Source organism: Acartia tonsa, chromosome 6 (assembly GCF_053477335.1).
Source record: "Acartia tonsa isolate MP-2025a chromosome 6, ASM5347733v1, whole genome shotgun sequence".
NCBI classification, from domain to species: domain Eukaryota; kingdom Metazoa; phylum Arthropoda; class Copepoda; order Calanoida; family Acartiidae; genus Acartia; species Acartia tonsa.
This window is the reverse complement of record NC_137265.1, coordinates 7,657,965-7,730,053: the sequence shown is the minus strand read 5'-3', so window position 1 is coordinate 7,730,053 and position 72,089 is coordinate 7,657,965. Positions and strand designations below refer to the sequence as shown.

The window sequence follows — 72,089 nt, the reverse complement described above, 5'->3', positions numbered from 1 at the left end:
TAGAGTATGACTGTTTGTCATCAATTGTCAGATTAGAGTATGACTGTTTGTCATCAAATGTCAGATAAGGGATTAACTGGGCAAATTTTGAGGGTCAATTTAATCACAGATTACGATCTTAATCACCTGAACTTTGCTCACATTGTGTAAGATTCGTCAGATTATAATCTGAAATCCCCCCTGACAGATTAAAAATTTGGCGGCAAATCCTGAGTAATCTGAGTTTTAGTACCTTTTTGCGCAAAAACACAGGTTTCGTCAGATTACAATCTGACGAAATGTAATCAAATGTCAGAGTTGATTGATGAGGGGCGGGCAGATTAAAACCTGAGGAAAACCTGTCAAAACTCAGATTAGACAAGGTTTTGTCACTACTTGTCAGATTTAAAAACTACTAGGGTGCACTTGACCTTTACGCTCAGGAAATACAGGGATATAACTATTGAAGATAAATCTATCATTACACAAATCATACATAGATAGATTTTAAGGGAAAGGTTAATCTATATTTTATTCCGACTCTTTTTAGTTTTATTTTAAAGTAAATGGAAAATGAATACAAATTTAAATTTGTTCAAAACAAAACATATATCGTACACAGCATAGAAAATAATAAAATGAAATTTAAATACGTTAATCAGTTTATTAGACTGAAAGAAAGGGTTAGGATTAATGTGGACTAGCTTTGTAAAGTAACTTATTACATCAATAAACAACAACAAGGCATAGAACTAGGGTGAACCTAAGAAATTCAATTTTTTTTAAATCCATTTTACTGTCTTTTTAGACTATTCTTTAATTTCTCTTTTTTAAATTCCAAAATGTATACCCCAAGAGGTAATTTTAAAAAAATTATGTACCTCTGGTGCACCAGCAATAGCTGCACACTCCCTAAAAAAATTGAGGGGGATTTAAAAAACCTAAAACTATCCAGGGATCTGTGTAAAGCTGCTCTACAATTGAGAGCACTACTAGTTAGTTATCTGTTAACGCAGACAAATAAGCAAAAAATCAACTTTATACATTTTATTTTTAATCAAAGTGTATTTTTGTATCATGTGTATAAAAAAGAAGTAGATAATGCATGAATATAATATTATCCCCTACGAACTTTTTCATTTTCACATATACTTTAAATTGTCATAAAAAATAGACGGGTTGTAAAAACCTTCAGTGTTTAAATTTTCCCATGATATCTTTAATCTACGGAAGGGATAATTTTGTTTGTCGTAATTGGGGATTGTACAACAGTTTATTTTTTTGTATGCATTAAGATCGCAGATCTTATTTATATAAATAAGCAAAAACAGTACCTAGACTCTTACTGTCATTTTCATGCAACTGACAGTGTAGGAGGACTCGAACGAATTATCTCCCTTACATCTATCTTTAAATGTCAACAAAGGGGGTCCATATAGCCCCAATGGAAAATTGTCTCGAATTTCCCTCTCTGTATTACGCATAGCCCTAGGCCCAAATATTACCATATCACATCATATGCATGCCAGCAAATATTTTTATAGAATTTCAATCTAGGATTTTTTATATGGATTGTGTATTGCAGACACACAGAAAACTGTCCCGAATTTGTATTAATTTTGAGGAACAAGACTCCAGGGACGTCATATTTTTCTTTCCCGAAAAAGGGAAGGGGGGGAAGAAAATCTCTTCAAAAGAGATGGGGAAAACCCCCTTTTCTCCCATCTCTTTTTTCTTCCCCCCTTCCCTTTTTTTTCTTTCCCCCTTCCATTTTTCGGGAAAGAAAAATATGACGTAACTGGAGTCTTGTTCCTCAAAATTAATACAAATTCGGGACAGTTTTCTGTGTGTCTGTATTGCAAGGTCTAAATATTACAATTTCATATAAATAATTTAATTTAACATATCACGAGAAAAATGTTCTTTCTCATCCAAAAATTAGTTATGTCTTTTCTTATATAAACTAAATTACAAAAGGAGGGGGGTGGGGGGTGCAATTAGGAGGCTTCTAAACCCAATAGTTTTATCTTTAATATAAATTAGTAAGGTTATTTTTTGTCTGAAGATCTCGGAAAATACTGGTCCGATTTTGTTGTACTTTTCAAGGAACCTTATCAAATGTATGGGTTTAGTTTTAAATTATTTTTTTATTTTTTAGAGGCTAGGGCCGAAATAGCTAGGCTTTAATATAAGGTAGTAAGTTTTTGGTCCGAAGCTTTAGTTTATTGCTAATATGGATAGGTTGATTTTTTCAGAAAAGCTTTAATATGTATTTTTCCTGATATCCTCGCCCTAACATACAGCCTAGGTTTGAAGCAAATAGTATAAATATGAAATATCGAGCTTTTATCTCTTTATGGATTCGTGAATAAATATCCTTACCCAAACTCCAGGATCAAAACAGTTTATAAATATTCTTGTGTATATATCGTTATCACTTACAATTTTCACCGGTCTGTCGATCTGGGTGATACAAAACACACATGGTTTTCATTTTTTTAAAGCACAAAAACAAGGATAGTTTTATCAGAAGCAAAGCAACAAGCTAAAAGAAATTTGAAACAGGAATGTTGCTTAGGCCGACTCAAGATGCAAAATTTTTTGGCGCGCTATTTTAACCCATTCTATTCATAAATATAAGACTATAGATACCTTTAAAAGTGTTCTCAGACTATTTTTTCAGCAATATGTCAAATTCGAATTTCATAAAAAAGGTTTTTTCTTTCAAACCATGGCTTTATACACCTTCCTGAATTCGTCTTGAAGAGTACATTAAGAATCAAAAAACGTTTTTTAAAAATATTGATCCCAGAAAAAGTTATCCTCAAATAACCGTCAAAATCACCTGATTTTGCTAAAATGGCCAAAATTGTTAGTTTTTTGAGAATAGCTCTTGCTATGATCAAAATATTTTAAAATCGTTTTTTGATCCTTAATGTACTCTTCAAGACGAATTCAGGAAGGTGTATAAAGCCATGGTTTGAAAGAAAAAAAAATTTCACCCCCAGGGGGGAACCTTCCCCTTTTTTATGAAAATCGAATTTGACATATTGCTGAAAAAAAGCTACCAGAACACTTTTTTTGGTATCATTGGTCTTTATATCATAAAAGGAATGGGTTGAAATAGCGCGCCCATTGAATTTCAAAAAAAGTGGTAATTCTGAGTCGGTCTATAATAAATGTTGCTATAATGATCTTTCAAAATATGTTTAATCTTTATCAAATTTATGAACTTTTTAAAGAAACCATTCGAAAAAAATATATATTTTGTAGGTCTCCTTAGTTTATCCTTCCTTCTATGTATATTTTATTATCGCGTCATTTTGAGGTTTTTTTTTATAACATTCCAATTTTAACAATTTTTGGTTAGAAAAATTCATTTAAAGCTTTAAAGTAATTTTGTGTTCTGTTATCTGATTTTTTCTAACTTTTTACTTTAACATGTCTTTTCATTTTTTTTCGAAAATTATTACTTATTAAACTTATAAAATATATTAATTGTATTGTAAATTAATGCTTGAAGCTGGTCCATTGAAACCTGACGTAAAGACAGAATGACCCTAATTGTAGGAAAGCTTTGCTGTTCAAACAATTTCTAAATTTATTCATGAGGATTTTTACTTTTTTATTAACACGCAAAAATGTATTTTGTGAAAATTGAATTTGCCAAATTACCATGACTACAATTTCCTTTATTGTTTTGGTGTATCTATATGTTTACAATAGAGTTACATACTACTAGAGTAACAGTTCCTACAGTATACATATTTTAATTTTCTTTATTGTTTTGGTCTATCTATATGGTTACAACAGAGTAACATACTACTAGAGTAACAGTTCATCCTCAAATATAAAACTTTGAATTTTGTTTATTGTTTGGTCTATCTATATGTTTACAATAGAGTTACATACTACTAGAGTAACAGTTCCTACAGTATACATATTTTAATTTCCTTTATTGTTTAAGTCTATCTATATGTTTACAATAGAGTTACACATGATTAGAGTAGCATTTCCTTTTGATTACAATAGTGATACAACTACAGCATGAAAAATTAATTCTTTTTTTGGTCTATAATTTTTGGTACTGATATCTAGTGTAAATAACTCTTTTGTAAAAATCTGTGTATATATGTATAGTGTACTCTATAGCTCTATTGTAAACATTAGTTTAGGAGTGTATATCTAGAGAACATTAACTCTATTGTAAACATGAGTTTAATTGTATATATCTAGTTTGCTTTAACTCTATTGCGAATATAAACTAAATAACCTTTGATTGTTTCACCCAGGGAGATAGATGCATTAATCTACATCCAAATTATGCCCCTAAATATATTTCAGCTTCAAATGCACCTTATAATAGTGGGGGGGAGGGGGATTAATTAATTCATTGTCAATTATCCAATCCTTGAATCTCTGTGATTTACCACTTTTATATTTGACGCCCATAGATAACGCTTATTTCATTTGTACCATTACGAAAATTGTGTTTTCACGTGTGCAGAAACTCTAATGAATTTGTTTTTTCTTATGTCTATCACTATGGGCATTTTACTTTTCACAAGTTTTACAAGTTTTAAAAGAAAGAAAAAATTATTAGGTTATTATTATCCAGTGTGGCTTCGAAACCGATCAATACCCGCTGAATTAGAACTGGTTCTTAGCAAAACATGAAAAATCATGTATAGCATCGTATTACAGACAATTTTTCACAAATATTCAAATGAAAATAATAAAATTTAATTTTGTTAGCCGCGGCCACCCGGGATTACCAAAACTGATTTTAATCTTTTTATTTCAATATCCGTGGAAAGCTGTCTATAATACTTTATAATACGTTGCAATAAATAACTATTCTAGAGCCGTTTCTCCTGGAAAGTTGTAGGCCCCCCTCCCCCCCACCTAAAATAAAAACCTTCCCAGGACTATAAAGTCCAGGGGTCAGTGAAATCTTCTGAAAAAGACTCACAAACAGACAGTGAGACAGGCGGACATCATGTTACTTTATTATAAGGACTAGCGGCTACATTCCTAGAGGCACTTGAGGAGGGGGGAGTCGAATTTGATAACCCAATTTCTTATTTTTGATTTTAAAAGAAAAAGTAAAAAAATATTCCCCCAATCATTTTTACTTTTAGTTTTAAAAATTAAATTTTTTTTTTTTGGTGTATTTTCCATTTTTGGGGTGGGGTTTGGGGTGTCCCACCCCCCAAAAAAATAGTTATAAACCTTCCTGTGACCTATGAGAAGCTACCCTGTTAAGGATATTCCGATCGGTTCAGCGGTTGGCGAGATCCTTTGGTACACACAGATACACAAACAGACAAACATCCTGTTACTTTAGTATAAGGATAATATGATACTAAATAAAAAGAACATACAAAACATCAATTGAATTAATCAATAAAATTTGTATGGAATATAAACTGTAATACACACCCTAAATACAAAAAATACCCTTAAATTCCTCTTTTTGGCAATTAGAGGATCTAATAATACCCCCCACCGCCCCCTCCCTTTGTTTATTAAAAATTACAACAGGGGCGCTTTTTAACCCCGCAAAAGTCTGCATAATTTTAAAGATAGTTAGAAACTAGGAAATAGCTGAATAGTTTTGTGATTTTACATTATTAATATTTAAAGTTTATTCTTATCTGATAGGTTGCTGTTTTTTTTTATAAAAGCCATGAATATCAATGCTGCGCTACTTATGGACAAAATTGTCCGTGTTTTAACTTAACTTAGCCAGGGGGGGGGGGGTGATACACTAGATACTAGAAGGAAAATCACCAACGTTGCTTTTTGTATTAGTAAACGATCCTGAACACTTTTTGTCTTAGGACAAATTATGATAAAAAGCAATGTTGGCCCTACCAGTGAATTATTTTAAGCTGCAACCATTATCTCCTTAACTTTATGTACGGAATATTTCTTCACATCACCTAGATTCATTTTGTTAGATGTAAAGCTTATCTGAAAAGTATGGCTTAGTATTGAAACAAACCCGCGACCGTAGCTCAAAATGTAGTGCATCCGCTCGTCGTCGGGAAGGTGATAGGTTCGAATCTCGGTCCGACACCGCGTCATAACTAAAGACATTAAAAATGGTTCATACTGCTGCTATCTCAGATGCGCGACATAAATAGTTAGAGATGGGGAAATGCCTTGGCCCAAAACAGGCGTAACTCATTACTATGCACAGTAAGGACTTCTCAGACAAAGATCGTGCAATCAAAGGGTTGGTTGTCTAAAGGTTGTTGATACCTTAGTCGATTGAGCGGGTCTGCAATTTGAAATAACAGAGTATGTTCAAAGGTGACGTGGAGAGGACTTGTACCCGAAGCGTCACCACGCCCATAGAGTCAATAGTATTGAAACAGATAGATAGTTGCATGGATGGATAATCATCCTGTTACTTATTACCAGCATCTTTGATTGTAGCCTTATTGACTAAAGCAAAAGATCTCTCAAATGGGTATAAAATTCAAGTTTTCAATCTAAAGAAAGCTTTGAATACGTCCTGGGATGGTTATATGCCATATGCGGTCAGGAACACAGCCCCTAGAGGCTAGGTATGCAGCCGATAATATATACTAAATTAACAGTTGAATGTGTGTCAGTATAATCTATACGTCTCTAGAATCCTTTTTTCTAAAGAAATAAGGTTTTGGTTCGTTAAGATCTCACAAACCACTGAACCGATTGAGTTCTCCTTTTAGAGATGCTTCAAATAGATTGTTTAGGCTATTTTATTTTAAAATTTTAGTCTTGGAATATTTTCAAGCTTTTTTCTGTCCTCTCCAATACCGAGTACTTAGATGCTAGGGAGACAAGCGCTTGTATTCAAAGCAGAAGACCATGTAATATTTAGGTTAATGGTACAAAAGTAAAGCTGTACAAATACTAGAAACTAATCAGGTCCACCAAATGGCAACATAAGCAACAATTTTTCCGAACATGTATTATAAGGGATATAGAATAAACGTGCTAATATGGACTCCATTTATTGGTCAGTTCGTTCATCCAGTAGAAGGCAAAGGGATGTGGTGACGGATTTGCAAAAGTGGTATCTTAATTTTAGCCAGCTGCGAGCATCACTTTAACTGAATACAGGAAAATCTGGTTCAACATCCAAATAATAATATATCTATGTGAATCATATTATCAAATCTTTATAATCGCATGACACAATAAAATCACCATTAATTATTCGCTATTGTGTTTTAATGCAAATATGAAAAACTATGCGAATATGATAATATGCAGAAGTGAATGCACACTGGCAACAAAACATCACTGATGATTTGCCAATGAATTTTCAACAATGTGCTTGTTCATAATAGTGTGACTATTCTGTAATTGGGGTCACTTTGACCGTCTGTCAATAATTCGTCGTCCAAAATCAGAAGGTAGGACAAACGAACATTAACATATTCTTGTAGAGTGTCAGCACATAATAAGCAGAATATTAATTTATAAGTCAAAACAAATGTAAATTTGTTGCAAAATCGTATAAATAGAGGATACTGTTAGGACATTCTAACAATTTTAGGACTTCTATTCAGTAATGTTTATAGAGTTGCTACGCTTTTCAAACGCCTTTCCAATGCCTAAATTACCCTTATTACATAAAAGCTTTGTTTTGGAAAATGACAAAAAAAAATTTAACCATACGTTTATAATACTGCTTTCAAGTATAATCTGCTTTTTTGTATGAACTCTGAGGAATTGAATCGTTGGTTGGTAGAAAAAAGGTTCATAAATCAGAGAGTATAACTTGACGTGTTCGCGAATTTGTTAGCTAGGACTGTACATTTTATAATTTTATTCTAACATGACTCAGCACCTATAATAGTTAGTTAGGGCTCAAATTAACCCGGACAGTCTTTATAGAAAAATATAGGCAAACTTTAGAAAAAGATAAAGAATGACTTGTACAGTCTTGTTACCATGTTCTTGGAGGAATTAAAAGATATTTTCTATATTTTATTTCGAGGGGGGGGGGGGAGAAAAATTTGAAATACAGTCTTTTTAAGGAACTAGAAATTGTCTTGAAAAGTTATAGTGTATAATCTTTTTTGACAGGGGATAAAAATCAAATGAACAGTCCTTTTTGAGGAAGATAAAAGATGGCTTGGACATCAATGTGTTGCTTGGTGTTAGGTCAGGAAGACAAGGGGCGGGTTTGGGGTGACGGAAGGGTTTAGGGCTAGCAAGAGATTTCAGAAATATAAAGACTATAAATTGGCCAAAAAATAATCATTAACTAATTAATGATACTATTATATTAAGCAGTAAGTATTTGTTTGTCCGTTAAGATATCGATTACCACTGGACTGATTAATGTCTTACTTTTAGAGAAGCTTCACAATGTTCATAAATGATTTATGGTCTTATATTTTCTAATATGGAGCTAGATGCTAAAGGCGCAGCTGCTAGTGTAATACATAGGAAATAGTAGCTACGCCACTTGCATGAAGAGGCTCTTTTTCAGATTTGTGTATAAATAGGACTAAAATCTTGCTATGACCTATTTGAAGATTCCCTAAAATGGAAATCTGTACAGACAAGCAAGTCAACTCTTCATAATAGGATATTAAATAGCAATTATTTGGACCTAACGTTGACAAAAAGCACAGGCCACATTATTAAATGTTAGGATAGTTGATTTATTATATTTAAACACAAGGTTCTAGGTTTAACAGAGGCTATACATTTCCCTTTATCCGTGGGGTCGTGTCAGTTCAGAGGTTAAATTGAGAATATTTTAAGAAGGGGTAAAATCACTTTAGTTGACCAGTAGACCGTCCATACACCCCCACCCCAAAATTTCGATTATTCTTCATTTCTTTTAATTGTTAATGTTTGGAACTTTCTTCCTGCTCTAGGAGATCTAATCCACCAGGGTTCTCCTAAACCTTACATAACCGAACTTAAATAGTCATAAGTTTGAATAATGTTCAATAAAATTTAATTAAGTTTTTTTTTAAATAAGTTAAGAAATTAAAACATTTATTTAATGATATATTCAGAAAATATAAGATTGAAAGCTATTACAAACTTTGCATGATGATTCCTGTAACAGTAAGAAACAAACAGAAAGTTATTATGTCCATTTAAAACATAAGTAGAATATTACAACCTAAGCATATAATGTCAGTATAATGTATGTCCTAATGTAAGTATAAAAAAATGTAATTATGGCCTCATTTGAGGCAGTTACAGTCACTTAGAAGTACAGACAGACCGTTGTATGGACAAACACTTATTTAAGAGTAACTGCGCAAATAAAACTAAAGAAGGGCTTGAATAATGGTCCAGTCGCAATTACTAGGAATTTACTACAGAGGGAGCTAGGGCAGTATTTCCCAAACATATTCTTCACATATATTACAAATGTTAAAGTTAAAAGTTAATACTTTTTTAACTCAGGAAGTAATTTGGCCAGTTTTATGAAAATATATGGTTAATAATTTTTGTTTAACGGCTAATTCTTAACCATTTGAATTTATATAATTCAAATTCCTAGGTATTTGCATTTTTTCTAATAAAATCATATTTATTCTATAGTGTTATGGATGGAATTACGTTTGTGTATAATTAGGCTAGGTTAGGTTAACTAAAGTTTACAGCCTTACATAGATAATAACTGAAATAACTTTTTATTATAGACGGATTCTTAGTATTATTGGAAATCTTAAAATCAAAAAATCAATATATTATTACTTGGATGTTGCAAAGATTTGTATGTAGGCTGTTACAAAAATATCGATACCTCCCATACACCCCCTATCTCATACTAGAGGTTAGAACTGACTAATAAATGAGGTCAATATTAGCATATTATTAGTATATCATAAATACATTAATAAGTAAGATAAATGAACAGTTTGTTCAATCCAATCAGGACATAATAAAAAGTCCCCAATGAGAGAATAAACAAAAAACCTTGTGTTTATTACAGAATAACTACCTTAAACTAACCTCCTACTAATGCTATATATAGGGTTGCTTCGCTATAAAATCACTCACCTCCTCCTATATTATTTTACTAGTGTTTACTTGCTTAACAAATTAAATACTCATTAGTGAGAATCACAAACGAAGATAATTGTCCCTAATGGTATTTTCTTATGTCAGGCTCATGTAAGCTTTTAGTTAAGTATACCTTTGGAGTTTCTTAGTTATTGTTAAGTATTCCTAAATGTAGTAATGTCAAGTAAGACTTAGGAAAGGTTTAAGGTACCTTATAAAGTTTACTAGGGGTTCCTATTTTGTTCTTAGTTACATTAAGCTATGTCAAGAAAAAGCAGGTTTGATGATATATGAGTACCTTTTGGGTTATGTCTTAAAACAGCCAATTGTTTTTCTAACTAAAATTTGGGAAAAATATTCCTATCTTTTTTAAGTTTTTGAGCACGGTTCCTTGTAAATTCCGCCACATACATCCTATCTGTGTTATAAATAATAGCAAGTAACCATCTAAGGCCTCTTTAAAGATATTTTTGATTTTTCTAATTATAAAGAATGGTTACTTAAAAATATTTTTATAGGGTGATTTTTTTAATAGAAAATATGGTAAATTAACCTCCCCCAATATATATAAAAAACACAAATCATATTCAAATATTGGAAATGGGCAGGTGTCCTAAACATTTGCAAATTATTTTTTTCGTTAAAACGAATAAACAACAAAATATATGTGATCATTTCATTCTACATTTAAAGAGGCATAATTCAAAATTTATTACAATGAGTACACTTTTAGTTATCTATAATATTTCTTTTTTTCTATTTATGTAGACAAAAAAAACTTTGCTCTAATTAAGACTTGTCTTTCATATTTTTTTTAAATTTACATAAAATTACTTAGGTATACTTAAAATATAAAAGGTATCTTATCTAGTTAAGTCAGGTAGAAAGCAAGTACACATTCTCATTCAATCCAGGAAGGGAGGGGTCATTGGGCTTTCTAAAATATTACATTAGTCCCCAAAGTTTTATTATAACGTTTTCTTATTCAATAGCTTAATAACTGTTGGGACTTTTTTCAAAATTTTAAGTGGTATGTTTATTAATCTTAATATCCAACCGTTTCAATAACTAATTGTACAGGACAATGACGTCCAAGCTTTTTTATGTTGGGGGGGGGGGAGGGGTGTAAAAATTAAAATGCAAAAATTTTGCCTAGGCATCCCCAAATTCAATTTGGACGGAATATCAATCTATCTACTATTGTCTTATCCCTTTAGATCCCTGATTTCCTCTACTTACAAATGAAAGATATGTTCATAGATGTTCCTTAATATACGCCAAATTTTCAAAATAAAGTAAAGTGTAAAAAATTCAAGGGCCATTAAAAAGAGATATAATAAAGGGTGTCTAAAATATCTCACTAGCTTCTGGAATAAATCGGTTTCTTTTCATGGAAGCTTCTTATATTTGTTATATTTGTAAAAAAAGGAAACTGTTATTCTTGCTTTAAAAAAACTTTTTAAAATAAAACAAACGGTTTTCATGCGCAGTTCTTAGTCCAGACACACACAGACATACATTCTATCTTTCGGCTCTAAAGATACATAAACCCCTCTAAAGATAGTAGATTTATAAGAATTGCTTCAAAATATTTTGTAAAGAATAATTTTTTTTATTCGCAATTTGCTTAGCATGGTCCGAATCATGAATTATAATCAAATGGGCAGATGCTAAACATTTAAAAAACCTTTTTGGTTAAAATGTATAAACAACAAAAAAGATTATTAAGATTAAATCTTACAAAGAGACATATAAAAAAAACTTATTACAATGAGTATAATACTATTAATTCATGATCTTTCTTAAATCATTTTTTTTTACTTTAGTAAACTTGAAAAATCTTTGGTCCATAAAACATTAATTTTATGATTTTTATTTTAATTTTAATTTACTTTATAAGGCTTACCTAAATTTTACATTGAGAAAGGCTACATACACTTTAGTTAAGCTAGGAAACTAGGAAACGTTTTTATAAATAAGCCAAAACAAAATTTCTTAACTGCAATACACAATTTTCAAAATTTCAAAAATTCAAGGAAAACAGGTTCTCAAAGCTGCCTAAAGTTTCCATGCATAAACTTTCTAAATTAACTTCATTATTTAACTAAAAAAATTCAAAATGAAGAAACGCTAGGAGAGGCTTACATAAAAAGATAGGGTATACTAAAAGGGTTCTTAATTGGAGAGAAAGCAGGTAGACAATAAAGAAAGGAAGGGGAGTAGACAAGGGTTACTTAGAAATTAATGTAAGTATAACTTTAAGGAAGGCTTACATAAAGAAATAGGTATACTTAAAGTGTTCTTAAATGGAGAGAAAGCAGGTAAAAATTCAAAAAGAAGAAATGTTAGGAGAGGGGAAGGGGGGTTGACAAGAAGTACTTACAAATTAATGTACGGTTTTCATGACAAGTACAACTTTACATAAAAAAAAGCAATCTTAAAGCCAAACAAATAGAATTTAATTGGTTATTTTTAAAAACAGCAAATTAATTGTTCTTTTAGCTTAAAATTTTTTTTTTTTAAATTTTAGGACAAAATACAACTTTTTGGGAGGAATATTTTCCACCCCCCCCCCCCCACAGAAAATGGAAGGTGGGTCACAAACTCCCAAAATGCTAACTTTTTTGTTTATGGTCAGAATTAAAAAATCTTTTCAAAAAACCTTAGAGTAGAGTTCAAAAGGTTTTTTTCAACTCCTAGTTATATGCCATAGCCATATTTAAAAACACCTAAATTTATTGGGGGGAAGGTGGGGAGGGGGGGTTTACATCCCCTCCCCCCCATTTGGACGTCCCAGCTCACAGACAAACATCCTATTTTTGTTATTTAAAATAGCAGCTACCCCTCAAACTTAAAAGTTATTAGATTCACAAAGAAAGGTTAAAAAAACAGGCATCCAAAGGGATAAGACAAAAGCCAATAAATTGATGTGCAACCCCAATGATGATACACAAAAATACCCCTACTGTAATTAAAATTTATGGTTGAAACGTTTTAACAATCAACTTAATGAAACAACCAATCAAATTTTACTAGTCCCAAAAGTTATTAAGCCAACGAATAAGAAAACATTATTTTAAAATGTTGGGGACAAATGAAATAAATCAGAGCTGGATCTTTAAATCATTTCAATGGTGCGCTAAACCACCCCGTGCACCATTGAAATGATTTAAAGATCAAGCTCAGGTATAAAGTTAGCAGGGATAAGACAAAAGCCAGTAGACTAATGTACAGCCCCAATGATGATACACAAAAATACACCTACTGTAAATTAAAATTGAGTGCTGAAACGTTTGAACACTCAACTTAATGAAACAACCAATCAAATTTTCAAAATGTTGTTATTCCAACAAATAAGAAATTGTTATTTTGAAATGTTGGGGACAAATGTAATAAAGCTGAAAACCATGTTTGTGATTTAAAAAAAATTAATTTCGTTATTGGTATAAGCTAGTAATAAATAGCCCATTGTCCCCTCTTTCTCTATTAAAATAAAACATGTGATGTTTTATTAGCAATTTTCTTAGCATAGTAAAAAAAGTTTTCAGTGTTCTTTTCCCTAAATCAACACTTAATAATAGATAGGCGAAGCATTGCCAAAAAATACTTTAATCAAAAATAAGTCATTTAAAGCTGTCATTCAAGTTTTGAAGAAATAAAGGAACACCAATAAAGAAATTATCAAGTAAGAATTATTAAAAGGTATAATATAGATACATACTCCCAAATTCAGCCAATATGAATACAGGGGAGGATCAATCTGCCATATATTGGTTAGAAAGTAAACAGAATTTGGTTAGAAAGAGCAATTATCCTTTCATATCATTCGCAAAATGAATCAGCTATAAATAGTCTTTTGTAGGATAAGCCTTTGCTTAGGTTAATCATATGGTTAAAAAATTTCTTCCCTCACATGATGTAAAGCATACAACATAACATATATAAGAAATCATCTTTAAATAGTTAACTTTTTTTGGGATAAAGATAACTCTTTGGAAATTTGGAAATACCATCTAGATCTACTATATCTATTGGTTCATTATACTATACTTTTGTACTTTCTCTGTAGAATATTATTTTAAAGGTTATTATCTAAAACAGCTAATTGTTCTTTTAGCTTAAAAATTAAAAAAAAGTATTACTTACAATATTCTTTGTACTGATGCATTAATATTCTGCTAATTAAGTTCTGACAATCTACAAGTGTTAAAGTTTGTTTGTCCTTCCATTTCAGAGCTTCGCTTTTATGGATGTTGTCATCCTTGTTATATAGTGATTTCTTACCTTGGTATAGGCACCATGTGAAATATAGGTAAAACACATGACACATAATCGAATATTAGAAATAAGCAAGTGTTGAATCTATGTACTTTTTTGTTAAAATGAATGAACATCTATATAGATGTTAAAATTAAAATCTACAAAGAGTCACATATTATCAAATTTGATATGTTTGTTACAAAGAGTAGCTTTTATTTCTATAAGATCTTGCCTTATAATTTTTTTCTATTGTAGTAAAATTAAAAATAATCCACACAAAGTCGACATCAAATTGTCTGCATATGAAAGAATTTTAATTCTTATTATTTTAAAATTAATTAAGGTAACCTTTATTTTTCATAAGTAAGGCTTGGAGAAGTGGATCAAAAGGGTTGATATATGAGTTAGGGGCATTGAAAAGGGGGAGGGGATTAGACTAGCTTTACATAAAGAGTTAGGTATAGCTAAAGGGTACTTAATTGGAAAGAAAGCAGGTAGAGGAGAGAAGAGAGGGGAAGGGGGGGGGGGTTGATAAAGGTTACTTAGGAAACTTATGTAAGGTTTTTAGTAAAACTTTAAGGTAGGCTTACATTAAAAGTTAGGGACACCTAAATAAATTAAGGTATTCTTAAAGGTATGAGAAAGCAGGTAATTTTTCTTTCTTCTCTAACTTGTTTTAAAACACCTTTGACAACCAATGAATAGATATTTAAGATCTAGATGGTCTATCTGGCATCAAATTCTGTTATACATATAAAGCGGTTCCTATAAGACAAACCCCTTTGTTAATTTTTCAACTTTTTTATTTCATGGGTGGGTGATCTCCAACACCACATTAAATTTTTTAAAAAATACTTTTCTTTTATTTTATATTTTTTGGGGGTTGAGTACCCTCCCAAACCCCCTTAAATTAAAAAAAAAATTAACTTCCATTTTCGAACCCAGTAATAGTGACGGACTGATTATGACGTAACAAAAAAAATTAGCCAATGAGAGGACATTATTGACCAATGGTAAAATTCATAGTGGCCTCTCATTGGCTAATTTTTTTTGTTACATCATAATCAGTCCGACACTAATACTGGGTTCCCATTTTCAATTTTTAATTTTTTTCTTTTATTTTTGAATTTTTTTGGGGGTGAGGTGACCTCTCACACCCCCGTAAAAAAATTTTATCTAAAATTTTTTTATCTAAAATTTTTTTATCTTCCATTTTAAAATTTTTCTTCCATGAAATGGGGTGACTTCCAACACCCCCCGGTACAAATATTTTTTTCTTCCACTTTTAATTTTTCTGGGGATGGGGTGACCCTCTTAAAAAATGTTTTGTCTTCAATTTCAAATAAATTTTTTTTTTGGAAAAGGGGTGACCTTCCACACTCACTAAAAAGATTTTTCTTGTCAAAGGGGGAAAAAATGGCGTGCGAAGCGTGCCGCAAATTTTTTTTAACCTCCTTAAAATTTTTACCCTGGGGGTAAAATTTGCTTGGGGGGGTAATTACCCCAACTGAAATCTGTTTGCAGGGGTAAATTTAGTTTACCCCCCCCCCCCAAATTTACTCCTGGGGTAAAATTTTTTGGGGGGTAATTTAAATTTTATTAAATATATTATTACTAAAAATGCACTGGAAGCGCGTCAAAAATTTTTTTGTTAGAGATTTTTTATTTTGGGGGGGGGGGGGGTATTTATCCCTCCTCAAATTGTTTGAGGGGGTTAATCCCCACTTCACCCCCTCTTTGGACATCTATGCCTGGAGGATCAGGACCTTCAGAATTATACATGGAACCTGAAATTGACTTGTATACCTATATTTCTTACTAGCGGCTATGCCCCTAGAGGCCTCTAAGGGGCACTTGAGGAGGGGGAGTCAAATTTGATTACCCAATATCTTATTTTAGATTTTATAAGAAAAAGTAAAAAAAAATTTTGTTGGGTAGAAAAATTTTTTTTGGGGGGGGTTTGCGGGTGCCCCCCCATCATCATTTTTAATTTTAGTTAAAAAATTTAAAAAAAAAAATTGTGGGGGGGGGTATTTTTCATTTTTGGGGGCGTTGGGGTTATCCCACCCCCCAAGAAAATAGTTATAAACCTTCCCGGGACTTATGAGAAGCTACCTTGTTAAGGAGAATCCAATCGGTTCAGCGGTTAGCGAGATCCTTCGGTACAGATACACAGACAGACACACAAACTTCCTGTTACTTTAGTATAAGGATGAGGATGTACTACTACAGGTTTGGGGGGATGCTTTATGGGGTTCAGGAAACCCTCCCCCAAATAAAATAAAATGGAGGGGATGAAAAATATATCTCCCAAAAAGCTGTATTTTGTCCAAAGTTTTTTTTATGTTTTTTTTGGTGATCCCCCCCCCCCCCCCCCTAAGTAAAAAAGGATGTAAAAACAAAGGTTGTTGAATAAAAGTGTGGAGGAAGCGAAAATTCATTATCAAATAGGGGACATGCACAATTTTTTTTAGCCCTCTAGCTTTAATAGGAGCTGAGATAATGGGGGGGGGGGGGCATTGAACTACTGATAAAGGTGCAGCAAGGGGCCCAACTGTTAAGGGTTAAGTCTCACAAATTATGGATCCCGATTGACCATCTAGTTCTATTATATCTATTGGTTAATTATACTGTAGTACTGCTGTACTTCCTTATTATTTTTTTGGTTATTTTTAAAAACAGCAAATCGTTCTTTTAGCTTGAATTAAAAAAAAATATTATGGCCTTAAATAGCTTCAAAGTTTCTATTTAATTCCCATGCACACACAGACATACATCCTATATTTGTTATACATAATTGCGGCTACTTTTCTAAACTTTAAAGATGTAAGATTTATAAAGAAAGATTTTAAATTTTTTTTGTACAGAGTGATTTCTTTGCTTGGTATACAGGCACTACATGAAATATAGATAAATCACATGACTCATAATCAAATATTTGAAATGGAAAAAGTGCTGAATCTTTGATCCTTTTTTGTTAAATTGAATGAACAACTATGGCGACGTGAAAATTAAATTCTACAAAGAGTTATATTTAAAACTTATTACAAAGAGTATGCTTTTAGCTCTATATGAATCTATAAGATTTTTTTCTATTGTATTAAAGTTTAATTTAATCCACAAAATTTTTTGTTAAAAAAATATATCAAATTGTTAAGCTAAGAAACAATTTTATTCATTATTTTTTTTTAATAAATTAACGACACCCTTAGGTAAACCTAGGTGGAGAATTATATGAAAAGGGAGGATTTATAAGGCTGGGGCATCATAAAGGGAGAGGGGTTTATGATAGGGATTCCTAAATCTTTTACTTAAAAGATAGGAAGAGTTTTTATTAATCAGCTAAAAAATCTCTTAATTAGTAAAAACAAGATTAAGATTAAGGGAAAAAATGTAGAAAACTTAAAATAGAATATACAGCCTCATGATAATTTTTAACGCCTCTAAGTCTAATGAAACTTTTCTTATATAACCCCAATTGAAAGAACACTAAGGGACGGGGGGGGGGGAGGGAAATGGTGAGTGTTATGATAGCGAGTAATGGATATCTGAAAATACGCATTGACGCCAAAGAGTACAAATGTTACGCCAATTGTGATCACAACTCTCACGTTTATATAAAAATGCAACATATAATAATAGCTATTAAAACAATTTTCAAGCATAACTTTTATCTTTTTAGGATAACAATTAAATAAGAAAAATATTTTTACCATATGAAATTCGTGATCAAACACCTAATTGAAAAAAAATGCAAGACATAGCTCTTATTTTAAGAAAGACTAGGGGCAACGAACGCCCCCAAGAAGCCTCTAAGTGTTCTTAAGGTGGGAGGGGGATAAGTCAACCGCCCTTCTACTTTTTAATTTGAGTTTTAATAAGAAATATTCAGAAAAAAAATTTTGTGGGGGATTTTAAATTGGGAGGGTGGAGATACGCTCTCCCAAAATTGTTAAAAACCTTCCCTGTACCTAAAAAAAAGCTTAATTGCAAAGGAAAACCAAACAGATGTTATTTTCAAAAAAATTTTATAAAACAAAAATTGGCGCATTTGTATGAACACCAGAATTATAGGTTTGAAAGGGGAAGGAAAAAAAGAGAGGGGGAAGAGAGGGGGTAAACTAGTTTGAAGATATCTGAGAATAGTTATGATCGCCATCTTCCACTATCGAGTGTTATGGCGGCTATTCATTGGGGGGGAATTGTTTGAAAAGGGTAGATGTGGAGGGGGGGCTGGCAAAGGAAGACAACTTAGAGTACCTTATATTGATATGATAGGTTTATGTAAGGCTAAAGTATTCCTATCAAAATCTTTACCTAAGCTTGACATTACTAAATTTAAGGGTAGACTATCTCCCCTAAACTAAAGTAAGGATAAAGATACCCTTATTTTTAAGGGGTCCCTAATAAACCGTTTGTGATTAGCTTTATTATCGTTAAACCCTGTTGCTTAACGAGATTTAAAATTTGTTTTTCTGCAGCAAAGCTTTTCTATAATTCAAAATATTCGCCTTTCTGTCAATTTCGCAACTGTTATTCAAGATAGACTGGTTGACCTGGTTCACCTTTTGCTAACCAAGTTTTTTTTAAATAGCCTAAAACCAAAAATAAAGACTTTAATTTAGTAGCCTAAAACCAACCTGGGACCTATGTGGTGCTTCTTTATAGGGAGAGATCAATCGGTTCTGTGGTTATTGAGATCTTAGAGGAAAACAAAAAACAAAAATATATTCTTGAAAGTTTTATTTTGCTTAACTTTTTACCATACATAATATATTCTTTTCTTTGGCGTATGTGTATTCATTATATTTTTGACAAATTATATTTTGTTTATATTATGAATATACTCTAAGCTATTTTTTAAAATATAAAAAACAATATCTACAGGTGTCTATGGGTTAGTTCGGAGTGTTTAGATCTCTTCCTTGGATAAGATAATAAGCAAATATGCCCTGGATTGATATTCATTTCTAAACTTGAGAAGTATAAAGATAATAGAAATAGGAGAGTAGAAGAATATTCTGAACCCTTTTTCGTCAAATCTAAGAGAGAACATTCCTAGCAGACAAAAGTATTGTTTACTTTCGACTCAAGCTGATGTGGATTCTTAAAAAATAATAGACTCGCTATTCGATAGTGAAGCAAAATTATTTTTGTGAAAAATCATCCAAAAGCACATTAAAAATCTACAAAAATTAAACAAAATCATATGTTAATAACCCTCTTAAGATTTTATTTCATTTTTGTAAATTTTTTTATTCGATTTTGGAGGATTTTTCACAAAAATAATTTTGCCTCACCAGCGAGTTGCCAGCCTAACTTTTTTTTAAGAATCCAACTTTGTTTCAAGCTTTCAAATTGTAAACGAAATTTTTGGGCAATTAATTCTGATTCCGCAAAGCTTTCTACTAAGAAAATATACTGTTAACAGCTGACTTTTATGTATGTATGAAATGAAAAAAAACATGCCTTCGTAGGAAAATGTGTACATAATTTCAACCAATGAGATCCAATGTAAATTCCGATGCGATTCTCCTATTGGCTCAATCAGACATTCCCTCTCTTTCTTAGTACCTTTATTATAAAGATAGACAGCCTAACAAAAAAATATATTTCAAGTAAAATAATTACATGAGGTAACAACTTCCAGGATTAGTATTCAACTCCAAATTTGGATAAATGATTTGTAGAGTAGCATTGCTACTAAAAACATGATGTTGAGTTTCAATTCACCGAATATGTTATATAAAAATCATCTATTTGCCATTTTGAAGATTTTAAATATTGCAAATGAACCTATCCTAATAGATATATGTTTTTTAAGTGAGATAATTGCACATTAGGTAACTTTTAGTTTGGACTTTTAAAGACAGACAGACCAATATTGATGATCTGTAAAGTAGCATAGCTACATCATTTGTTAGAAATATTTATGAACACTTAAGTAAGACTTAAAAGTTTACTAGCATTTAAGATTAGCAAATGAAGTTAATAAAAAACAAGGATGACAACATCCATAAAAGCGAAGCTCTGAAATGGAAGGATAAACGAACATTAACACTTGTAGATTGTCAGAACTGAATTAGCAGAATATTAATACATCAGTACAAACAATATTTTAAGAAAATTTGTTGCAAAACTGCATAAATTGATGATACTGTTTAAGGACATACTTAAATTTTTGGGACTTGTTTATAGAGATTCTTCGCTTATAACATTGTACCTTGTTGTAATAGGAATCAGTTTTCAAAAATTCAGAAGAATCGGATAATTTTAACATACAAAAATTTGTTGTCAAAAAAGTTAAAAATCGACATGTTTAAAATGGACGTACGGACATTCTGGTATTGTTTATAGAGTTGCTACGCTTTCTAAATTGTACCTAACTACTATAGGAATCATCATGCAAAGTTTGGAATCGATAGGACAATTCTAACCTGTTTCAATTAACGAAAAAAGCTAACTCTCTGTGACGGACGGACGTACGGACGGACCAACCCTAATTATAGAAAAGCTTCGCTTTTAAAAACATGTTACTGAGTTAATAAATAAAATCTTTCCATTCGCCGTTTGTCTCATATTAAAAATGTTGCAAATGAACCTACTGTGGTATCCGCCTAGGATAAATGGCAGACACCAGAGTTCAAAATGACTACGGCAGTGTGAACAGACGTGGACACCTTTACTATAGAGAAGCTACGCTTCTCTAACAATCACTAAATAACAAACAGCATCTATTCAGTTGTTCCTTTATTGAAGGTCTAAGGATTACTAAAGTTATATACAACAAACAATAGCTACACAGATAGGAATAAATAATTATAAATAAAAGCAATATAATACATATACAATAGTCAGTTTGGGCAATAATGATCCCCCATCCCTGGGAAGGGTGGGGGGAATTAACAATGCAGCTTAACCATAATAAAGCTTGTCAGATTCAATCATTAATTTTAGGCATAGGGAGGGGGTCGGCAGACCCCTTCCCCAGGACTCGGGGGAGGGCCTTTGGCCCTTCCCCGAACCCCGGTCAGGGGTGCCATAGGCATGGCTCACGGTTGCCGAATACCACAACTCTCCCCTCGGAAGGCTGGGAGGGGGTCTCCCTGCCAGACTTCCGACAGTGGTTGAGGCCTTCAGCCCGCTCCTTAGGGCTAAGATATATACAAATGATAATGATTCAATGGAATCCTAGTGGTGATTTTCAGGGCTGATGGGCTCCCAACGTGGGATAGAAGGTAGAGGCTGGCTTTGGTTGGACACGTAGCTCGGCGCCGGCAGGTGTCAGGTTGGCGTGGGGCACAGCTGCTGCGGGGCCGGTCAGCAGCGGGGCATTCTGGTTGTTGTTGGCAGCGGCTGGGGCACTGGCTGCCAAGTTGACCGTCTGAGCGGCAGCCTGGCCTCCCAAGGGGGCCACGGGGTCTTCCAGAGGGCGGTCCAGGCCTGCCTGGGCGGTCATGCCCGCTATCGGCGGATTGCATGGACACCATTTCCTCGGCGGCTTCCCGGCCAATGGGAATGGCATCCCAGTCTACTGAAAAGTCCCGGGACTTGGCATGGGTGAGCCGGGCTCTGGCCAAGGCCTTCCTGTACAAGGTTGGGTGGTACAGGAACACTTGTGACATCGCATTCATGGCGGCCCGTACACCTCCTTGTGCGGCTGCCAGGGAAATGATGGTCAGATCCCCCAGCAGTTTGAGGATCAACAACAGCAAACACAGTATGGCTGCGCCATCTCCCCACTCGTGAATAGCTTGTCTGAACCCAGCCCAGACATCCAGGGCGGCCTCTCCTTCCTCCGCCAGTCGGTCGATATTGTAGGACACGATCCCATGGTCTCCGGTGGCCGAACAGCTACCTTGCTGAACGCACGAGCCATAGGACAGGCCGGTCAGCATGGCGCTTTTATACGCTGGGAACGCTAGCAGCTGCTGCCAGTCGTTCAGCTCAGCCTGTGAATACAAGCCTCCCGAACTAAAATCATCCAAGGGTTCTGTCAGCAGCTGCTTGGGCGTATCCAGCAGGGGTGGCCTCTTCTTAGGTGCGGGGGTTAGCTCTATCCAGCCTTCCTCCGCGTGCACAGTCAGGGGGTAGGTGGAGGAGCAGGGAATCTTGGTGGCGTGGCCGCTATACACCCGTGTCACGGCGTCTACAAATCCTGTGGGTTCCACTGGTACTTTGTCCCAACATTCCTTGCTTTCACGGACAACGTATTTGTTGCGTTGGCAGGTCAGCTGGAGCAGGACATCTCCCCTCAGCACAGAGAACGTGCTCCCCTGGACACGCACCGGGTGGGCCGGGTCTAGTTGCTGGAGCTTCCAGCAGTTGGCCGCTACTTCTTCTGCCACTGTGCTTTTCATGCGTGTCTCCAGGGTAAATCCAATGTAACCTGCATGTATCTGGGCCTGCAGGGGGACATCCACATCCCTGGCCGATACTCTGGGCAGCGCTGCCACGGCCGGGTCAGCTGCCACGAACAATGCTGGGTGGTTGGTGGCATGGGCCTCAAAGTCGCAGTTCACTATTGAGGTGGGGGTGGTCATGTTGATGAAGAACTGGGCTTGATGGTCAACCAGGAACGCATCCATCACTAGGCTAGGCTGGAGGCTGCGGATCAGCCTCAAGGGGCAATCTCTCCCCAGGTGGTCCCACACGTAGGTTGCTTCCCCAGTGATGCAAGACAGCTCAGAATGTGGACATTCTAGGGTCAGGTGGTCAGATTGGGACTCCACCCGTCCATCCTCTACTACGTAGGTCTCTTCCTTGACCAGCAGCCGTCGTTCCTGGAGCACTAATTCATTGCGGTACAGCTTGCCCTCGAAGTGGACGTCCTCCCCTTCACAACCCACCCCCTCGGGGCTGTTGACCAAGGCGCCCACCATGTCGAGGGTGAAGAACAGGGGATGGTTCAGCTGGAACGTCAGTGGCTGGGTCTTGCCTGGCAGCGTGTAGACTCGGTTCCTGGCCAGGTCTCAGCACGTTTCTGGATCAATCTTGGTTGGCCTCATGAGGGTGGGGACCGAGGTCACCTTGAGATGACCCCATACCCCACACCTGAATGTCCACTGGGACACGGTGAGCTGGCAACTGTATCCTGTTGTTTCCCTAATCTTGACTTGCTGCAGGACATGTACTTCATGGCCCAGGGGCACCTCCTGGTGTAGCGGTTCCGTGCTACACATCTTCTCCTTATTGTAGGCTGTGACGTGGGTGGGGTTGGCGCAGTCCCACCCTACCAGGACGTAGCTAGTTGTAGGCCACACGGCTGCCAGCAGTAGTCCCCACAGAACCATCCACCAGTGTGAGAATCTACCCGACAGCCATCTACCTCGCGCACGCGGCTGGGGATCTTCGGCTCGGGTCACGGCTGCTTCTTGAGGCTGGACACGGCTGGGCTGCTCCTGGCTAGATACAAATTTCCATTGAGCGTTATCTTTGTGTGTCCGGGGCACCCCGATACCCTCCCCAATGACAGACTGACAGGCGACTGGCGCCTGCCTGGGTGTCGGCTCCCCTAGCCCCAAGGGGTCCCTTCCCTTGTCCATGGCATGCCCAGTGGCATGGGGCTGAAGTGCGTGTGGCACAGGCTCGCCCTGACTCACGTCCCTCCCCTGCCCTAGGAACTCAGATGCATGTGGCACAGGCAAGTCCTTATATCCCCAAATTTCAATCTCCCCAGCCTCTGGTGCAGTTTTACAATAATTTGGATACAATACATTTGTTAAATTTAACTTATCCTGGCTCGACTGGAAGTGCTGGGCAGCTGGGTTCCCTCGGCTGGCAGGGGGCGCTGGATGGTGTATGGCTGGGCTCTCCCTACAGGCTGGTGGCGCTGGCTGGCTGGGGGTGACGGGTGTCACCCCTTCCTCTGGGGCTGCTGGCTCGTTCCAGGATCCAGGTATCTCGGTGGCGGTGACGGTTGTCGCCCCAGGCACCAGGTTGGAGGCGCTGGATAGCACCCCCCAGTCATCGCAGGTGGCGGCGCCGGGTGGCGCCCCATACATCGACTCTGATGCGCTGGCTAGCGCCTCCTGTCTCTCTCGTTCAACGGCCGCCAGGGCCTCCCCGTACACCGTCTCAGTGACGCTGGGTAGCGCCCCTCCACTCTTGCTGGGTAGGCTCGGTCAGGCAGGCCCCATCATGTTTAAGCTAAAGGGCTGGGGCCTCAGAACTTCTGGCTCGGCAATGTTGTTGGGCTGCACAAACTCCGGCCCCAGGTGGTTGAGGCTGAAGCCCAGGCCAACCCGGTTGGGTTCAGCCGCGCCTCCCAGTACGTTGATCCTAGCTGGAACGGTTCCAAACTGCGGCATTCCGTCGGCTCGGCCCGCTGCGTTGGGGGCGGCTGCTTGCTGCGGGGGTGCTGGGGGCGCGCTCCCTTCCATGTTGGCTACTCTGCTGGGCTTTCCTGGGGGAGCGCCCTTGTCTGCGGTGCGCCTCCGGCCGGCTACCTGGTCCCAGTCGGCTCTGCACTCGGCCGCCGTATGGCCAGCATAGTGGCAACGCTCGCACTTGGCAGGACGGTCATGACGTGGCTGGGTGCGTCTCTCCTCCAGGCTGACTTCCATAGGCGTCGGACAGTCTCGGGCTCGGTGGCCTTTCCCTTGGCAGCGGTAACAGCGGCCTGAAGTCTTGTCATCTGGGGCGACCTTCCCCATCTGGTGGAGACCCGGAGCCAAGGCGCCAATCTCCATTGGCTCCGACTCGTCGTAGTTGGGCAACTGGACGCTGGCTGATCCCGTGAGCCCGTCGGTGGCGTCCACTAGGCACACACCCTCCTTCAGCTGCTTGGTAATCATTGTGACGGTGAACATGGCTCGCCTCGTGTACTCAGGTACAGAGGCGATCTCATGACTCATCATTTCACGTTTCACATTAGCGTTACGAATGCCACGATTTAATTCATCGATTAATAACTCGAGATCCTCATGGCTGTAGGCCTCCCTATACAAGGCACACTTTGTGGATATGTATGCTTGTATAGGTTCTGTCGAGTGTTGCCTGTAATCCGTGAAGGCTTGCTTCAAAGTCTGGGATTCAAAGGCTGGACGAAATAACATTTCACACTCGGCCTTGACTTGTTCGTAAGTCAAGGCTTGGCCTGCCTCGCCAAACAGATGAGAAGCCATTTCCGCCGCTTGCCCTACCAGTGACAGTAAAAGGGCGTTGCGGCGGTTGAGGGTGTCATGGGGCGGCACGCGGTAAGCCGCCCATGACATCTCGAGTCTGCGGATGTGGGAACTCCAGGATTGCTTGGGCGGCCCTCTATACTCCGGCAGGTTACTCAGCATCAGCTTGCGGTACTCGGCTGGAGCCGGCTGGGGGTCATCCTGGAGCCATCCTTGGGCTTGGTCGCCTCCTGGCGCTTGCGGCTGCTCCATCGGGTCAACGGTTCAGCGGCGGGACACAAAGTTATAAGGCAATATTATAAATGGTTTATCACTTGAGGCTTTCTAGCCTAGCAGCCAACACTGTTTATCACTAGGTTGGTAGTTTAGCTACAAAGATATAACTTAGATGTACTTGTCACTAGTTTTATTCTGAGTTTGTAGAGTAGGCTGGTAGGGGTAGATAGCTGTTGAGGGTCTGAACTGCTGTCAGGAACTGATTGGGTTTTCCTTTATCACACTATAGATAGGAGGGAGAAGCTTGTAATTCTTTATTTTCTAAAAATATCTCTGTTAGATGCTATGGAGTAGCTCCGCTCCCGTGTGTGTGTGTGTGTGCGTGAAATATCCTTTCCTTGCAGCGCGCTTACGCACCGTCAAATCCGCGCACACAGGTAAAACGCGCACTTATCCCTCAACTCGCTCTCTCATTGGTCCGCTTTGTCCGTTGAATTTTATGATATGTCCCGAACTCTGTTGCGCGACCCGTAAATGGCGCTCTGTTCTCCCGGTCGCTAGCTCCACACCGTGGGCGGACTTAGTCAAGTGTGGGTAGGAGGGGGGAAGCGCGTGAGGGGACGGGGTAAAGCCGTCCGTTCCCCCTGTAGGGAAGGGGGAGTGCTGTGGGTTTGAGGTAACTGTGTGATGAGGTAATGGTGCCCTTTCTCCTTAAACTGTTTTTAAACTATTTTTGAATGGGTGGTCAAAAATATACTAGGACACCTATAGAATCAGACTGCAGAGCCCAAATTTGAATTAAGTCCCCAATAAACTTTTTTTGGGGGATTTAAAAATTAATTTTTACTGTTGCTCTGGTCATTTTTACCAGATCAAAGGGTCTTTTTTTACTTCGTGTAATATTGTAACTTAGTGAACAATTTTATATAATTCACTTTATACTGATACAATAAAAAAAACATTACTCTGTTCAATGGAAATAATTTTTTTTCTAAAACAATTAATTTCATTGAAAAATCTGACATAATACAATAAAAAACATAATGCTGAATTTAAACCAATTAGAAATTAGAATTTCCGAAAGAGTGTTTTCACAAAGTGACTTATTTCAAACGTAGTTAAATAATTTTATTTAATAAAAATGAAAAGAATGAAAACACTACTCATAAAAGATACGTACTTTTTAAAAATATTTTTAAAAATATGTTTAAATAATCTTATTTAATATCATATTTGTATATGTGACAAAAATAAATTTGTTGTATTGCATAAACATTTGTTGTCATCTTAATTTATTTAACCCTTTACAGCCAATTTTTATGTGTTTTAATGTATAATAAACATGAAACATTTTTATGTTAATTCATTGATATATTGTAAAGAATTAACTTTATATTAGTATTGATAGATAAAATCAGATGACCTAACTTTACTGTATACTAGCATACAATATTTACGAAGCAAGACACTCTAAAAGCTGAGTATTTTACCTACAAAGGGAAGAAACATCACGATTCAGTAAAAATTATTTAATCCATAGTAAAAAATAAACTTTAAAATCCTAATAAAAATTGATGTGGGCAATTGTTCTCATTTTTGGCTTTGCAGTATGATTCTACAGATGTCAAAGTATATTTTTAATATACCTTTTAAAAATAGTTTAAAAACAGTTTAATCCTAGGCTTATTGTTATATCACCTTGATTGTATTTTCTTCAATGGAGAGTGGGCCCCTCCCTTTCCTCTGGAATAAGGGGTGTATTTGTTGTGCTGGAGGCTTGGGTGGTTAGATTGTTTATCAAGGCATTGTTATATTACATCTAGATTCTATTTTTGGCCTTATCACAATACATAACAGATTTGCTTACCAAGCCTGTTCTATTTTTAGTTTTATCACAATTCACAACAAATTGTTTGCCAATCCTTGCTCATAAATCTATTGTTTAGCCATCACACTAGGGTGGTAATCCCTACAATGTGATATAATATCTGCTTTTCTAGATGGGTGGCTGCGCTGTAGCCTCTCAGGATACTTGGAGTTGACGTAGTTTTCCTCTGCTTGGTACACTACACTCGTATGTTGGCTCGCAGCTCGCAGCTATTTGGCGTGTTTCAGCCTATCGGCGGCAGGGAATGTCCCGTCCTGCAGCGCCGTGTATCTGAATCCGGCTGTTGGCGGCAGGGAATGTCCCGTCCTGCGGCGCCGCTGGTTCGAATCCTTGGCTTGTTTCAGTCTATCGGCGGCAGGGAATGTCCCGTCCTGCAGCGCCGTGTATCCAAATCCGGCTGATGGCGGCAGGGAATGTCCCGTCCTGCAACGCCGCTGGTTCGAATCCTGCTATCTCTTGCAGTAAATGTTGGCCTATTTTCAGCCGTTTACACTTAGTTGGCCTGTTTCAGCCGGTCCGCAGGCCTGTTTCAGCCCTTGAGCGCTCAATTCTCCGTTAGATGTCGGCGCTTCTCGCGGTTCTCCGTCAAGTTTCGCTGTCTCGCTTCCACAACTGCCGGATACAGAGTTAGACCTTGCTATCCAGGGTGGGTAATTCAGGTTGCTTGTGTCAGTTTTGCCAGTTTCACTGCTGGGAGTACCTTAGCCTCAGCTGCGCGTCTGCTCTACACTTGTGGTTTGCCGTAATCTCACACAGCTGTCACCAAAAGTTGTGGTATCCGCCTAGGATAAATGGCAGACACCAGAGTTCAAAATGACTACGGCAGTGTGAACAGACGTGGACACCTTTACTATAGAGAAGCTACGCTTCTCTAACAATCACTAAATAACAAACAGCATCTATTCAGTTGTTCCTTTATTGAAGGTCTAAGGATTACTAAAGTTATATACAACAAACAATAGCTACACAGATAGGAATAAATAATTATAAATAAAAGCAATATAATACATATACAATAGTCAGTTTGGGCAATAATGATCCCCCATCCCTGGGAAGGGTGGGGGGAATTAACAATGCAGCTTAACCATAATAAAGCTTGTCAGATTCAATCATTAATTTTAGGCATAGGGAGGGGGTCGGCAGACCCCTTCCCCAGGACTCGGGGGAGGGCCTTTGGCCCTTCCCCGAACCCCGGTCAGGGGTGCCATAGGCATGGCTCACGGTTGCCGAATACCACACTACCTTGCTGTACATATGTTTTTCAATTGAGATTTTTGCACATTAGGTAACTCTTAGTTAATATTTTTAGACAGACAGACCAACATTAATGATATGTAGAGCAGCATAGCTACATCATTTGTTAGAAATATTTTTGAACTTTTAGGTCATTCTTAAAGCTTACTATGATTCTACATGTTGCAAATGAACCTATCCTAATGCAGGAATATCCTAATGTATATGTGTCTATTTTCAAGTGAGATAATTACACATAGTAAACAATAGGAATAGGATTGGTGTTTAACTACATCCGCCAAAAAAAATCTTTTTATATAGGTTTCTTGGAAAATAATGAACAAACATAAACATACTTCAAGCAATTTATTTAACAAAAGACTAACATACATGTGAATAATACTGAAAATAACTTTAAGTGCATATAAATGAGATTGCTTTAAAAGGTGTTTCTTCCTCTTTTTGGGGAAGCTTTAGTTTTTCAAGTCCAGAATTAATTTCTCCCAAAAATCCTTACACCAGAGTGCATATTGATTGATTGTTTTGTTTTGTTTGGGAAGCCATTTTGAATGTGTATGTGTGCCCGCAAATAAGCGTCAACACTTTTGATAGAATCTTTGCAAGATCAACATATTATGAGACTATGATAGAGCTTTTGGTGTGTCAAAAAAGAAATATTGCTTTGTTCTCGAAATTTCAAATTGGATGGATAAAACAAGGCAGAATATTTTTCTTTTCAGATAAACGATCCCCACTTGAAACAGTTTTAAAACAATATATTGAATAAAATTACTTAAAATTCAAAGCAACAGTAATACATTTGAGAAATAATATTAAAATACATATTTTTAATTTTTTGATATATAACTGAATAATAACATATAATAAATAAATAATAGTACATACAGATACATACATTCTTTATACTTTTTATCTTAAAGGGTTAAAAAATCTTTATTACATAATTTCAATTTAAGTTTTTTTTTGCTTTTAAAAAAAAAATTACTAAAAATATTTCTAATTGCTGCAACATATAAGCTTCAAAAACTTTAAATTATGCCCTTTCAATAAACGTTTAACTGGTTTCTCATATTTATTTGAATCCAGTGGATAAGAACCGGTTCTCATCAATACAAAAAAACTATGTCTAGCATCGTATTATATCCAGCTTTCTACAAATGTAAAAATGTACAATCATAAAATTAAAACCAGTTATTTTTTTGGCCATGCCTTCGGCACCTCAGTGCTAAAAACTGGTTTTAATCTTATAATTGTACATTCTATATCTGCGGAAAGCTGTTTATAATACGATGCGAGAAATAACTATTATTCAGTTTCATTCAGCAGGGTGAGGAGTGGAAGTTCTGAGATTGCTGGTAGATTTCTGGTGGTTGGAATTAGCTGCTGAGATCCTAACCCTGTTTTTCTTGTTGCAGTTGGCTCTTTATTGTCAGCAGCTGCTGTTTGCGGTTCTGTTTCTTCCATAGGTCCTTTTTGTGTTGCTGCAATCTTATATTGCATAGCAAAATGGCACAAAGAGGCCAAACAAACGAAAGGATAGACGATGCCAGCAGAAATCCAGACCAATGTCTGGCTAGTGTCAATGCTGTAGTAGATTAGTCCAAATACACCGGCAATTCCACCAATCCAAATTGTAATGGAGTTCAGGATAAAATTCCACAAAGGCATTTCCTAAAATAATTACATCATTTATTTTTAAGTAGCATAGCAATAACAAGCCTAAATATACTTTACAGCTATTTACAAAGTACAGTAAACTGTTTTAAAGTATCTAATGTAGAGTATCTTAAAACACACTTTATAATAATGTTAAAAGTGTATTGAAGAGTATATCTGATGAGAGCGTGTTTCAGTAAGTAGGTAGTCTTCATACATATATAAATTTTAGTGCAGACTTACAGCCAGACAAACCAAAATTGTAAAGTAGCGATCTCACAAATAAAACTGAAATCTATATAAATATTTTACCATCAATATCATTCCTTCTATAATATTACTATCATTATAGTGGTTGTAGTAAGGATCGTTAAACAGGATGACAACACAAACTTTGGTAAAGCCAAGCATACAAAGACTAAGAATCCAGTTGATGGTCCCAGGTATTGTCCTGTTTGCATGTAATATTTTAAAACAGGCGCTGCCAAGCAAAATTAAAGACAGACTCAGGGTTGATATGAGATATGTACCATATATATCCATAATGTCCCATGGAGTTTTATAGTAGTCTGTTCTTTCCCAATACTTCCACAGCTGTTCAGTGACATTTATTTGAGTGGAAGTCATGTTAACAACAGTTAGAATCACAACTCCAATAAGAGATGATGTTTTTATAATTTCTCTGCAGATATCTGTTTGCTCTTGAGCTTTAAAAAAGCAATGCCCAATGAATGACACACCAAGAGTGATCATGAGAACAGCCAAGTATTGGATTGGTAGCAAGTGCAGGAATCTGTTGGTGACTGGTTCCAAAATGAGATCTTTGCCTTCAAGATTGTCATTGTCTGTAAAATTACCAACTATCATCAAGGATTGTACTGAGGATAATGTTATCATAGCCATAAATATTCCATATCCTAAAGTTATGGTTCCAGCTATCATAGTTAATGGCAAGGAAGGTTTATAAATACCACCAAAGAAAAGACTGATAATAATAATTGTACAAGCAGCAGAAATTCCAGCCCAGTATTGGCAATTGCAGAGCACACCCAAAAATACTCCATCATCCAAATAATTTTTGCAACTCCAATCTCCAATTATAACAAATTCTTCAATGACAACAGTTAGACTCAGCAAACCAAGCACAGTTAAAAATGGAAAGTACAGAAATCTGCTTTGTAAAATTTGTTTCTTGCAATCTTCATCAGAGTTGAATCCAATCCAACCATTCTTCAGATAATTGTGTAAATCCATGTTGAGTGTAAAGTCTCCAATGTTGAAAGGGACATTGTTCGCAGAAGTTTTCCTCAAATTTAAATTTCTTCCTGGGTATGTCAAAAATAAGGCTAATGCAGAAATAAAAAGGCAAAGCATTGAGATAATAACTCCAATTATTTTTCCAGCTGGCCACCAAGGATCGCCAATGCTCAGCTCTAATAATAGCATCATTAAACTGAGCAAAACCATTGAAGTCAACCTTATCATTGTCTTGTTTGGTTTCAGACACAGACTCCTTATTTAAGGGTCTTTTAAATTATGAATTCTGGAGGTAGTATGACAATAACTTAGGACTAAGTTTATAATGAAAAAAATGTTAAATGTTTACTCACAAACAAGGATGACAATGAAGCTGCTTTAAAAGTATCAGGAAGGCGTCACATTTTATTTAGCTCTATTTACAAATCTAATACATATTAGATTAGACTTAATGAGGACATATTTATAATTTTAGACTTTCTTATAGAGATGCTTTGCTTGTAAATTTATGCCGTCTGCTACTCTACAATGGATATATAAACTTTATGTTACTTTTGGGTAATGATCATAAAGTTGCTTCTAAGACAATACCTAACTGTTACATGCTAACGTTTGAAATAAGGGATATGAAAATTTTTACATGAGTCTAAATAAATTACAAGAGCTATCCCTTACAGACAAACCCTATATATAATAAAGCTTTGCTATTAATTAATAGCTTATTGGTAAGCACTTACACAATGCACATATCTAAATAAACATGAGGGTAATAATGTAAAAAAATAAAACATAATATAATTGTTTTTAATAGACCCAAACCTGTTATTAATCATGAGAACAAAATCACTATCTGGAATAAAATAAAGAGCAGAATCAACAAGAAGATATGCTCCAAGGAAACCCATGATCAGATATCCACCAACATTAAAGTCATCTGAGAAAGCAGCAGAAAGGATAATGAACACAAAGCCTAAAAGGGCCTTGCCTAAGGTGATAGCGACTGATGAAAAATTTATCAGAGAAATAAATAGGCAAAGCATTGAGATAATAACTCCAATAATTTTTCCAGCTGGCCACCAAGCAACGCCAATGCTCAGCTCTAATATCAGCATTGTTAAACTGAGCAAAATCATTGAAGTCAACCTTATCATTTTCTTGTTTGGTTTCAGACACAGACTCCTTATTTAAGGGTCTTTTAAATTATGAATTCTAGAGGTAGTAGGACATTAACTTAGGACTAGGTTTATGATGAAAAAAAATGTTAAATGTTTACTCACAAACAAGGATGACAATATCTATAAAAGGGAAGTTGCTTTAAAAATATCTAGAGGGCGTTGCATTTTATCCAGCACTATTTACAAATCTGAGAAAAGAGGAAACTTAATGAGGACATATTTATGACTTTAGACTTTATTATAGAGATGATTTGCTTATAAATTTATGCCGTATGCTACTCTACAATGGATATACAAACTTTATGTTACTTTTGGGTAATGATCATAAAGTTGCTTCCAAGATCGTACCTAACTGTTACAGTAATCATCATGCTTATGTTTGAAATAAGGGATATGAAAATTTATATGTGTCAGAATAAATTACAAGAGCTATCCGTTACAGACCAACCCTACCTATAGCAAAGCGTTGCTATTAATTAATAGCTTATTGGTAAGCACTTACTCAATACACATATCTAAATAATCACAATGGTAATAATGTAAAAAATTGTTTTTAATAGACCCAAACCTGTTATTAATTAAGATAACATCACTATCAGGAATAAAATTAAGAGCAGAATCAACCAGAAGATACGCTCCAAGGAAACCCATGATCATATATTCATTAACATTAAAGTCATCAGCAGCAGATAAAGCAGCAGAAAGGATAATGAACACAAAGCCTAAAAGGGCCTTGCCTAGGATGATAGCGACTCCAGTTTGCATGTTGAATGTGTGTGCAGGAGGGGTCGTTGAATCATTTTGAGATGTATCCTCTGGTTCCATCATGTTTATCTGAAATAATGAAAGAAATTGATTTATGAGTGATTTGTTTACATACATATTCATTGTAGAAGAGTTAAAGGACGCCTGCAAGAAATAACACGCTTTAACTGCTGAAAGACTGCCACAAGAAGAACCAATACCCCAAATGTAAAGCCTTTAGCTTCAATAACAAAAAAGTTCTAGGCATTTCAAAATAGCATTGAATTGTACAATGGAATTTTTGAAAGATTTCCGATGCTCATAAAAGAAAAAACAATATTAAATTACGTTGCCTAGACATAAAATTATAACCTTATCTTTGTCAGAAACTTAGATTGCCTGTAACTGATTACATTTTTACAATAAAAACACCACATTTCATAGTCAAAATCTATGAAAAAAATACAATTTAAATTGCATTTTTAAACGAAAATCATAGCGGAAACAAATGGGTAAACTAATGCAAGCTTAGCTGTGATTGGTTGTTAAGCTGATTCAGCCTTCTGATTGGCTACAGTACATTCGGTACAACGCAAGTAAAACTTAATTTTTTTTAATGATTTTGACTATAAAAATGGTATTTTTATTGTAAAAATATAATTAGTTACTGGAAACCTAAATTTATGACAAAAATAAGCTTATAATTTTGTTTCTAGGCCACGTAGTTTAATTTCAAAGTTTTCAACATGAGCATTGCAATTCTTTCAAAATTTTCATTGTACATAAAATGTCATTTTAAAATGCCTAGAACTTTTTTTTTATAGATGCTTAAGGCTTCAAATTTGGGGTAATTGGTCTACTTGTGGCAGTCTTTCAGCAGTTAAAGCGTGGTATTTCTTGCAGGCTTCCTTTAAGTGAAAATTATATAAAATATTGAAACATAATCAGAGCGTAATACTTTCTAGCAGTTGTTATCATTACAGTAATTCTCATTCAAGATTTAAAATTAAAGTGGCAGCACTAACGTATCATAAAACAATACATGTCAATACTGGACATGAGATGTAGAGAATATTTGCTTATGAAAATATTAACCCATAAGTGCCGAACCGGGTTTTAAAGCCCGGTTCCAGAAAATCACAAAAATAACCGGTTTCCAGCTTCATAATTGCATCATTCTCACTATGAATCCCCCCTCTAATACCCTGGTTTTTATTTCCCCCTGGAGCAGGCAGTTTAGCTTACTTTCGTTTGCCGGTATAGCTCAACAAAATTTGAAAACCACGAAAATTTTGGTGAATTCAAAATACCCCTTCTAACTTTTTTGTTTTATAGTAAAGTCGCTGATTTTTTTCATGAAATCTAAAGTTTATTGACAAGTACATCTATTTGTGAATTCGTTTTATTCAAATTATTATTTTTTATATGATTTTTTTATTGTTTTTTATGCCCTATTATGACCCGGTTCGACATGGCCATAAATGCCCAACAGTTTTAAAACCCGACTCGGCTTTGGTTTTATCACTCGGTTTTAACTTTTCAACCATTAAATATTTCTTTACGATTTATTATTCTTGAGCAACCCTAATAAATATACCCTAGTAATCTCTATATTTGTCACCCAATATTTTTATGCTCTTTTTCTGATATGTATCACCCAATTTTTACGTGTTCTTTTTTTGTGTGTGTGAAGTTTTAAAACTTCGACAAACAGGCTTTTTTAACCGAAAGGTTGGTACCTATAGCCAAAACACTAAATGTGATATAAATCGCTTTGTATATTACTTGTAGCTCTATAGATTACATGAGGTTATGTAGTTTTCAATTACGGATCGTATCAAAGTTCTAAAAAGTGTTCATCTCACTTTGGGCGTTCAAAAATTATATTTTTCATTTTTTTGTTGAAAAAAACGGGTTTTTACTACAAAACCGGGTTTTAATACTGAGGGAAACCGCCCAAAACGGGTCCAAATGCCCGTTGGGTTTTTTTGCAACTTTCCTGTGCACGCCACTAGAGCAAAACAAAAAAATTGGAATTCCGTTTTGACCATTATAAAGCTTCCCTGAGATTTTCAGCTCGATCGGCCCATAAAAGTGGCGCTCGGCACTAATGGGTTAATAGGAAACTATGGTGGATATTTAACTACCATTGAGAAAAAGTGTGGATATTTAATTACTATAAGGAAATATGGGTGAATAATCAACTCTCCTATTGGGGAAATCGTAGATATTCAAATACCATTGAGCCAAATTGTGTAGACAAAAAAATATACATATGCCCAGTTCACAAATGACTTTTAAAGGTCGACCGATTTTTATCTGTAGGTCAACCTAAACAAGTACAACCCACAAATACCTTTATGAAATCGGTCAACCTAAAGCTTCTATAGGTTGACCCAAAATTCCCAGAGGTCGACCTTTGTCTTTTTTGAACTGGGCTATATTCATAGGAAGAGAATTCAAAATTTTACATTGTTTTTTACAAATATTATTAATTTTCTAACTTAACAAAGATGACAACATACATAAAAGCGAAGCACTGAAACAGTAGGACAAACGTACATTAACACTTGTATAGTGTCAGAACTGAATAATCAGAGTATAAATGTACAACAGTCGAAGCAAAACTGTAAGTACATTTGTTGAAAAACTGCTTGATACGGGATAATGTTTATGGACATACATACATTTTTAGGAATTAATTAGAGAGTTGCTTCGCTTATAACAATGTACTTTGTTGGCCCAGAAATAAATATACCAAAAATCATATCATTCGAATGATTAGATCACATAAAAATTTGTTGTTAAAAATGTAAAAAAAAAATCAACATGTTTAAAATGGAAGTACGGACATTCTGGTAATAATTATAGAGTTGCTACTAAAGGAATCCCAAGCAAAGTTAAAAATCGATAGGATAATTCTAACATGCCTAAATTTACGAAAAAATCTATCCTTCACGGACGACAAATAGTTTGGAATATACTTATCACTTAATAGAGTGTTTGGAATGCTAAGCACATATAAGGTATATAACCTTTAAAATCATGTATGTATATAATTTTTAAAAGCTGATAGCTTTTTTTGTTAATGTAGGCATGTTAGAATTGTTCTATCGATTTCAAACTTTGCATGGTGATTCCTGAAGTAGTTAGATATTATTTAGAAAGCGTAGCAACTCTATGATAATTACCAGGATGTCTATACGTCTATTTTAAATATGTTGATTTTTTACTTTTTAACAACAAATTTTTATGTGATCTAATTATCTGATTGATCTGATTTTTGGTATACTGATTCTTGGGACAACAAAATACAATGTTATAAGAGTTAATCAACTCCTAAAATGTAAGATTGTCCATAAACATTATCCTGTATCAAGAAGTTTTTCAACAAATTTACTTACAATTTTGCTTCGACTCCTATACATTTATATTATGATTATTCAGTTCTGACACTATACAAGTTTTATGGATGTTGTCATCCTTGTCTTTTAAAAAAGGACTTACTCGTTTAAACATATAGAAAAGCAAATTTGTAGACAACTAAACTAACAAGGACTAATTACGTAGTAATAAAGTTAAAGTTATGAATCTATTTACGTAATAAAAAAAAGTTGAATTAAAATTAAGGAGTTGAGGGTACTTCACAGAAAAACAAGTGTTTTTAAATTATGAATCATTAGGATTTTCAAAATAAAAAAAAAGTAACAAAATAATTATATTAGATGATCATAGGGGGAAAAATATAGATTTCAAATAATTATAGCTAAAAAACTCATTTTTCTTAATTAACTTTATTGAATCAAGTATAAACATAACAAATTATCATAAAATATGAATTTTGCAATTTTTGCAAAGTTTGCAAAGTAAATAGAGAATGTTCATGATAAACTAGTTCACAAAAGAAATAGGTCGACCTCTGGAAACTTTAGGTTGACCGATTTTATAAAATCATTTGTTAGTTATACTTGTTTAGGTTCACCAACAGAATAAATCGGTCCACCTCTAAAAGTTGTTTGTGAACTGGGTATATATATTTAAATATACTTCATATAAATTTAAAATTATCAAAAAATTGACGATTTTCAATTAGAAATTGGCCTTTATATTTGTTTTAAATTGTTATACGAAAAACAAGTAATGATAAGGATGATAACATCCATTATAGCGAAACATAGGGAAAAAATTGATGATTCGTTGTATTATTGCTAAATTTCAGCATTCAGTTTGAAAACGAACTTACATTACGGAAGTAATTAATGAGATACTATGCTTAATCTTACATATATCACTAGCGGCTTCGTCCCTAGCCTCTAAAGGCTTTGCCCCAAGAGGTGATCAAAAAAAATTTGGCGAAATTTATAAAGAGACCAAGGAAATCTTCAGCAAAAAAAAGACCAAGGAAATCTTCAGCAAAAAAAATGGGGGGGATTTTTTTTCATTTTTTGGGGGGTTGGGGGTGTCTAAATCCCCAAGAAAATAGCCCAAAACCACCACAGGACCAGTAGGTATATTCCGATCGGTTCAGTGGTTACAGAGATCTTAAGGGACGGACAGACATCATTCTACTTTGTATTATAGATAACTCACAATTTTGCAAGAATTCTCTATAAATAAGTTTCTTTTTTTAAAATGGGTTGACAACTTTGGTATCAGATTATACTTAATTAGGAAAGGAATCTTCTTGTAAAATTTAATTTCTTACTAAAGATTTTCATATTCTAAAATTATCTATAATACATAGTAGAATAATGTCTGTCCGTCCGTCCGTCCATAGACGTCCAAGCTTTTTTTTGGGGGGGGGTTAAATTTTTTTAAGGGGGGGGTAATTTTTTTTTTTTGGGGGGGGGGGTAAAATAGCGCCCGAAGCGCGCCGCAAATTTTTTTTACCCCCCCCAAAATTTTTACCCCGGGGGTAAAATTTGCTTGGGGGGGTAATTACCTCTCCTGAAATCTGTTGGCAGGGGTAAATTTAGTTTACCCCCCCAATATTTGGGGAGGGGTATTTAAATTTTATAAAATATTTAGTATTAAAAATGCGCGCGAAGCGCGCAAAAATTTTTTTTATCAGAGATTTTTTATTTTGGGGGGGGGGTATTTAAATAGTTGGGCGTGCCTACGGCGGCACCCCCAGGGTAGGGGTAAATTTTAAATGGGGGGGGGGGGTAAAATGAAGAAAAATTTAGGGGTGCCTACGGCACCCCCAAAATCGTTTGGGGGGGGGTAATCGCCCCATTACCCCCCCCTTGGACGTCTATGCGTCCGTCTGTCCATTCGTCCCTTAAGATCGAGGTAACAATAAAACCTATTGGTCCTGTTGTAGTTCTAAGCTATTTTCTTGGGGGTTGGACATCCCCAACCCACCCAAAACTGAAAATCCCCCCCCCCCCCAAAAAAAAAAAATATATTTTTAGGCAGTTACTTCAAAATAAATGGCAGCACCAGAAATACTTAAATAAGCTAAATCCTTATGATAAAGTAACAGGATGTGTGTTTTTCTGTCTGTCTGTTTGTTTGTACCGAAGGATCTCGCTAATCGCTGAACCGATCGGGTCCTCCTTAACAGGGTAGCGTCTCATAGGTCCCGGGAAGGTTTGTAACTATTTTGGTGGAGGGTACCACCACCCTCCCAAGAGAAATCGCCCCTAGAAAAAAATTCCCCTTCCCAAAATATCTTTTTTTATTTTTTAACTAAAATGAAAAATGGGGGAGGCACCTCCCGTCCAAAAAAAAAATTCCCATCCTCTAATTTTTTTTTTAATTTTTCTTTTCCACTAGAGGCCTCTACGGGGCGTAGCCGCTAGTTATTGATAACGTAGCAAAAAGTCATGTAGCTTAGACAATGTTTCATATAAGTCATTTACAAAAAAAATCAAAAATATTAAAACTTTTTACTAAATGTAATTGATGGCGGATCAAGCAAAGTTAATTTTACATACATAAATCTTACTGCTTTATAAATCGAACTAGCGGCTGCGCCCCTTGCATCCAGGAGCTTTAAAGTAAAATAAAAGAGAAAGTAGAAAAATATCCAAAAAGCATATTATGACATAAATCGCCTAAAACCATCCCAGGACCTATGTAAAGATTCCCTAAAATAGAGAACTCAATCGATTCAAAGGTTAAAATATTTAGTTAAAGATAAAGAAAAACTTTAACTTTGTATGAAAGGATATTAAAATATTAAGCTTGTAACACTTGGAATCAACTGAACGCTTCAGTATTTTGGTGAATAATATTTTACTCATACAAATAACATCTGTAAAGGTGTTTTTAATTACATGTACGTCAGCAATGGTCTAAATTAAAACATGAAATTATACAGGGTGTCCGTCGGAAACTGTTTCTTTTTTAACGCTTATTACTCACTTCATATTTGAGCTATCTTAGCAAAATAAAAAAAATATTTGGCAGCCTACTACTGAGAAAATCTCAAAAAACCTGTACAAATTGGACAATTCTCAATAAACTCAATAAAAATGGTGTTTTTTTTTAGTAATTTCTAAGGCTAGGAACAAGATATTTTAAAAAGTTCCTGATTCTACTCCTCAACAAGGCCTTTTCTGAGAGCACCATGAAGCCATAGTTCTGATGCAATAAATTTTTGACCTCCATAAAGGGGGGCCTCAAAATTTTAAAGTGCTTGTACCGTCGCAATTTTTGCATTACAGAAAAAATGTTATGCATGGGCATTTTTTGCATAAATCAACCATATTTTAGCTGGGGGCAAAAATTTTAACAATTTTTTTAAATCTGGGACACTGTAATGTACATGGTACATGTAGGTAAAGCTTAAAACCTTACAAGGATTTTAAAATTTGTAAATGAATATATTCTTATACATGTATCTTCAAGTGAGATAATTGCACATGGTAAACAATAGGAATAGGATTGGTGTTCTAACACATCCACGAAAAAAATTTAAGCATTTTTTATTTACATTTTTTGCTAGGTTAATTTATTGGAGAAAGGATAATAACAAAATTCTCTATTGCTACAAGTTAAACAAAGAAATAAATAAAAATACGGGAAAATGTTAAATCACTGCACTATCAGTTTTAACTGATCAATGAAAATATAATCAAAGTACCCAAAGCTTTTTTAGCTAACCTATGATAACAGTTGAGTTTACAGTTAATGTTGCTACATGTGTATAAGAAAAACTTCTCATTGTGGTATTTGCTGAAGAATTGATTTTGAAATTTTTGCGTAATTGGTTGAACACCCTAGGATTATTATAATTAACCTTTGTAAATAACAACCCAACCAAGAGATCACAAACTCTTTTCAAATAATTACAGGCAGGGAAGGGACATTGGATTGTAAATTATACTGGTACCTAAATTTTTACATGAACGTTCTCTCAGTAGTTAGCTTAAAAATTAGGTACTTTAATTCAATCTTGATTTTTGACACAACTAGCAGTCCATGTCCATCAATCTACAGATGGAATAATTTTGTCTATCATAATTGGGGATATATATTAATATATTGTCAATGTCCTATCCCTTAGGATCCCTGAATGTTTTTTCTTCCCTGATTTAATTCCTGTTAGAACTAAAAAATTTATGTTGACATACAAATTCCTTGATTTACATAGGGATCTTTAAGGATGAGACAGTGGCTGCTTGAAAAGTGAATCTAGAGAACCCAGAGAAATCATAGTTTGTAATGGGATGCGATATAAATCACTTTATCATTCATTGTCTTACCATTTAAGGTCACTGCCTTATAATTTTTAAACAACTGTTATATCCCTTTAAATGATCACTTTTCAGTTCGTAGGTAGGAACTTATTTCTTAATTAAAAGTCCTTTTTGACCCTTTTGCACTTGAAGTATGTATTCATTTATTCTATCTATCTAAATATATCTTTTCATCTATCTACCTCTTTTTTTAAATATTTATCTCATAATCTGTATATCTGTTTACATATCTTTAACCATTTATTTATCTATCTAAATATCTATGCATTCTATTCTATTGATCAATCTATTCATCCATCTATACATCTAACTGCCTATCAATCTATCTATCTCATATCTCTATTTGTTAATCTCAACTAAAATAGTTGTGAAAAATCTAAACATACATACTAAAACCATGAAATTAGATTGAATCTATTATTTATAAACATTCATCCTAATGAATTTATAATTTCCTAGGCCTCAAAAGGTCAACTTAAGATTGATTAAAAATGAAGATAGTGAGATGAAAAATTTAAACTTGCTTCAATGAAGCTTTTATGCCCATAAAAAATGGCGTCATACTGGCCTACCATTGGTCAATTTAAATGTATACTAGCCTGTCATTGGTAATTTAGTCTGTATGTTGGCCTATCATTGGTCATTTGTATTGTATGACGTCATTTTTTATAGGCCCTATTAAGAGCTTCTGCTACAAAAGATGTTATTTGTTTTATTTCATATTGTTATCATTTCCTTTTGCTACAAAATTAATACAAAAGTAACTAAATGGCCAAAAACCTGTACACAAAAATGGGTTGATGGGCCATGTGCTAAAAAGTTCTCAGGCAATATCAAGTTATCAAAAAAATCATGTTCTCACTTGATTTGTTGATCAATGATTAAGCATGTCCGACCAAATTGTTTAAAATAATCATTTAATTACTCTATTTATAGGTATCACAGCTACTATATAATTAGTGCCTGTCTGTACGTCTGCTCCATTAATATTATGATATGTAGATTAATGATTAAGCATGTCGTATCAAATTGTTTAACATAATTATTTAATTGCACAATTTATGAGAAGCAGAGATTCGATCTTATTATCTAATGTATGTCCATATATCTGAAAATTTTTGAATCAAAAAGTAATTTGTAATTAATAATTTGCCAGGCAAATTGTTTCAATGATTTAATAGAATTCTGCTTTAAGACATTTGACCAAAAATCTGATTACATCCCCAAACGTGATAAACAAAATTACCTCTTTTTTAGATTAAAATTAGTATCTAAAGTTTTCAAGCCGACGAATGAAAACTATTGTAAACAGTATCATTAGTCCAAAATCTCCTCTCTCCTAGAACCTATAGTCATTACCTAATTTTTAATATGTTGCGCTATTTATTAATTTTATCTTCCTTGTTTGTTAATAATTGGATCATACATACATCCACATATAATCAGCACTAAATTTTCAATCATTAAATGCTTAAGGATTTTAAAATACCCTAAATAACTAAAGCCCATAGCAGAGATAGTGGAAAGTAAATTATACTGGTTACGAAAACTTTTTAACTTGCGAATGGGAAAGCACACCATGAATTGTTTGCAATTGTTAAAGTTGTAAATGGAATTACAAATTTAGCCAACTTGTGAATTGGTAACGAGATACACACACACACACACACATACACACGTACACACATTTAAAAACCACTTATACACACATATATAAACAGTACCCTAGCCCTTCCCCCACCACCAAAAAAAGTTTCAAAGTATTCTTTCCTTATTTTCCGATGGAATCAAACCAGTTCTCAACCGTCTGATTTAAAATCATACCTTCTGGGTCGCCTCCGGTTTCCAGGGACAAATGCAATCCTTTATCACAGGACTACAATCTCTCACCAATGTCTCCTTTCCAGATCAGCGACGCATTAATCCCTGTTTTGACAAATATATTTAACCTTAGAATGGTGGTATTATTTTACACCGATCCTAAACCCAAATATACTCAAGGGATAGTCTGTTGCCTAAAGCCCTATTCCGAAAATGGTATTAAAACATTATACTGCAATTTAGTCTAAGAAAACTTTTTATTCCTAGGTAACTAACTTTACCAACACTTTTGGACTGGAAGTATCTATTGTGATTACTAGAGCCATGCGAACATGACTACAATATTCCGTTCTGCTGCCTGTATCCCCGTGAGGCGTGAAGTTCTTTGTTAGGTACCTTTGTCAGGTAAGAAAATCACTAGGCTAGCTCCGAACCGATCTTCCAGAGTATTAGCAAAGTAAGACTACCTTTAAGACGTGAACTTATTCAGAGTTCTAATCCGAAAATGTTAAATTGTCCGAATAGATAACGATCTCCAACTTTCCTATACTTCAGAAGCTGGGGGAGGATCCAGTTGTTAGTACCGGCCGTCAGATAGCGTGCTATCATCAACCGTTGGTAGCCGAGCCACCACCGTATCTTCCCTGTGTTATTCCTATTTAGCCCCGTAGTGACTTGCGACTTGCTGGTACCTAGTACCGCGCTATAGGAGTTCTCTTCAGAAGAAAACTTGGAGATAACTATCCGTCCGGATGCCTAAGCCTTTAGGCCCTAAGAAGGCCCTGTCCTTAAATTTATCTCAATTGACCAACATCAAAATGATATTCTATAATTTATTTAACAAAGTATTATGAATTTATCTAACAAAAACTTTTATTTTTTAGGTGTGTTTTTAAATGAAAATCCTAAGTTTGAGCCGCCAGGACCCTCAAGAAAATTCCAAAGCAAGAGAAGGGAGTCTTCCCTTAATTTTTAGAATTTTTTAAAGAGTATGTGTAATATAGTAATTCCGTATCACGACTGACTGTTTCTCTCTTCCAGGTTTACTTTTATAGGCCTGAAGCCTTAGGAAAAAAGAGAGACAAAAAGGATGACTTTTATTTTTGTGTTGATTTTTATGTTTTATAGAAATTGGCGACCTGATTATTAAGATTTTGCATTTAAAAGTGTGTGTATATCTCAGCTAAATTACAATATTCATTTCATAAATTAGTAAGATCACATTTTATTTTATTTTACATCAAGAATACATTAAACTATTGGTTTCAAATTAGTTTTTCTAGTAATGTTTTTCAATGTCCTCTTTAATTTTACAAATTTTCATTCTTTTAATTTAGTTTTTTATCACGAAACCTCTAATTTTATGATTCTTGTGTTGTTTTACTAATGTTAATTTATATTGACAATATTTGCTAATAATTTTTTAGCTGTATTATGACCATTCTATTAAAAGGGTTATTGTCTCTCATTTCATTATAGGGTCTTCGTTTTATAGATCTTATTTCCCCATTTTAATAAATAGGTCTTTATACATGCTTTTTTACTTAAAAATTATATTAAATTGTTTTAAATTTGTCTAATTTTGATAATATTTTTATAGACTTTTATTTTCATTAGAATAAATACATAATTTAAAGTATGGGTTGGATTTTTCCCCAGTAAAGCTACTCTACAAGTTATTCATAGAATCGGTTTAGGGGAAAAGGACGAACCATGTACCCCCCTCAAAAAGAAAAGCTCGATTATAACACGTTCAAGAGGCTAAAAATGACTCGTGTTTCATACAGCCTTGTTTTTGAGGTGTTTTAAATCATAGAATATTATTTGTTTACTATTTTAATAATTTTTTTGTGTTTTTTGGCACAGACGAATTTTTTATATATAATATTATGGCTTTAAGACATGATTTTAAGTTATTTTTCAATTAATATCTTTATGTACTACATTAAAAGTTGAAGGCTCTTAAAAACTTATACCAAAACATTAATGTCGTCTTACCTACATTGGTGAGCGCACTAATTTATGGATGCCGCGCTAAAATTTGGGTAGTTCTTATTTACCGCATGGCGACACTGTATAGGTTTTAGACTACAAGCTAAAAACATTTTTTAAACATAAAATAAGGAAATATACGAGTTAAAAGTTGCTTTTTTATGCTCACTTTAAAGTGAGAAATAGTAATAAGAAAAGCTAGATCATTTGTTGCTATAATTTGTCATTTTCCCTAAAAATTGGTGATAAATTTTAATAGGAGCCTTCGTGATATGATAAATATGAAAATCTTAGTTTAATATAAACATTGTGAATATTTTAGATTTATCTTGCTTTATGTCGGGTGTTGCCATGGTGAAAATGTGCTTAGTTTTGAAAATGATAAAGAATTGACTAAAGAAGAAATAAGCACACTATTACTGGTAAACTAAATTTTGTTTATGTTTTTTAAAGCTATAATTTAATGTCTTTTCATGCGTCGACTATTTAGCAAGTTAAACCAAGAGGTTTTCATAGACAATGGACATTCGGCTTCGAAACCGATTAATATCCGCTGTATTTGAACCAGCTCTCACCCATTCTAAAAGTCATGAAATGCATCGTATTACAGACAACTTCCCACGAATATTAAAAAAAATTAATACCTTCAGCCCCTAGAGTTCAACAAAACTGGTTTTATACTTATATATTTTCATTTTAATGTAAGAGAAAACCTGTCTATAACACGATGCGATAAATTATTCTTACATCATTATATTATTTGTCTATATATTTTTTATCTCTTAGATATTAATCCACTCCTATCGGGAAGAGTTAAAAAATAGAAAGACATTCCATTAATTAATTATCTTTTATACAAATTTGGTCATTTTATTACTGTTTTATTCGAAAGTTCGTTTTTTAAGGTCATTAATCTTATGCTACGTTTTTATTATATAATATTTAGTCCTTCCTTTATCTCTCACTAAACAGATGTTTTTTAGACTAAATTTTATATGTATTTTTAAAGAAACAATATTTTTAAAATGTTGTTTTCCATAAAATTGCAATCATATTCCTGCATTATGACCTGAACATAATTATTTATCAATGATTGAATTTTATGTGTTTTAAAAATTGGATTTATTCTTTTTTGATTAGATCTAAAAATTGAATTTCTTATTTTTTCAGGCCCTTTTGCAGTAGTTTGGCTGTTTTTTGTTCTTGATTGTAGTCGTAGTTTGGGCTCTCAATTTTTGGTAAGTATCAAATTTGTAACTTTTTTATTTTTGACCTTTAAAACACTAGTTTTACTATATTGAACTAATGTCAAGTGGACAAATATGATAGCCTCGTCATATTCATCTCCTTTCTACTAGTTGTACATTATATAACATTATGTGTGTTGAAAAAAATATAAGGTCCACATCAACTTCTTGGGAAATTGTTTTAAAGAGCAGCTGGGTTGTTTCAGTTTATTTGTTATGGGCCAAATATTTTTCCAACAATTACTTTTATTATTTTATTTCTAGTTATAGAGTAGTTTTATTTAAACTGTTATAGTTCTTTTTACGCGTTAGCAAAAGCTACATATTTTATTGATTTTATCCTATTTTATAAAGTAGTAAGCCTTTTTTGTCTGTAGCGAAAGATCTCGCTAACCGCTGAACCGATATGGTTCACCTTTACAATGAAGCTTCTTATATGTCTATGGAAGGTTGTAAACTATTATGGGTGAAAAGACCTCACACATTAATTGCCCCTAGAGGCTTCTAAGGGCGTAACCGCTAGTAGATATATGAAGTATTTTACATTTATCTCATAGTCGGTTCTAATTTTGTAAAAATTACTTAGATCCTTTCAGATATAAATAATAAACTCTTAAAAAGTCCTTTTATAAAAAAAATAGCTAAAAACCCGACTATACAGTCAAAAAGACCCTAAAGTTAGTTGCTATTGCATAAATTTCAAGCAATATCATATTCCCAGTTTTGTTCTCACTTATTAGTTTCAATCTCTCGATGTCATGAGTCATCAGAAAGTTCCCAAAATAGGCATTAAATATTGAGAGATTGTCATAGAGTCTTAATTCTTTTATTATTAATATAAGTATAAGTTTCCCTGGTAGCCATACTGTTTTATATTTAGGAGGAATCCAGTCAAATCACCCCACGAAGACTGAGAGAAGGCTTCCCTAACAAGACTAAAGTTTAATGATTTAAAATATGTCAAGGTAAAGTCACGCAACCTATTTCTTCACCACAGAGCAAAAATTAAGTGTCGGAAATAATGTTAATTACTTACAAAACTTAAATTTATACTAAAATGTAATTGTTTAATGCAAAAGCCATTTTTATTTTCAAATTCATTTTTAGCAAAGAATATTTAATTTTGTAGAAAATAAAAATGAGAAAAATATCATCCAATCTATATATGTGATTAACCTATGACGCGCAAAAGGTTCAAATCTCTATATTCGTTGTATCAGTCTAACGTCGCCCGTCGGCCATCTTACTAATAGCAAGGGAAAACAGTCTACATAAAAACTTAAAGAAAATTGTTATTTTTTAGTACAGAATACGCATTTAAATCAATTCAAAGCATTTATAAAAACAATTTGAACTTTTTTGTTTCCAATTTTAGTAGTTTTCAACAACTTATTTTGTTTCTTTTAAGAAAAGATTGGTTAAATTAACTATCGTGAAAAAGTTTTCAAAATGTAATATTAAACCTATCCAAATATCACCTAATTATGTAAGTAAGTTTTTCATTCTTTGACTAATGAACCATTGGATTGTTTTAATGAAATGTACTATTCTGAAAAGCCCTAAATCGAAAAAAGACTTTAAAAAGAAATTAACAAAGCAATGCAAACTTTAGTATTTTATTTATGTATTATACTTTATTGTTTTATTTGTAGTTCATTTATAACAACCTAATTTTGTTATTTTATTTTAGGTTGTTTAGAACCGCTGTATTCCACCTGAATAAACGAGTATTGAAAGCTTCCCTGACTGCTCCACTGTCAGCTGTTCATTCTGGGACACCTGCCGCACTGCTACATCTCCAACTAGTGGGTTGTGGTACACATACAAAGTAAGTATATCATTGCACGTAATGGGTAAATTATGAATGGGAAATATATATTATTTGAGTGTTTTTCACCTAAATTTTTCAGCTCTCTGTTGAGTTTCCTATCCCTATTTCCCTGATGGTTGAAAAAAGGAGAGTTTTTTAATATTCTTTACAGGGGAGAAAAAGGTTGATTGAAGATATCGAAACTTTTAAATGCCGTCTTCTTTTTTGAATATTTTTGTTAGGTAAAGATAAAAATGGACCATTTCAAAATATTTGAAGTCTTTAGTAGTTTAGTCTTTAACAGTCATTCGTTGGTTTTTTGTCTCAAGTATGAGACTGATATGGTTCTCCATTTTCGGATCCTAGGAAATTGATGATTACTAGCTGTTTTTTCTGGTGTTATTCTATAATAAAAGAGTTAGAAACCTGAAATAAAATTATTAAATATTATTATTGTTCCAATTAGAGTAGTAGAGTGTGTATCTATCTTAGCTTTACATTTTTTTAAAAACATGGATATCTTGGTTTAATTTAGGAGGTGGTGTGGTAGTGTTGTGGTCCAAAAAGCTGTTTTTTCTTCCAATTTTTATTGAGCAAAGAATAAAACGTTTTTTAGATTTATGCACTGCACACCGACGACAACGTGATTAGACACCTTGCCAAGTTTTTTACATCATAAGAGCAACATCCTCTTTCACTTTTAAATTATAGCTTTTTTTAATGATACAATAGATATATTAGACCGATACTTAAAAGATTGATTTTTCTAAAATTGTATAGCTATTTTAATATTTTTTAATTGTTCTTATTTTTCAGTTGTTTTGAGAAGGAAGATGAGATTTTTTGGGATTTGTTTGGGCCGCTATTTATCCGCCAAGACAACCTACATGGAGCAGAATGTTCCTGTCCTGGAACAAGGTTCCAAGAAGCGTGGTGTTTGCCGCTATTTGTGGGATGACGATGTAGGAGATCCTTTCTAATTTGGTTTTGTTATTTTATTTGGTAAGTTATAATTCTTTGATGAATTTTTAAGTATCGAACTCATATTTAATATTGGATAAGAGACTGTGTTTCTTCAAAACAACTAATAATTTTATCTTGTTGTTAATTTTAAAATAATGGTGTTTTAATTACAAAGTTTTTTGGTTTTTTACTATTGTCTTATTCATTATTGTCTCATTTTACAATTATTTTTTCTTTGTTTTAGATTATCATGTAGCTGTTTAGCTATTTGTTCTGCCGTTTTCTCACTTATTGGGCTTTGTTGTTGGTGTACAAAATTTACTTAAGATAGCAGTTATGAGGTAATGATATTATCATTTAGACTCAATTTAGATGGGTATTAATTTAAAATATTTTATTTATTTGTAATTTATGAGCTGTATAAGTTTTCATAGAATGATAAAAATTGGTTTATATTTATAATGGATTTTATGATGAGAAAAAAAAGTATTCTGAACAAGAGTAGCACCAAAGGGTAGTGCAGATAATTAATCCTAAGATTTTTAGATGTTATTTTTAAGTGTGAATGCTTTTTGGCTTATTTTCTGTGTGCTTTTCTTTTTTAAATAATCTTATTTACAGCTTATATTTTGTAGAATATTTTTTAGCTTGATTTAATATTTATTTTTTCTGTTTTTTCAGTCATATTTCCTCGGCTCCCAGTTTTAATTCAACAGCTGTGGTTCCAATATTGCATTGTTGATCAAGTAACTGGTGAATGACCGCCCTATATTTGATTGCAGACGGAGTAGTCTGTACACTGATTTTCTAGGTAAGTGTTCCTTTTGCTTCTATTTTGGTCCTTTAGGGCCTATGGTGCTTCCATCCCTTTTTATAGGATTGTGAAGCTAAAAGAAGACCCCTTAATACTCCTTTAGTATTATTTTTTGGGGGGTAAGATACATGCATGCTTATTCTTATTTTAGGTGAAGCAAAAGATTAGGTTTTGTTTAATGTAAGCAGAATATGTGACTGATATTTTTATAATTAGATAGTTATTTGCTTAGCAAAATAACTTCTCCCCCTTTGCAAAAAAAATTTGCTCAATTGGAGGGGTTTTAATATAAGTTAGAGATAAATTTGAGAGTGATTTTTATTAGTTGCTTTATTTTTCAGTTCATTTTGTTGGGAGTTGGGAGGGTGGTTTATATTTTAAAAACTTAAATTTATTTTGTTAATATCATTCTGTATAAAACATATAAGGCATTATTTTCTGTCTTTCTATAGAGTAATTGACATAAGAGACATTGGCCTTTTGACTTATAGATTTAAGACAAGAGTGAAAGAAAGTGATAAAGAGAAGGGTCGACAGAAAGAGAGAAATAATTAATATCGCTTTTTTGTTTTATACTGATAGCTTTGGTGTTTTGTTTTTATTAAGGAGTGTCGTGTAAGGTGAAAAATCAAGGTGTGTGTAAAAAAAATATTGATAAGTAAAGTTTTAGTTTATTTATGTTGATTTTATTTTTATGTTGTGTGAAATGTGCATGTGTCATCCAGTTTGTTTTATATTTTCTTAATTTAGAGTTTTTTGCAAGTTTTGTTTTAATAATTGTGTTTTATTTCAGCTGTTAGCTTTCTAGCTATCCAGGCTAGTGTATGTGTGTAACCGATTTGGTTAGAAGAAAAATAGGCAGCTGATTTCTGCTTTCTCATTGTACTTTTTTCTCAGCTAAGTGGGTAGATGTGTGTTTGTCGCTGTTTAGTCTGGTAGAGTGTACTCTACAGCTAACTAGGCTGTGTGTGTATGTGTGCCTAGGTGGCACTGGTTGTGCGTGTAGTTTAGTGGCCTAGCAAAGTGTACTCTACAGCTAACTAGGCTGTGTGTGTGTGTGCCTATTATTAGATGTTGAATAATGTATTTTAGAGCTATATAGCCTGCGTGTGTGTTCCGCCTAGGTGGCTTGGGAAACAGTTGGGTTGTGGTGTGTAAAATTTCTGCTTTAAAACATATATGTGTAGTTTCCCATTTGTTTTTAAATGACCTTATATTTTTTTGTTCATTTTAAAAGTTTAAAATTTTATGGTTTAGCAATTGTAACTTTTTATGTATAAATTTACAAGAAAGAGGATTTATAAGTGAAGTAAATATTTTAAATGTAGCAAAACAAGGATGACAACATCTATAAATAGCGAAACACAATAAGGTCATTGATGGTAATATTTACAAGTAGATTTGTAGTGTATTTATTAATTGATTTATTGGGTAAAATAAACACTAAAACTTGTTTTTATTTATATAATGTTGTCGCTCAAAGTAACTTACATAAAGGATGCTCATAGCTATGGGAAGAATTATTTTGATCATGATATCTTAAAGAGTTTTAAGACTGGTCCAAAAATACCAAAAATATGGGGGAAAGTGTAAAAATTATAGAAATAGCCAAAAACCTGCAAAAAGGAAGTTTGATCGTCATGTCTGTTTTCTTTAAACAACAGGAAATTTTATTTTGCAACTAAAAAAAAAATCTGGAAATCGTACCATAAACACTGAGGATATGTAAAGAAATGAAAAAATTACAAAAATAGCTTAAAACCTATTCTATTACGCAAAAATTTTGATTGTTTTTATGCGCACGAAAACGAATTTTTCCAATAATTGTCTATTATTTTGCCAAAAATTGACAGAAAAATTATTCGGCGTTTTTATCTTCCTATTTTAAAGAGAATAAGAAAAAAAAAATTTATTTTTAAGGCAAATCGATTTAAAAACTGCTTTCAAGAAATGTTAGAAAGTAATTTAAGATTAAGTTGTCCTAAATCTTAGAAATTGTTATTAATTTATCTTAGGCTTGCGTGTGTGTGTTTAAATATTGCAAGTTGTACTTTCAAAATCCGCATTATTTAAATTAAAAACTAAAATAATTTTGATGAGGTCTGTTTTCTATCTTGACATGTGTCAACTTTTTTCAACACTATATTTATGCATTTACACAAAAATTTTAATTATATTATTTCGGAGCAAAGCATTTCCTTAATTTACTATCTATCAGTTTAATAATATTAGAACCCTCAGAAAAGTTTTTATCATATAAAGTTTTTCAAATTTTACTATAAAAATTCAATTTACTTTCCATAAACAACTAATTTCAAAAAATAAACTGCATTTAGAAATATTCTTTGTTTAGGCCAAAAATATACAAAAAAAACTCGCCATTTTATCTACACATCCTAAGAAATACATGTTTCAAAGCATAAAGGCCCTATTCTTTACACAATGATACAACTATTGGCTGCGCCCCTATAAGAATATTCTTAGGGAAAAGCTTAAACTCATATTTAGGTTCTTAAAACCTTTTACAATGCCATAGATGCTTAGTGCTGTAAAAAGTATGAACAATATTTTAATTAGCTTATAGAAGAACGAAAGGTTGTTAATAGTTAATCATTTTAGCTTGCCACAATGCTATCTCTTATTTTAACATCGACTACATTGATTAGGACACAAAGTTATCATTTCAGATGGGGTAATTGGACGTCTGTATTTTGGGGTATAAACGGTCAAATTCCTCTCAACCAATTGCATTAGTTCTCTGGATGGGAAATCTATATGTTCAGCTGATAACATCAGCTTCCTTAAGGCTTCGGTTAGGACAGATTGGTATTGTCCCTCGGGATAGGTTTCATATTGCCCAATATAATTATTTTCCCCTTCAATTGGAGCTGTCCTTCCTGAAAAATTATCAGCCATTGTCAATCCTCTCAATTGTCCACCTGAGCGTGGCTGGGATAGGCGGGAATGCCCTGACAAATACAGGTGGTAGAACCACCCTGAGCGGTGACGCTGTATTTGCGGGACTTTACAGCCGCGGCTAATAACTTCTCGTCTTTAGGAAATGCACACTCTGATTGTTTATTCTAAAGATATTTAAAAATCATTAAAGATTCTGTTTATTCCTTTATCCCGGATTAATTTAGCCTTTTTTGATTAAGAATAGGAAAATTATTAATTAGTGATTGGGATGTATCAAAATTGTTTAAAAGTTTAGTTAAAAATGGAGAAATAAGCATTGGTTTTAGAGGTATCAGGTGGTAATTTATCATGTATGACTTATTAAAATTATTTTGTAATGGAAAAACTGTGGTTTACCTTAAAAATTGTAAAGCCTAAAAAAAAAAGATAAAATCTTTAAGTCTAAAGTGAAACTTAAATCAAACTTATACCAGATAGAGAGCCTAATCAGTTCAGTCTTATAATGTTGTATAATTTGCAGTTGAAAATTCAAGATAATCAATTTAATGTATTTAAAAGTTTGTAAAAAGTTGAATTAAATGTATATTTTGGAGCGATTTTTAACACACATGTCTAAAAATCAACACATGTGTTCAGAACTAGGTCATAAACCTCAGAATTTATAAATTCATTTTCATAAAAATTATTAGCTAAAATTAGGCTTATTTTCAGGGATCTTAAGGGATAAGACAATGGACGATATTTTGTTGGAAGTTTAAGGCACATTAACTCATAATTAATGAAAATTGGATTTAATTGTACAAGGATCTAAAGGGATAAGACAATGGATGATAAATTTGTTGGACTATTTTGCTACATAAACACATAATTTATGGAAATTGGATTTAGTTAGACTTTTCTTATGGAAATTTTTATTTCTTTTGGGATTAAGTTCATGCTTATTTAATAAGGTCTTGTAATTTTGGATGACACATTTCTGTTAGTAAGTTTTTTTTCCAATCATTATTTCAAAAGTATGGTGTCATTCTAATTTATTATTGTGTGGTGTTTTCTGATTATTACAAAAAAAATTTAATAGCTTATTTATTTATTTGTTACTAATTCTTGTATTTTATTTTTAGGTATCATGCCTGTTCAATATCCTGTGGTTGGAGGATCGAGTTTTTGTTGAAGAAACAGTAGAACTGAAATTGGTTATTTGTGAGATTCCTCCCTTGGGACCTCCGCAGATTTTACCGGTTTTTGTCTGCAGATTTGTATCTTTTACCCTGCTGACTGAAAGAAATGTATCTCCGAAGTTAAGGAACCTGTTTTGGCTTGGAGATGGGGAGTGGTGCTCGAGCTTAGCCAGCCACATATTTCCAAAAAGAGTGAAGGGCTTGAGGATACTAATGGAGGTATAGGCAGGTAGGAATTTATTGTTTTTTAAGCAAGAAAAATTTATCTCTAGGTTATATGTTTTCTGCAGTTTTGTGGGGAGTTATTTTATAATTTTGATTGTATGTTGCAGCTTGCTACATAACTAGATATGTCTGTATTTGTTATAGAATAGATAGCGTATCTGCTCTAGAACTAGAATTGTCGTCTGTTGAGCTTTTTAATATTCTATTTTATTAAGCACACATAATTGCCCTATTTTATAATTATAATGATGTCTATTCTTGTTCAAACTTTTTATTATTTTTTCTTGCCTTTTATAAATAAAGCATTAAAGTAATGTATGTAGAGCAATAAATAGTATATGTAACAGCCACCCCTTCTCAAAGACCTTTTACACGACTTTTGGTTGGGTCTTTGAAATAAGCTGAATCATTCAAAAATGTAAATACAGCCGGGTGCTGGCAAAAGAACCAAGAGCAAATTGCAAACTAATGTTAACACAAGGACGCCCAAGCTTTGTACTTAGCATGGGGGTAAAATGAGGATTTCTATATATTAGTAATGTAAGATATTTAAATACTTGAGGGGTTTAAGGGATAAATACACCATTACCCCTTTACCTGGACATCTTATGTTTCAGTTATAATGATTTCTGCATTTTGCCTAGTTAATTTAGTTTTTGTATTGTTTAGATACTGTTCATTTGTTAAAAATTATTTTGAAAATTATCTATTGATCTCTTGAAATTGACAATAAGCCAATAATTGAAATAAGGACATAATTAAATTGCCATCCCCACAAGGGAGAGCTCAATCTTTTATGGAAAGATAATCGAAAACAATGTAAATACTGGCAAAAACCAAATTTGGGGACATCTGCAATATATTAGTTCTACATTTGTCGCTAGATGTCACTAAAAACTTGATAATTTTGATTTGCTACAAAGTATTCATATCATTTAGAAAGATGTCTTATTAATCACAAATAACTAGGTTCAAAAATGCAGTATTGTAAATCAGAAAAGATGATTATGAATATAATGGCAGTTTTAGATACTTCACATAAGTTTAGACAGAGATGACAATTTTTCACTAAAATTGTCCCTTTCTTTTTCTAAAAGCAGTAAAAAGCATTAAACAGCTAAACTTAGAAAGCAAAATTTAATGAAATTATTTTTCGTCTGCAACGCTCTAGGTCTATGCAATTGGAAATCAAATAATATGCTCTTTATACATTTATACTATAAATTTACTAATGAAACTCTGTGTCTCATTGTATAGTTCTAAGAATGGGATCTGGAGATTCTTAAAACGTTTGGATAATGGCTATTTTATACCTTATCTTTTTAGCTAGATAAACCCTAATATAATTTAAAACATTAATTAATTTATTTAGGGTTTTAATTAAACGGTTGCTCGATTTAATTGGCTTAGACTCCGGCTTTGTTTCATGTTTATTCATATCAATCCTGTTGGTTCCGCGTTCAGTCATGGCAATGAGTAATAATCTCTCATTTGACATACTAATGTATGCAATGATAAAAAATAATAAGCCAAATGAAGCAAGAGTACTACCAATCACCATACTTGTTAGTAGAACTAACATGATTGTCATGAATTTATTTTGAGAAGGAAAGTCTTCAAGATATTGGAGCCATGATAAAGCCTTTGTGTTTCTGGCCCCATTTTTCATGCACAATGCACTTTTAAAATCTGATTTTTCTTTAATTCTATTGTTTTCAGATATGTCAGTGTTGTAAGAGGACTGTACTGTTTTGCAGTAGTCAATTTTCTGCTCATCTAAATCCTCAGGGTAATTTTCTTTGCTTTTTATTTTACTGATGTTTATCTGTTCGTCTATTTCCTCTTTTTGCCCCAAACTATTTTCTAAATCGACTTTGTCTATTTGTACCTCTGGGCATAGCAATTGTTGAGACAAATTAACAGAAATTTTATTGCTAGATAATTTTTCAATTTTTTGACTTATTTTTTGATCCGTCGCGTAATTAGGGGATTTATCCAATTTTGTGTTATACACATTTTCTTTTATATTGGTAATTATTGGCGGATTAATTTTATCTATTGGATTATTAACAACAGAGTTTTCTATTATTTTTAAATCATTGTCTATAGACGAACAGTTTAATGTTGAAGTATTAGATGTTTGACTTTCCATTAATATATTTTCTATTAGCTTATTAGTATTATTACTATTTACACTATTTTGAGTATTATTATTGACACTATTTTGGGTAGTCGAACATTCTAGTACTTCAACATTCTTAATTTTTATATTTTCATTTTGATAATCAATATCCGAATTTTTCAGGTTTATCTGAATGGACAAAGAAATGTTGATTTTGGGACCAGATTGATTCTGAGGTGATTTTTTCCCTAGAATAGGGGTGCCGGGTATGTCCCAAGAATCCGTAACTTGTGGTATTTTTATCTGTAATTGTATGTTTTTGCTTTCTTGAGAAATACTCGGCTGCCCTACTAGTTTTTTTCCATTGTTGGCGGGAATTTGCACGCCGACAATGGATGGTATAATCTTGATACACCATAATTTAAGCAGCGTGGGCATTGGTCTTTGGAGGGATTGACATTAGGGAAAGTGAAACACTCCCCACTACCATGGGTGTCAGAATTACACAATAAACAAACTATACTGTTAGCTTTTTCTTTATTCTTTTTATACCACCATTCCATATTTGCTTTTTTAACTGCTTCATCTGGATGTTTTAAACAGTATCTAGAATAGTGAGGCTTTTGGCAATGCTCACAAGTTTTTTCCTTTTCTACTTGGTTTACATTTGCATTTTTTTGTCTGTCTAATTTTCTTTTTCTCTCAATGGCTGAGTTATAAAAGCTTCTGTTATTGCTAAACCAGCTTAAGATTGTCTCTTTAGTAATGTAAGGAACATTGGTGGATGTCAAAAATGCAGATTGCAATAATGGTGGTACCAAATAGGTACATATTTTCTCCCTAAGTTTAGCCATTTGATTTTCATGACTATTGCCTGTTTTTTGCAACATGGCTGCCAAATATACTATTATTTTATTTGGTTTGTCTTCGTCTTCAGCAGTGAATCTATAAGTGTAGAATTGTTTCTCATATTGATGTGGGTTGAGTAATTCTGCACCTATGGTAGTTAGGATCGATTTTACAAAATCCTGAGCACTAAGGGCATTAGGATCTATTTCTAGAATATCTAGTTTATTCCTTGATTCTTCATTAAAATAGTGAATGAGAATATTGTTGTAGGAACTATGAGTAAAAGGGATCTCATATTCCTCCAAATATTTAAAAGTGCTAAAAAAAGTGTAATTGTTAGTTTTTTCTCCATATTGGGGTGGGATTTTACCCAATATTTTGACTTGTCTGTGAATACGTTCGTGTTGACAACTGCCCCACACTAAATTATTTGGTATGAGATTAATTATTTTTGCTGTATTTAGGTCAGTGATGGATGTGTTTTCATGAAGGAGAAGTTTAAGTTGCCACATTTGAGATTCAGATAAGATATTTCCAAGTAAGTTATTTTCTTGTCTTGTCTCTCTATTTCTGTTATCTCTATTGGTAGATGGAGTCCTTCTATCTAACTCCGTATCTGAAGAGCTAGAACTAGAGCTAGGACCACTACTGTTACCACGTCTATTCATTCTCCTTGGCATAGAGAAATTCTGTCTGTCTTTATGCCTGTCTTCTTTGTCACTATTGTCTCTTTTATTTTGTCTTTCTTTACTTGACTTAGTTTTGTCTTTATCGTGTTTATAACGATTTTCATGTCTATCATGATATTGTTCATGGCGTCTTTGGTCCTCATTGCCATGTGGGTTAAGTGGATCATACATTCTGTCAGGCCTTTTTTTAGAATGTTTTTTACTTTTTTGTCTGTCAAAATCCTCACTATAATAGCTAGATTCTGACTCATAACCCGAAAAATCTGAAGTTGGTTTAACTATTTTTTTATTTTGGGGTTTATTTCCATTATTTTCTTGTTTTATTGCTTGAATATTTGGCTCATGTTCATGTATGGGAGGAGTGTCTTGTAAATGTATTTGAGGCCTATTTAATATGCGATTTTGTCGCCTATTGCCTAAGAGAAGCATTGCTGTTGCTGAGTGAATCTCAGGCCTAACATGAACACTAGGTATTTCCTCCAGTCTTAGATAATGATTTACTGCATTATTTAATCCAGGTTCATATTCTGGATTATAAGGTGGAGGATTTAATATTTCATCTTCTAATTGATCAATAATAATATCATCCATTTTAGGTTATTGCTGTACTACACATGGAATGAGGCCTAAATCAAAGATAAATGGAGCACCATTGTGCGTGGCCTATGCATTGCTGTACTACACATGGAATGAGGCCTAAATCAAAGATAAATGGAGCACCATTGTGCGTGGCCTATGCTCTGCTGCACTACTCATGGAATTGAGGCCTAAATCAAAGATAAATGGAGCACCATTGTGCGTGGCCTATGCTCTGCTGCACTACACATGGAATGATTGTTTGTCAATGAAGAGCTGTGCTTTTATGGATGCTTTACTGGTAAGACTTATTTAGTGGCCTTGCCCTCTCCCTCCTAAAAGGAAAAAGTTAAATCTTACCTGGGTTTATCCGGTAACGGAACCAATTTTATGGGTCGCCTCCGGTTTCCAGGGACAAATGCAATCCTTTATCACAGGACTACAATCTCTCACCAATGTCTCCTTTCCAGATCAGCGACGCATTAATCCCTGTTTTGACAAATATATTTAACCTTAGAATGGTGGTATTATTTTACACCGATCCTAAACCCAAATATACTCAAGGGATAGTCTGTTGCCTAAAGCCCTATTCCGAAAATGGTATTAAAACATTATACTGCAATTTAGTCTAAGAAAACTTTTTATTCCTAGGTAACTAACTTTACCAACACTTTTGGACTGGAAGTATCTATTGTGATTACTAGAGCCATGCGAACATGACTACAATATTCCGTTCTGCTGCCTGTATCCCCGTGAGGCGTGAAGTTCTTTGTTAGGTACCTTTGTCAGGTAAGAAAATCACTAGGCTAGCTCCGAACCGATCTTCCAGAGTATTAGCAAAGTAAGACTACCTTTAAGACGTGAACTTATTCAGAGTTCTAATCCGAAAATGTTAAATTGTCCGAATAGATAACGATCTCCAACTTTCCTATACTTCAGAAGCTGGGGGAGGATCCAGTTGTTAGTACCGGCCGTCAGATAGCGTGCTATCATCAACCGTTGGTAGCCGAGCCACCACCGTATCTTCCCTGTGTTATTCCTATTTAGCCCCGTAGTGACTTGCGACTTGCTGGTACCTAGTACCGCGCTATAGGAGTTCTCTTCAGAAGAAAACTTGGAGATAACTATCCGTCCGGATGCCTAAGCCTTTAGGCCCTAAGAAGGCCCTGTCCTTAAATTTATCTCAATTGACCAACATCAAAATGATATTCTATAATTTATTTAACAAAGTATTATGAATTTATCTAACAAAAACTTTTATTTTTTAGGTGTGTTTTTAAATGAAAATCCTAAGTTTGAGCCGCCAGGACCCTCAAGAAAATTCCAAAGCAAGAGAAGGGAGTCTTCCCTTAATTTTTAGAATTTTTTAAAGAGTATGTGTAATATAGTAATTCCGTATCACGACTGACTGTTTCTCTCTTCCAGGTTTACTTTTATAGGCCTGAAGCCTTAGGAAAAAAGAGAGACAAAAAGGATGACTTTTATTTTTGTGTTGATTTTTATGTTTTATAGAAATTGGCGACCTGATTATTAAGATTTTGCATTTAAAAGTGTGTGTATATCTCAGCTAAATTACAATATTCATTTCATAAATTAGTAAGATCACATTTTATTTTATTTTACATCAAGAATACATTAAACTATTGGTTTCAAATTAGTTTTTCTAGTAATGTTTTTCAATGTCCTCTTTAATTTTACAAATTTTCATTCTTTTAATTTAGTTTTTTATCACGAAACCTCTAATTTTATGATTCTTGTGTTGTTTTACTAATGTTAATTTATATTGACAATATTTGCTAATAATTTTTTAGCTGTATTATGACCATTCTATTAAAAGGGTTATTGTCTCTCATTTCATTATAGGGTCTTCGTTTTATAGATCTTATTTCCCCATTTTAATAAATAGGTCTTTATACATGCTTTTTTACTTAAAAATTATATTAAATTGTTTTAAATTTGTCTAATTTTGATAATATTTTTATAGACTTTTATTTTCATTAGAATAAATACATAATTTAAAGTATGGGTTGGATTTTTCCCCAGTAAAGCTACTCTACAAGTTATTCATAGAATCGGTTTAGGGGAAAAGGACGAACCACTTCCATCATTACCATCTATTTAATTTTTTAGCTGATTTGTAAGGGATGATTATTTCTTATTAATTACATTTTTTACATGGTAATTACATTGACTATTAGTTTCAGAGATAAAAGCAATGCAACTCAAGCATATTCATGACAAAAAAAGTATTTTATTTCAATGTTAAAAGTGCTTTCACTCACTCTACAACTTGTTGATTTGCGCGCACATGAACGTTGTCATCCTTCTTAGTAGCGAAGCCACTCTATAATTCACTTTGTCTGTCCGTTCGTCCGTCAGTCAACAAGTCCATAACAGGTCAACAAGTCCAATTGACTGCAGACTTATTCTGGATACGGTATCCTTTATCATAGAGCATCCAGCAGACACTTACTTAGTCAGTCAGTCTGACGGTAATGCTACTTTTATCATTCACAAATACTCTCTCTTTTTTTATGATCACAAAACATTTGCTTTATAACCCACTTTTTACCGTTTATACATCCACTATTTTATGTGCTTCTCTACTTATGGATGCTGTCATCCTTGTTTAAAGTAGTAATATGTGAGGATAAGGGGATGGGATTGCCATTAAACTTTGCCCTCGCACAGCTAAAATTGCTTTAGCGAGAATTAAAAAGAAATTACTATTCCAGTATGGCTTCGAAACAAATTAATATCCGCTGGATTATTACCGGTTTTCAGCCATATTGAAAAATCATTTATAGCATCGTATTACAGGTTATTTTCCACGAATGTTAAAATAAAAATTATAAGAGTATTATCAGTTTTGTTAGCTTGGGCCTTCAGCCACTTGTGGCAAACAAAACCAGTTTTATTCTCACAATTTTTTATTTTATTATCCGCAGAAAGCTGTCTTTAATACGAGGTAATAAATAACTATTGTATATCCGTATATAAAATGTGAAAGATCGCAGTTCTGTGATAATTTAGATCTCAAAAACAGCTAAAGAGTTCTACATTCGTAAGCTATGCTTATCCTTTTGCAAGATTTTAAAAATCAAAAGAAGCAAGGATATCAGGGATAAGACAATGTACGGTGAATTGATGTACATTACCAAATTGTGATATACAAATTAACCCTTATGTATTAAGTAACATTATTGATAAAAAGTTAGGACACTGCAAGTTTATACTACCAAATCATAATTCAATAAAAGTCTACAAAACGTTAATGATAACGAATGGGGTAACGTGTTTTCAGTTTTTTTGGGCTAGTTGAATTAAGTTAAATGTTTATCATTTTATTTTGGTGGGATTCTCTTTTTTTCATCTATTTTTTTCTATTGTACTTTGATAATTATTTTATGCATGTAGGTCAAAAAGTTTATTTTTTGAGTAGAGGTAATCTCTGTTTGTGTGTGTGTAAATAGTGGTTTAACTTTTGTGTGTAGAAAGTATTTTCTGTGTGTGTGTGTAAGTTTAACTTGTGTGTATTGTGTAAAATTTAGTTTACTCTGTGCAGTGTAGTGAGGCAATTTAGTTGGTTACTGTTGACTTGAGAATTTTTCCATTGTTTCTTTATAGTAGTCTATATATAATTATACCTATTTTTTGCCTGTAGCCTTCATGATAGGGGCTTGATTTCAATCCCCCCTCCCATTTTCAATTTTAGTTTCAGAAAGAGAAACAAAAAGAAATAGGGGGCGGAAGAATTTTTTTGAGGGGGGGGGGGAGTAATAGTATCGTTCTCCAAAATAGCTATAAAAATTCCGAGGACCTTTGAGAAGCTACACTGCAAAGGAAAACCATATAGGTTCAGTGTGTAGCGAGATCCTTCGCTACAGACAAAAAATACCTCACTACTTTATATTATAGGATAATATAAACATAATTCAACTCATAGTCCCAACTGGTGTAAAAGTTTGAAATCCCAAATTGATTTTGAAAGGTTTGTATTGGAAATATTGGAGAGGATTATTGGCAGTTTTATTGACACTTATAAGGGGTTGTCCAGGTTTTATACTGTTTGTTAGCTTCATGTAAATATTAGAGTTCTATACTGTTCATCTAATACTCTGATTTCCTGCTATAAAAAGTAGTAAGGCTTTTCGTTTACTACATAAAATACTACAGAATTAAGTTGGTTTGTTTTTACACGTTACCCTCAAATTTAGAAAAGAGTCCCCTTAAGACTAGGGTGCGTCCACTATTCTTTCATGATAGTAGTAGACACCAATCAAAGCCCAAAAGATATCATAGACTTTTATTCAGTGACAGTAACAGACGTACAGATATCATAGACTTTTATTCAGTGACAGTAACAGACGTACAGACATTCAATATGTATAGAGTAGCTGCGCTTTTAAAAGGGATCGACTTTCACAGTTTGTTTTCCCATTCGGTCCATTGGTTATCGAGATATCCAGAAAGACTTACAGACACCCACACACATCCCAATACTTTTAAATAGGAATGGGTCATTAACAAATTAATCTTTGAATTGAATGGACTGAATCTAAATAAAATCCAACTACAATATCATGGGATAATGAAAAATTTATTAGCAATATTTTCATCGAAATTCCTATAGCTATCATTCTTCGACAAACTTACATTAGATCTAATAACCATTCATCGTGGATAAATTATTTCAAAACATTCTTATAGATATAACTCTCGATAATCTTAAGAACCTATGAATATGGATTAATAGTTTTTAAAAATGTTATTCTTTACAAACATGCAAAAACTAAACTAATCTCAAAGTTTTATAAAACTTTGAGTACCAGTATTTTCGCAGAAGGTTTTCTCAATATGTAGTTTCATGCACTGATAACAATTTGCAACAAATATATCAAATGATTGTTTTTTGACAAATAAGCGTGTCTACGTCTATTGCCGCATAAAATATTGTTTTTTTTCTTCGTAAAAATGCAATCCATGCAACTTAAATCCATTATAAAAGCTAAGTAGAGTGCACCAATGCATTTTTGTTAAAATAATATAGATAATATTATATATTTCTGTAATAAATAGGTCAAATATCATACAAACTATAGTAAATAACAAAACATTCCAATCATGTAGTGAGGGGGGTGGTTTGATGAGATACCAGCACCCATTTGATAGAGGCAGCTTAGAGTACCTATAATTAATGACGTTGTACAGAAGACGAAAAAGTCCATAAAAAAAATCAGCTTGGAACCTAGTAAAAGTGTCTGACTCTGACTCTAAGACGTAAAAAATTTGCTAATGAGAGGCCACTTTAAATTTTACCATTTGTCAATTACAGTGTATACTGGCCTCTCATTGGCTAATTTTTTTTATGTTATAATCAGAGTCAGACACTTTTACTAGGTTCATCAGCTTGTTACGTCATAAAAACGAGGGATTATCCATCTCTTTTTTAGAGATTTTCTTTCCCACTCCTCCTCTCCTCAGCCCTCATTTTTATAACGTCATTCAGGGACTTTCTTCGTCTTCCGTCATACAATACAAATGACCAATGATAGGCCAGTGTACATTTTACCAATTGTTCAATTACAATATATACTCTCAAATCGTTGATATTTTGTATTGTATAATATGTCATTTTTTAAAGGAACTATAAGCTGCTTCTATTTGACAACTCAAATAATCTTTGTGACTCAGCTAGTTAGGCACATTTGGCACATAGTCTCATTTGGATGTTGACTTTCTGGACCATACAAAATATACAAAAAAAAAAATAAATAAATATTTTATGTTTTACACCCTCCCTTCTTTACCCTCTAGTTGGTAACTAAAAACTTGAAGGCATTTGTGAAACTTTATATCTATATATGGCTGCTATACCCTTCTACACTGATAATAGGCCGGCCCTATAATTCCAACTACACCCTTGCCAATATTGAAAGTAAAATTATCAATAATTTAGTAGAAGTGCACTATGATAAATAGTATTTATCTCACGGCTACTGCTGCTCTCAAACAGTTTTCTATACCTGGCTTTGACCCTGAATTGAAGATCTTTATGGTGCATATAAAAATGATGATGTCATACAACACAAATGACCAATGATAGGCCAATACAAAGACTTACCAATGGAAGGCTAATATACATTTTAATTGACCAATGGTAGGCCAGTATGACGTTATTTCCTAAGGCACTATAAAAAGCTTCCCCAGAAATAAAAATTGCAATTACATGGTATGTCCTGAAAGATCTCATAAAGGCTTGGCCAATCTATTTATAATTTTTAGGAAAGTTCTTAATGGTCCTAGAGGGTTTTTGTTATCTGGCAGGTGAGGGGTGACATTGTAACAACCTTTTTTTTTAACTGTCCATTTTAATTTATAATTGTTATAATATTTTTTCTAGAATCCTGCTCAAAAAATGCTCATTTCGTTTGTATTTTTTCTACTCCTAATGAAATCATGAAGCTATTTGAATTTTTTCAGGGTGTTCGATTAAATTCGCGGGTATCAAATTAGCCAAAAAAATTTACATTTTTCTACAATAAAAGAGCAAATAGGAAAAATCGGTTTTTGTTGCTACTTAAATCTAATGGCATTATTAGAATTGGGTCACATTTTGGGTTTACAAGTCAAGTATTATTTAAGCAAATATTAGGCAAATATATTCTAAAATAGAGGCATGCTGACAAATTGGACTATAAATAAAGCTGGTCCCAAAAATTTATAAAGCATGCTATATTATTCCTAGTTTTAAGAATTATTAAATCTTGAGTTTGAAGTACGTCAAACCAGCAATGTTCAAACCTATCCATCAATTTGAATTCACGGATGGTTTATTATAATTGGTAGTGCATATCAATAAAAAGCCATAAGAAATAAGAAAATAAACAGGTTCGTTTGTGGATTTTATTAAGTATTTTGAATTTTTGATATGCATGAATTGCCCATAATTGTCAGTACCGGGGTATGCATACAAAATCACAAAAAGAAATCACCTAAATATATTTTTTTTAATATTTCATTTGATGAAAAACTATTTTGCTCACAATTTCATTGCCTACCAATCTAAAAATTCTCAAGTTATATAGTTTTTTACATATATTATAGATAAATCAGCTCTATTAAAATATTTCTTAGCTATATTGTTGAAACACATATTCATATGAACCCCCTTATGGAGTGCAATCAAAACCGCATATCCATCACATAATCTAGTCCCTACTATAGAAAAAAATTTCCCCCTTCCCCATTAGCTTTACACTAATCATCAAACATTTTATTTATTGCCTGAGAAACATTTCCTTTTATAATAACCAGTTGCTCCGCCCCTAAACTCTAGGGGAGGAGGGGAAAATAGTCAAAACTACCACAAGACCAATATAAAGCTTCCGTAAATTTTACAACTAATTCGGATCATTTATTCCGAGATCTTTTGTTTTAGACAAGTAAACCTCACTACTTTATATCATACATGCGGTTGTACCACTATCATCTAGGGGCTCAGTGTTCAAAGGGTCAGAAAGGGACCAAAAATAGCTTAAAACCAACCCAATTTCTAAATTTAAAATTAGAATAGCTTAAAATCATTATCGGACCAATGTGAAGCTTACCTAAAATAGAGAACCAAATCAGTTCAGTAGTTTTTGAGATCTTAAGCTTTAGACAAATAAACCTTATTACTTTATATCATTTATATGCGGAATTGATGACACTTCACCCCCCTCATCTCTATTCATCTACAAATCACCAAAGACGGAAAGAACCACTGCACCCCCCAAGTAAATTAAACTATTTACCCATGAATGGAGGGGACATTGGGCTGGCTACTACACTAGTCCCTCAAAGTTTTATAATAACGTTGTTTCGTATATTGAATTTTGATTGGTTGGTCCATTAAGTGTTCAAACGGCTCAGCCACATATTGTAATCTAGAGGTAATTTTGTGTATCATCATAAAGGATGTACATAATTTATCGGCCATTGTCTTATCACTTTAGATCCCTGATTTAACCAAATATCATCTATTAAGTCATTGGTTGCGTAGCATTTCTATAAATATAATTGTTCTTTTCCCTCACTTATTGATTGTGTAACTCATGCATAGTTTTATCTTTCTACTAACATTGTTTATAAAGTTTTCTTTCTTACGCGGAGCTCTAAAAAGAGTAATTAAATGTTTTCATTGGAGGTATTTTTATCAATATTTTTTTATTTAAATTTTTTTTAATGATTTTACATTTTTTAGTTCGAAGATTTTTTCTCTGACGATTTAAAAGTATATTAAATAATTTTAGACAGAATAAATCAAACGGTTTTTTTGTTTTAAGAACACTAAAACCTTTTAAATACATTAAAACCTGAACTTTAAAATCGTTAAAATTTTTAAGACTGTTTATATTATCTGAATGTGTGTGTGTACTAGGGTTGGGCCGGATATCCGGTGTGGCCGGATATCCGGCCGGATATCCGGCCATTTTCAATATCCGGCCGGATACCGGATATTGAAACTATCCGGCCGGATATCTGGCTCTATAATTTTTTATACTTTACACCAAAATCTCTGCTTTTTAAAATCTTAAATGGCTATAATTTTCTTATTATTGAAGCTAGAAGAACATTTTTTCTGAATAAGTTGAACTTTATGTAAGTTTATATAAGATTTCTGAAGAAATTTTTTTTTACTACTTTAATATCTGGTAATTTGGCCGGTTACCCGGCCGGATATCCGGTAATTTGGCCGGATATCCGGCCGGTTACCGGATATCCGGCATTAGAAATCAGCCGGATATCCGGTATCCGGTATCCGGCCAAAAAAGTATCCGGCCCAACCCTAGTGTGTACACTATCTTGAATATTCCAAGAGATGTGTGTTTTAAATCCTGAATATCTTTGTGCCTACTATCTTAAATATTGCAAGAGGTGTGTGTGTTCATGTTAAAACCAACAGTATTCTTACTATCTTAAATATTTCAAGAGATGTGTGTGTTCATGTTAAAACCAACAGTATGCTTACTATCTTAAATATATCAAGAGGTGTGTGTGTTCATGTTAAAACCAACAGTATGCTTACTATCTTAAATATTGCAAGAGGTGTGTGTGTTCATGTTAAAACCAACAGTATGCTTACTATCTTAAAGGTTATCTGTAATGGGCCGAATATGCTATATGATTAACAAGTCGCTGTAGTGTCACATAGGCTAAATATGTTATGAATTGATTAATCAAATTAATGTTGCATGGGTGGAATTTTATATTGTTATTTTTTTATATGAATTAGATCCATTACATATAGTAGCGGGGTGTGGTACGTTGTTGTTTTAAATATATTGAGTAGAACCAATACATTTATTAGCGCGGTGTGCTATATATTGTTGCTTTGAATATATGGAGTAGAACCAATACATTTATTAGCGCGGTGTGCTGTATGTTGTTGTTTTGAATATATGGAGTAGAACCAATACATTTAGTACCGGGGTGTGCTGTATGTTGTTGTTTCCAATATATGGAGTAGAACCAACACATTTTGTAGCGGGGTGTGCTGTATGTTGTTGGATTGAATATATGGAGTAGAACCAATACATTTAGTATCGGGGTGTGCTGTGTGTTGTTGTTTTCAATATATGGAGTAGAACCAACACATTTAGTAGCGGGGTGTGCTGTATGTTGTTGTTTTGAATATATGGAGTAGAACCTATATATTTAGTAGCGGGGTGTGGTGTATGTTGTTGTTTTGAATATATGGAGTAGAACCAATATATTTAGTAGCGGGGTGTGCTGTATGTTGTTGTTTTGAATATATGGAGTAGAACCAATACATTTAGTAGCGGGGTGTGCTGTATGTTGTTGTTTCGAATATATGGAGTAGAACCGTGCATTTTGAAGTTGTATATCCGATGATAGAGAACGGTTAATGGGGAGGAAATTTCTCATCAGGAAGTTCAATATTAGAATATTAACTTACATTATAGGATAAGTAATATGTTTTTAAAGAAATTATATAAATACGTAAAGAACTTAAATATTTTGATTTAACATAATTAAATAAATATCTACTATTTTTATTATGTACGGGGGGGGGGGGGTTAATAGTGAAAAATAATTTACTCTTCTTTTTGGGCCTAAATTACTAATTGATTTGTTAAAGTTGCAATACTAATAAATAAAATTGTCCTTGTTTTTATTGGGATAAAGTAAAATAATTGTTTAAACTTGGCTATGGAGTAAATACATATTAAACACATGGAGGGAGGGGACATTAGACTGTATTTTTATAGTACCCAAATTGCGTCATCTTATTTGTTGGCTAAAAAACTTTGGGTACTTTTTATTGAATTTTAATTGGTTGAACTTGTATTGTCCATGTGTATCAATCACTTATTTTAGTCTACAGAAGGTGTAATTTTGTCTAGCATCATTGGGGATGTACATCAATTTATCATCCATTGTCTTATCCCTTAACATCCCTGTATTAAACCCATCTCTGTCAAAACCATGAATTTAATTTTAATCCATATTTGATCCCCTGACTCTTTAATTTACCCTGTTCAACTTGTAGGTTGTTATTATACACTAGCTGCTTCGCTTCTAGCCTCTAGAGGCTTTGCCCCAAGAGGTTTGATCAAACCAATTTTTAGATTTAAAAGAATTTTTTTTTTTAAATTGTCTTGGGGGGGGGAAATTTTTTTTTTGGGGAAGGGGGGGGGGGTAGTGTACCCCACTATTTTAATTTTAGTTTTAGAAAGAAAAAAAAATTTTGGTGGGGGGTATTTTTCATTTTTTGGGGATGTTGGAGGTGTCCCACCCCCCCCCCCCCAAGAAAATAGTTATAAACCTTCCCGGGACCTATTAGAAGCTACCCTGTAAAGTAGAACCCGATCGGTTCAGCGGATAGCGAGATTCTTCGCTACAAACAAACAGACAGACAGACAGTATCGTTTTTAATATTGATAAATCAGCCATGACCATCGACCATATTTAGTAAATGTCCCAAAGGTTTTATAATAACGTTTTCTTATCCGTTGCCCCGAAACAACTTTGGGGACTTTATTAAGTTTTGATTGGTTAATTGATTAAGTTGAGTGTCCGAACGTTCTAACAACTAATTGGAATCTACAGAAATTATCATCATTGGGGATGTACATCAATTTATCGGCCATTGTCTAATCACTTTAGATCTCTGAAAGAAATTACATGTCAACGTAACTTCTACGTTTAATAGGACAGGGGAAACTACCCCTCCCTCCCCATAATTAGTCGGGAAAGGGTTGGGTGGGATGGGTTATATACCAGGGAGGAGAGGACATTGGACTGTAAATTTAAATGGTTTCATAAACACTTCTCAAATTCGTTGAATAAAAAATATTGGATCTACTGCAGTTCACGGTAAAATATTGCTGGTAAGCAATATTTCCAAAAATCTATGAATTTTAAAGGCTGCTAGCTGCCAAACGGCAGATTATGCCCGCACACTATTTTAAGCAGCATAAGAAGGCCTACAAATAATCTGGAATAGCCATAAATCAATAATGCATAATTATCTCGCAGTGCAGAGAAATGCGCGAAAAAGACCTATTTTACGCGGTTTTTTTTTAGTTAAGCTTTCCCTGTGCATCATTGGATCTTGGCTATTCCAGATTATTTGTAGGCTTTCTTACGCCGCTTAAAATGGTGTGCGGGTATGATCTGTACGTTCAGCCGTTTGGCAGCTAGCAGCCTTTAAAATTCATAGCTTTTTGGAAATATTGCTTACCAGCAATATTTTACCGTGAACTGCAGTAGATTCAAAATATTTATTATTTATAAATTTTAATTAGTTGGTACAAACGTTTCGACGATCCACCAATACTTTAAATCTTCAAAAGGGATAATTTTGCTTATCATAATTAGGAATATACATTAATTTATCGTCCAATGTCTTATCCCTTTAGAGCCCTGGTAATCTACTTATAATTTAGGGTTAAATGTTAAAGGGTAATCAATATATTTGAAATCAAATAGAATTACATAAACAATTCATGTGTGTTTGTGTATGTGTGTGTGTGTGTGTTACTGTGTATGTGTATGTGTGTGTGTATGCGTGTGTGTGGGTGTGTTTTAGTGCGTGTGGGTGTGTATGTGTTTGAGAGTTTTAGTGTTGATATTCATATAAAGAAGCGTAGCTTATATCAATCTATAATGGTATGTCAGTCTACATATATACGTTTGTTCTATGCTTCTGTAGTCTTTCTAGAATTCAATGTGCAGTCAAAGTAAACGCGCGTCTTTTTGTGCGTTTACTTTCGCTGCGGGCTTCAATTCAATCAAAATATTTATAGGACTAAAGATTTCTAGTTCTAATATTGTGTAAGTTAATAAAAGTATTCCATTGTATTTAGAGGCGTGTACAGACATTTATCCGGAAACCATGAGTGGGGGACAAAAGGGGAAGGTAATCCATGTCAATTTCGGATTTTAAGGCAGTGTTGACACCTCCCTTCCTTTACATCATTTCAGAATTCAAACTTTCTAAACATTAATAAAAAAACTACCAATATACCTTGCAAACCAATTTCCTCAAAAGTTATTCCTTCAACTTCTTTTTGACTCTGTCACAATGTGTTTTATAGAATTTATATAAATTTGTAACTGTTTCAAGTTTAATGGGATTAAAATGTATATTTATTTAGATTAGCTCGGTTCAATTTAGATAATCTATCTATTATTTATAAATATATCCCAACTATAGCATTTAAATTTGTAACTACTGCTGCTTCATAAAGAAATATATTTCTAAGAAAATCTTAATTATCAATCGCATCTCTTGTAGAAGTGAATTAAGCAATATTGGCTTGGTCATTTTATTATTTATATCTTTTTACATATTTACATCAAATTTTAGTTTAGATGTTTCTTTAAGATCAACAGCCATCTATCATTTTATATTTGCTAATGTTAGTTTTTTTCGTTTCATTTGTTGAACTGGCTTTTTTATAGATGTTGTTATCCTTGTTTATGCAATTAATAAAAATATAAGAATGATAAAAATAGGTTAAAAATTAGATTTTAATGTGCTTGATATTTTTATTCGTTTTTTTTATCCAAGCTAAAGTGTATGGTAAAATTGCATAAATTAGTGTCCTATTAAACAAGCTAAAAACGGAAAAACGGATTTTAAACATTTAAAACGTCAAATAGGTATCTTGAAACGAGCTATTCTACAAATATAAACTTTTATTGAGATTTATTGACATTACCTGCCATTTTTTGTAAATGTCTATTATCATACAATTTTATATGAAACAAAAATTTTTTAGCTATTTTATTGCTGCGCTACATTTTCCTTGAATTTTATTTCGCTATTCTGATAAGTTTTATTTTAGTGAACATTGAGGAAGCACTGCATTAATATTGACCTAAGTGACCTATATGATCACATTTATTATTTTGGCTTGTATTTTTTAAAAAAATTTAAAATTTTTACATTTCAGTAGTTGTATGTTTTCTGATACGACTTTATGATGAAAGTAATTTTTAAAGAAAGCTTTAAATTTCTTCTAAGAGGTAAGTCGATCCTAAACTTTTGATTCTCTAGTTTTAAAACAAAACA

The 72,089-nt window shown here is 33.7% G+C and overlaps 1 protein-coding gene and 1 long non-coding RNA gene across 4 annotated transcripts; one reads left to right on the top strand and one right to left on the bottom strand.

Moving 5' to 3' along the window:
- Positions 1 to 29,089: 29,089 nt before the first annotated feature.
- LOC145321729 (uncharacterized) lies at positions 29,090 to 33,681 on the bottom strand. Of its 2 annotated transcripts, XM_080163279.1 has the most exons (4): positions 33,418 to 33,681; positions 32,494 to 32,853; positions 30,730 to 31,930; positions 29,090 to 30,432 (listed from the first exon to the last, which is right to left on the bottom strand). In XM_080163279.1, exons 1-4 carry the CDS (start codon positions 33,675 to 33,677, stop codon positions 30,067 to 30,069), a joined length of 2,187 nt encoding a protein of 728 aa, XP_080019405.1. In that variant the 5' UTR covers positions 33,678 to 33,681; the 3' UTR covers positions 29,090 to 30,066. The 2 variants fall into 2 exon arrangements, with proteins under 2 accessions (XP_080019405.1, XP_080019406.1); XM_080163280.1 differs by lacking the exon at positions 32,494 to 32,853.
- An 11,807-nt stretch (positions 33,682 to 45,488) lies between these two features.
- LOC145321728 (uncharacterized) lies at positions 45,489 to 60,522 on the top strand. 2 transcript variants are annotated; one of them, XR_013880399.1, is made up of 14 exons: positions 45,489 to 45,534; positions 46,283 to 46,350; positions 47,240 to 47,324; positions 48,050 to 48,187; positions 48,986 to 49,171; positions 49,377 to 49,473; positions 49,814 to 49,943; positions 53,987 to 54,272; positions 55,988 to 56,057; positions 56,574 to 56,626; positions 57,704 to 57,777; positions 58,525 to 58,805; positions 59,156 to 59,293; positions 59,773 to 60,522. It is a non-coding gene; the product is annotated as an uncharacterized LOC145321728 (long non-coding RNA). The 2 variants fall into 2 exon arrangements; XR_013880400.1 differs by lacking the exons at positions 45,489 to 45,534; positions 46,283 to 46,350; positions 47,240 to 47,324 and adding an exon at positions 47,766 to 47,845.
- Positions 60,523 to 72,089: the final 11,567 nt, after the last annotated feature.

Excerpts from the sequence above, each read along its gene's own strand:
- LOC145321729 (XM_080163279.1), bottom strand. The coding sequence starts at position 33,677 with ATGATGGAACCAGAGGATACATCTCAAAATGATTCAACGACCCCTCCT. Across the intron at positions 31,931-32,493 it reads GTTCTCATGATTAATAACAG|GAGTCTGTGTCTGAAACCAA; the intron begins GTTTGGGTCTAT and ends CCCTTAAATAAG. Across the intron at positions 30,433-30,729 it reads TAGAAGGAATGATATTGATG|GAAATGCCTTTGTGGAATTT; the intron begins GTAAAATATTTA and ends TAATTATTTTAG.